At 41.1% G+C, this 70,476-nt stretch overlaps 5 protein-coding genes across 7 annotated transcripts in view; 4 read left to right on the top strand and 1 right to left on the bottom strand.

The window, feature by feature from the left end:
- LOC111227473 (ABC transporter G family member 23-like) overlaps nt 1-20,278 on the bottom strand; it is a 28,380-nt gene extending 8,102 nt beyond the window's left edge. Inside the window, exons 1-16 of the mRNA XM_022752991.1 lie at nt 20,200-20,278; nt 16,347-16,495; nt 14,544-14,703; nt 13,024-13,178; nt 10,986-11,093; nt 9,407-9,500; nt 6,497-6,571; nt 5,930-6,110; nt 5,671-5,767; nt 5,381-5,549; nt 4,632-4,732; nt 1,727-1,797; nt 1,355-1,404; nt 987-1,043; nt 749-819; nt 478-566 (exon numbers count right to left, since the gene is read on the bottom strand). Coding sequence (XP_022608712.1) covers nt 478-566; nt 749-819; nt 987-1,043; nt 1,355-1,404; nt 1,727-1,797; nt 4,632-4,732; nt 5,381-5,549; nt 5,671-5,767; nt 5,930-6,110; nt 6,497-6,571; nt 9,407-9,500; nt 10,986-11,093; nt 13,024-13,178; nt 14,544-14,703; nt 16,347-16,495; nt 20,200-20,271 — 1,699 coding nt within the window. The 5' untranslated portion in view covers nt 20,272-20,278. The remainder of the gene's footprint in view (nt 1-477; nt 567-748; nt 820-986; nt 1,044-1,354; nt 1,405-1,726; nt 1,798-4,631; nt 4,733-5,380; nt 5,550-5,670; nt 5,768-5,929; nt 6,111-6,496; nt 6,572-9,406; nt 9,501-10,985; nt 11,094-13,023; nt 13,179-14,543; nt 14,704-16,346; nt 16,496-20,199) is intronic.
- A 2,168-nt stretch (nt 20,279-22,446) lies between these two features.
- lgalsl (galectin like) lies at nt 22,447-29,592 on the top strand. 3 transcript variants are annotated; one of them, XM_022752883.1, is made up of 5 exons: nt 22,447-22,844; nt 23,403-23,486; nt 23,570-23,658; nt 24,405-24,591; nt 28,724-29,592. In XM_022752883.1, exons 1-5 carry the CDS (start codon nt 22,812-22,814, stop codon nt 28,865-28,867), a joined length of 537 nt encoding a protein of 178 aa, XP_022608604.1. In that variant the 5' UTR covers nt 22,447-22,811; the 3' UTR covers nt 28,868-29,592. The 3 variants fall into 3 exon arrangements, with proteins under 3 accessions (XP_022608604.1, XP_022608603.1, XP_022608605.1); XM_022752882.1 differs by having other exon boundaries at nt 23,394-23,486; XM_022752884.1 differs by lacking the exon at nt 23,403-23,486.
- A 6,251-nt stretch (nt 29,593-35,843) lies between these two features.
- Nucleotides 35,844-38,942, top strand: LOC111227459 (zinc finger protein 568-like). Its single transcript, XM_022752967.1, has 3 exons — nt 35,844-36,226; nt 36,919-36,973; nt 37,176-38,942. The coding sequence occupies exons 1-3, from the start codon at nt 35,921-35,923 to the stop codon at nt 38,459-38,461; spliced, it is 1,647 nt and encodes a 548-aa protein (XP_022608688.1). The 5' UTR covers nt 35,844-35,920; the 3' UTR covers nt 38,462-38,942.
- A 6,133-nt stretch (nt 38,943-45,075) lies between these two features.
- Nucleotides 45,076-52,481, top strand: aftph (aftiphilin). Its single transcript, XM_022752826.1, has 7 exons — nt 45,076-45,155; nt 46,953-48,439; nt 48,725-48,894; nt 49,128-49,254; nt 49,476-49,532; nt 49,786-49,899; nt 50,013-52,481. The coding sequence occupies exons 2-7, from the start codon at nt 46,988-46,990 to the stop codon at nt 50,115-50,117; spliced, it is 2,025 nt and encodes a 674-aa protein (XP_022608547.1). The 5' UTR covers nt 45,076-45,155; nt 46,953-46,987; the 3' UTR covers nt 50,118-52,481.
- Nucleotides 52,482-55,164: 2,683 nt separating this feature from the next.
- On the top strand, nt 55,165-68,697 carry actr2 (ARP2 actin related protein 2 homolog). The gene is made up of 9 exons (XM_022752851.1): nt 55,165-55,278; nt 58,488-58,598; nt 60,484-60,699; nt 61,249-61,321; nt 61,938-62,074; nt 62,283-62,432; nt 64,008-64,153; nt 64,442-64,574; nt 67,028-68,697. Exons 1-9 carry the CDS (start codon nt 55,231-55,233, stop codon nt 67,196-67,198), a joined length of 1,185 nt encoding a protein of 394 aa, XP_022608572.1. The 5' UTR covers nt 55,165-55,230; the 3' UTR covers nt 67,199-68,697.
- Nucleotides 68,698-70,476: the final 1,779 nt, after the last annotated feature.

Here is a 70,476-nt window from a genome sequence, read left to right as displayed (position 1 = left end):
TTAATCCTTACAAAAATGTAATTTACACATTTCTATACATATTAAATATTTTAAAGATGTAAAATTAATAATTCATCATGTGTTAAAACAGCTTTCTAGCTGGTAAACATCATCACATTCTGCTGTGGTCATCTTACTCCCCCTACTGGCTGTTTCTAAAATTACACTTAAATGATTTATAAATTGGATTCAATTCAATATTCAGAGCCTTTGACCAACTTTTCCCACTTAATAAATAAATAAAAATCTTAGAGGGGTAATTAATTAATACAAATGAATGTTATTTTACAGAAGACAGGGGTAAAACCAGGACGGACACAATCTGACAAACAGAAAAAAGCCAAGTATGACGGCAAGTCATTTAACCAAGTTTTAAGTTTACATGCAATGGGAAGGTGAAGCGATTGTGTCGTATATCTAACAGAAGGACACAGCTTTTGTGTTTGTGTAGGAGCAGTGTGAGCCGTGACCACTCACCTGCGACCCAGCATCTGTCCAGAAGCCCCTCCTTCCTCTCCAGGACAAAGGAGAGAGCTGTCAGACCCACGGCCAGGTAGAAGGTGATACTGCAGCGCCAGAGAGGGAGAGGAGAGAAACACACCAGAAGTTTAATGACAGTTTGGCATCTGGTTCAATCCCAGAAAACATGTGAGTAAAAGACATGTTATTATCACACATACATTCATTAACACAGGCGCAGTGTGTCAATAAAAAGCTGTTTCACATCTCCTGCCCTCATCACACTGACCTGAGCACAGCTCCCGGTGTCACAAACGTAGTGAAGTCTGTGTTCAGGCTGCCGTAGATGGGCTCCTCAAACTACAAGATGCCAACAAGAAAAGACTCTGTTATGCAGCTCACAGCATCAGCAGAAACACAGCTGCATATTCGGCTTGTTTCTCTTTTATGATTGCAATACAAACAGGTTTTTATGCATTTCTACATCCTTATCTCACTTGTTTTTATTCCATAAGCTCCTTTCTTACCTTTATTGGCAGCGCGACCAGGTATGACATACCGCCCAACTTATTCTCCACGAAAGCCTGCAGACACAGCGTTAACAACACCAGTCAAGCATATTTCATTTCATGTTGCAAGGCAGAATGTAAATATTGCCTTAAAGCAAGGGCACTCAGCCAAGTGTGTCATGTTCAAGTGTGTTTCTTCTAGTCTATACTGACTCCACTGACCCACATGTGTCACTTTACACTGTAACGTCACGTATGTTGTCAGACGTCTTTGTATTTACTGGGTGTGTTGAATGATTTCTGACTGTATCTCTCCAAAAGCAAAATGAAAACATCTGGATATTTGCGCACGGCTCCAGGTGACGAAGCAGGAAACGGATTTCTACCTGAAAGGCATCGTGAAGCTTCTTCTGCAGCATAAAGGCAATTTGTCGATCTAGAAAAAAAACAAACAACAAAAATGAGCCACTTCAGCTTCACAGTAGAAGATAATGTAAATGTACATAGAGTGTTATGTTACTGACTACATTTCCTTTTCTGTATTTTCATACATGTACAGGACATGTTAGTTAATCCTTTTATTTTTATATGAGTGAAACACAGACCACGTTTCTAAAATATGCCGATCGGACAATGTGATTTCTGGCTCAAAATCTCATGCTGGATTTTTACATTAACTTGCACCAAGGAGTTTATTGCAGTTCTGCAAAGCTGACATTGAAAAGACAACGATCCGTGAGAAGGTTTTTGCATCTTACTTGTCAGGTCCAGCCAGACGTGTACTGACCCACCATCGACCACCTCTCTGGAAACCTGCCGCTGGATCATCCTGTAAAGTCAGGGACAGAGTCAGGATCTGAAAAACCATGATCTGAGTTTGGAAATCAATTTAAAATTCAATAAACTATCAATAAAAGTGGAACGCAAAGGTGCAACAGAAGCCAAAATAAAAGGGGTGAAGGTGCTGAGGATGCAGATGCTTCTGAATATCGTCTGTTCAGAAGTCACTGGCCTTTTATCAGTGAAGAAGAAAAATAAAGTTTAACAAACCATTCGGTGTCTTTAAATAACCACACTACATCCTGCTCCAGTGTTTGTGTGTGTAGGAAGTCTACAAGCAGACAGGCGTACTTGCAGGTAGAGGAAAGCTGTGGTTGTTTATCTCTTTGCCTCTCAGAGATACTGGTGCAATAATGCCTAGTCCACACAGTAAGTAACAGACAATGAACAGATGCAAACTTTTCACTTTATGAAGTCACATCTGGTCTATTAGAGTATTGTGTAACATCTGACTGTGACTGAACAGTTGAGATTATTTTCACCCGTTTTCCTCAGGCAGGTCTGTCACGTGAGCGGCACATGATTCAGTCAGGAGGAGCGTTTTATTGGCTGGTGCTAAGCTGTGACCTGCCCAGGTGTGTTAGGGACAGGAAGGACCAGACTGTCTACCCAAAGATCTCACACACACACACACACACACACACACACACACGCACACGCACACGCACACGCACAGGTATACACAGCACAGTGATTAACACCTAGAACAACTCGTGCCCTTTACCCTCCAGGACTGACTCATCCTCACATGATAGCAGTTCAGGGGTGTGAGCTGGCGTGGTTTGATTTGAGTGTGTGTCTCTAAGACTGAGCAGATCTCAGGACATATTTAAATGTTAGTGAATTCCTTTATCAACAACTATTACTCCTCATATGAGGAATCCAGTACCGGTGCATAAACAGCTACTGAATGACTGGTAACGCAGTATAACATAGCTCTAATCATTATCAATGACATATGACGTTACATAAATAACTCTGTACAGTGTGTTAGAAAGTATTTACTTACTGTTTATACACATGAACTAATCAATAACAGGCTGGTTTCAAAACTGTTTTACTCTGTGTTATCAATCAATCATGTTTATACACCAGTTAACTACCATTTAAAAATGTCCTTTACAATTACATTATAGTGTGTTATAACATATCACAGATGTTTATTAAGTGTTCATACAGGGCTTAAATGCTAAAAAAGTAAAGTGTTACCATGGTTACACAAACACTGAACGCTTTTTATGAAGATGGAATTTAAAGGATGATTTCAGCACAGAACACACAAAGGGAGAAACAATGATTGAATTAAGGGATCATCAGCATTACTACAATTCAATACAATCAACTGGGAAACACTTTAAAAGAGACTATCTTAAATCCTACAGTGAAAGCACGTGAAGAATTTCAGTCGACACAAATCCACTCACAGCCTCCCGGCGTTTGTGTTCACACACTAACACATGGCGTGTTTTTTTGGCTAAACATTAGTCAGCGTGACGTGAAGCAGACACTGTGTCGCACGTCGCTCCTGAGGGATAAAAGTTGCCAAAGTGGTTGTCGATAAAGTTGCGGAAACTTGAGCGGGAACTCGGCAAGCTGACGACAGAGTTCAGAAAACAACGCTGTTCGAGGCAGCGCTGTAACGAGATACTCGGGCGTGTGTCAGAAAAGGAAGGTGTGAGCACAGATTTAAGTAAACACACACACTAAGGACATGTGCACCGGGCATTTACAGCCGGGATGTAAAACAATCTTTGTGAGGAGATCAGTGTCAGTAGCTGCAGAACTGAGCTGTTTGTTACTTGACATGTCTCAACTTGTCCTGACATGATTTGATCTATATCATGTGCCATTCATCATTTTTGTTTTCCTCCTCATTTGACCTTTGATGACTTCTTCTCACACATGTCATAGCACAGACTGATGCTGCACTGAAGCTTCAGTGTTGTTCCTCTAAGGCGCCTTGAATAAAAGCATCTGCCAAATGAGGAAATGCAATGTAATTTACTATCATGATGTTATGCACCTGCAATGCAGCTATGATTACAGAAGACTGTGTTTATGTGCGTCAAAAAGGATTCTCACTAGTCATTTGAAAGCCACAATGAACCACAGCGGCTCCATCAAGATGCTGGAGTGACGCACAGGCGGCATTCCAGCTGCAGAGCAGAGACAAACTCAACAGCTCACAAAGAAACAAACCACAGACACTTAACCTCACTGCACACATGCACATGCAGCATTTCACATGTTGCAGATGTAAAACGTTTTGCTTTCCACTTCCACTTGTGCAGTTTTTGTTTGTTACAAAGCTGCACAAGTCAAGATCAAGCTAGCATGAGCAGAGGCAGCGACACAGCGACCCATCCTCTTCCATCAACAGTTCATCACCTCTTCATGACGGATCAGGCAGAGAGGACTGTTGTAGCCAATTTACTCATAAGCTCAAAGCTACCCGACATAATGTACTACACCTCTTATGTGCTTATTCTACACAGCCCTTTGTGGTATTTATTCTTTTTTTTACTATTAAGTGTTTTGTTAAATCACAGATCCAGCGTCTTTCTGTCCCGACACTGACTCTGATACCTGAACTCTGTTTTTCCTACATTTAAAATCTGTACACTTCGTCGACTGGAACTCATTTGCATCATTTAGTTTCCAAGGTAACGTGAGGTCAGAGATCTCTGTGGGCCTAAGAACTGAGCTGGCCGCCTGCGTTTGCCTGAATCAATGTAACTGATAGTGGAAACAGAGTTTTATAATTGATCACATCTGATGCCTGATACACTTGATCCAGTGTAAGCCTGGTGCTGTTCGTCTCACCTTTTTGTCAGGTAGCTGGTGAAGTTCTTGCCAAAGCCGATGACGCCCCAGTACTCGCCATTATAGATCCCATCGAAAGCATCTGTATGGGACAAGGGCACCTATGCACACAGAGTAACCCACATCATTTATATATTATACATTATATTTTCAGCTTTTTTAGATCTGAAAACATTCTTTTATCAGGAAGCTTTTATGAATGTTTGATACGGTGTTGTGTTTTATTCTCCCATGATATGGACAATCTATATTTTCATGTAACTGACTTCTGTTTAATGAGGTGTTTGTTTTTCTCTTGTTGTTAATTGTTGTTTTTAATTCCCCTTTTTTCTGTATGTAAAGTGCTATATAAATAAAGTTTATTATTATTATTATTATTATAATATTATAAACTGAAGGGTTGTCAAAGTGTCCCACTGTGAAACAACCTTTCAATGTTTCCTAGAAAAAGAAAGTCTTCAGCTCTGCTGTGAACTGGAGTGAAACTTATTTGCTTAAAGTCAAACTTAATAATACAAAAAGTGCAAGATGAGCCTGCCGCTTCCTCTTTAGACTGAAACCAGGTGACTGAATCTGAACAGCAGCAGAAACTACAGAACATGAAGCTGAATTTACCAACAGACCTACAGCACATGGAACTGCTACAGAGAAACGACCCAGTTCCACTTTTGGTTGTGGTGCATAAATGCGAGGGTGCGATCACGCCTGACGTGTATTAATATCTGTGTCTCACAAGCTCGAATAAATACCTGGTGCACACTGGCGTTGTCCAGGAAGGAGAGCAGTGATTGGCTGTAAGCGGACGGCGAGGTCTCATTGTTCACCACGGCGACCTGGATCCCCTTTGGATCTCCTCCGATACACAAACAGATCAGAGAGATCTGGATGACGGGCAGCAAGAACTGGAAACACAACGAGCTGCAAAACACAGAGGAAACAGAAACACTGTGCCAACATGTCCCTGACAGATATCATCAGATCATAACTTCTGCTGTTAATTATTAGCTATCACTATTAAATAATATTAATGTTGACATACCCCGGCATTCTCTTCATCCGCACCAACGTTTTGATCATCAGGGCAGCGATGTTTCTCCACTTTGGCAGCATGTGTCTGGCTCGCACCTTCCAGTCCGCTGTACAGTCACACCAAACACGCAATAAGATTTTCCAAACAAACAATAACTAAAAGGTCACACATCAACATTTACACAAGCAATGAACCCACAGTATTTATCACCCTGCAAAACAGGCACTCTCAAAAAAAGTCCTGTAATACATCAAAGTCAAATCAGTACCTGAATATTTGGGAACTTCCTCTGCAGCACCTGGTCCGATCCCGAGAATTGGGCGACTCTCGTCCCGCCCGCTCTCGAACGATTGGCTGTTCTCTAACGGCCCGCTCTGAGGACTGGATCCCCGTTTGGAGTCGATCTGATCCGACGTCTCACACAGCTGCAGGAAGGCGTGCTCCAGGGTCTGCAGGAGAACAGGGACCAGACCGCCAGTATGCTGTATATGAGTCTCGAGGCTGCAACTGTTTTATTTGTTCCCTTAGGCTCTTTTTGATGAGACATAAAGGTTCCTTGTCTTTTAATCACCTGTATATATATTCCTTTGAAGCTGTATTAGAATGAGGAATTAAATCGCTGATTTGTTTTTGTTTTTTTGTTCCATTTGCTGAGTTCAGTGTCTCTTGATTAGGTTTTGATGTGCAGTTTGAAATCATTTCATTTTATGTTCACTTCATATTACAACAACACCAAACTACTGTTGCTTTGTGTTCCCATGAACAACCCGCCTGCCGTGACTACCGGCACCTCTGGATGTCCACGCAGTCCGCTGTGGGATCAAGCGGTACTCACTGTTGCGCTGTGCTGCTTCATGACTGCGTCTGGAGGACCTTCAGCCAGCAAATGGCCGTTCCGCATGAGACCGACCTGGAGAACAGAGAAAACAGAAGAAGAAAAGAGAACAGTTGTTATTTCTAAGAGATGCTTTTGTCTTTATCAAACAACAGTGTCGGCAGAATCACAATATCGGAGATTTTTCCATATATGAAAGAAAAAATCTATTAAAGTTTTGCACAATTTTCCCCTCGAGTTAATTTCTCCAACTGTGATAACTGACTGAGGAATAACTTCGATGTTGAGGAGCAGTTTCCTTTCAGAATAACAAATTATTACAGCTAATATTAAAGCTCTTGTTTTTAAGTACATTGAACCTCTGTTGCATTATATCAACGGGCAACAGAGAGGAGCAAAATAACTAATATGGGGTCAAATATCATTTCATTTCAATATCATTTGTGACATAAGTGTCATCTTTGTCAGAAAAATAACATCTCTAACAACAGCTCTAATTAGGTGAGAATATCCTTTATTCTTTGTGTTAATGCTTATCAGGACTTTTCGGACATAAGCAAGTATCCAGTTACAGAACAGCTGAGCAACTTGTTTTCAAAATCAGCGGCAAACTGATCCCTGCTGCTTCACCTGACATAGTTCTGTCAAGGTGCATCAGTCACAAAGACAGAAATAAATCAGCGAATCCACCTCATTCTCCCTCAGTCAGTGTGATCAGCCTCCACCCACCGATCATTTAACCCTGGACGGAGACAACGCGGAGCTGGCTGAGCGCTCAGACTGGTTTCAGTGGAGGATTCCTGGCTCCGTGTTTACATGTGGCTGCATTAGTGAGGGGCCAGAATGACCCTTGACCTCATTTTGTGCAGCTTGAGAACAAGCTTGAGTTATGCAGTCAGAGTTTCAGTTTGAATATGACACCGCACACGCACACACACGTGCACACATACTTTTCCTTTTTACTGTGAAATCCACACAGACAGATCAACACGTTCACATGGGATTATTTAAAGAGTGATACACATACATTTTCTTACACTTGCATTCACCAATAGCAAATGTTTTATCTTTACATCAGACCATGACAAAGAATTCATTAAAGAAAGTATTTAGTCCCTTTTGTTCCGGACTCTTAGCAGGGAAACTCTTTCACTTGGCAGCTCCCTGAGGCCGTGACATTAGGCCTTAATGTTAATTTACAAAAACAATTCCAACAATCCAGCGAACGTGCAGAGAAGACGGACGTCTGCAGTTTTTAAAAAAAATTATATGTGTGGACTTATTGAGATCTCTAGTGTCAAATGTGTCACCCTCATTCTCATACATTCACAATCACACACACACACACACACACACACACACACACACACACACAGTAGCTACACATGTGCACAGATGTGCAGGTGGAGGAGGAAGTTTAGTTGTTTGTTCAGCTACACAGCAAATACCAACATGTTGTGTCGGGGGGACTGTTGTGCAAAAAAAAGAGAAGTGAAATTCCAGCTTCTGAAAATCTCAAACTTTATCTGTTAAATCTGCTTCATCTCTGCGTGCTGCTTCAAGTTCATCACAAACACACAGACGCGACAGGCCAAGCAATCTTAAAGGAGTAGCTCAACATTTTTTTTAATCTAAATCAGTCATGAAACAGTCGTGTTTCTCAGTACTACAGTGTAGTAGTAGTAAGAAGGTAGTAATTAGTAATAAGTATTTTAAAATCAGGATGAGGACTAACCGGTGTGCAAACATAAAGTCTGGCTCTTACAACTTGTCATGTTTTAACCAAACGAGATACGAGCTTTAACTTTTAGGTTTGGGTCAGCCGTTTCCCCCTGCGTCCAGTTTTCACACAAACCTCAGGAAACCGTCTCCTGAGTCGTATCTCCTCAACTGACCGTCACCCAGAGAGCGAATAAAACCGCATTTCACCAAAATGCCGAAATATGTCTTTAAACAGGAAGAAAACCATTGTGGCTTGTGGAAGCCTAATCTACAGTACAAACTTACAACTGTAAAGCTCTCGGTTTTATGGACTTTATGTACAAAGACGATTACTGGTGAAACAGTGAATGAACTGGTGGGATGACTGGATTTATGATGAGCCAGGCGTCAGTTTGAGCAGCAGTGAAGGAAACAGGTGTTAAATGTATTGTACATACGTACGAACCTCTTACTGTAAATCTGATGCTCCTTAACGGTATTTTGATGTGATTCTGACTGAAATCTTTGGCCGTATGTGCACAAACGAAACCAGAAGACGACTTTCTGGTGACTTTATTTTTAAATGTGTGTCTGCCTTACTTCCCTTTCTCTCTCTCTGCTTTTCCTCACAGCGTCTGCATTTGTGCGTCACGAGTAAGTAGGTTTCAAAGTTTTTCAAGGTCCAACATCCAGATCACTCGTCGTGCACACCGCACCATGATCAGATGATAAAAACGATATAATCACAGGCAGTAAACTTCTTTCATGTTTAGGTGATTACTTTTCCAGCAGTTCTGTTTAATGCTATAATATGATTTGACCATATCAGCGTGAATCAAACATCTTTTCATGGGATTTATTGATTGCAAGCAAACTGTGGAATATCATCAAACTTACCCTTTAAATTGTTTCATGAACCAAAAGAATAAATTACAAACCTTTTGTTTGTTGTTAGTGAAATGAAAAACAAAATGCACAAGAGAGCTTCTGTACATATTCTATAGGAAGTTTTCTCACCCAGTTTGAGCTTTTGTCCTTTCTGTCAAAGCTAATAAAGAGTAAACTTCATATGAATGGACCCATTGTTTTTGAGGCTGTATTCCTGAATGGTTTCTAGTGTGCATGTGTATTAATGCTTAATTTATCGTGTGTGTATACGTGCATGGCTGTGGGTTCTCTGTGTGTGTGTGTGTGTGTGGATTATCTCACCACATTGGCCTGCCTGGCCTCCTCTATGTAGTGTGTTGTGATGATGACAGAGACTTTCCCTGTCTTCACGATCTCCACCAGATGCTGCCAGATCCTAGAAAGGAGACGGAAGAAACCAAACAAATTACATAACACTTGACCAACTCGCTAATAAGAGTTTTCCTAAAATCTGAAGTCTGAAAAAAAGCTCACAGCGTCGCCAGCAGCCGTTTGCCTTCCAACCGTCTGATCTGATGAGACTTTGTGGTGCGATTACACAATGAGATTGGAGCAACACACTGAGCGAGTGCGTTATACTTTCAAAAAACGGTTTCTGACTTGCTTTTTTTTTCATAACATAAGCACGAATGTTTATTTAGAATTCGTCCATACGAATCCCAAGTTGTAATACTGAAGCCACTGTGTTGAGAACATGGAGAATATTAGATGGATACAGACGGGCTTGGTGCCTGTGGAAATATTGTTAATCTTTGTAACACACTATAATGAAGTTGTAAGCAGATATAAGTGAAACCACTATCACACATTTTACTGTATAAACAGTTAATGAATGATAACGTAGTGTAAAATATGCAGATGTCAATTTCTACATTAAAACAATAACACTTTAAAATGTCTTTATATCTGATTATGACTACATTATAGTGTGTTATAAATTAATTGTTTATATACTGCTGATAAATCCAAGGTACGGGGAATTAAAGTCAAGTGTTACCCCACAAATAAAGCTAAAAAGAAATACATATAGTGAGTAGTGAATGTAAACAGGGTGTTTATTTATTGTTAAATGTATTTGAACTGTTTGAAGAGATGTTCTAATTCAGTAATGTTGGACAGTGTTAAGGGTGACAGGTGAGTATCTGTTCTTTTAAATCCAGTGGTTTTAATTCCCATTTCTCATGTCGGCCATTTTGAGCTTGATCTACTGTAAATACAGAAGTAAGATAACCATCTTTTTATTGTATTTATAGCCATGAGAATTACTGATTCCCTGCTAGTACAGCCAGACAATACATGGATATGATATCAGTATGGTGATATAAGATGTTTTATGTGGGGCTATTGTTTAATCACATTACAGCTCAGGTGTCATCTTGTCCCGATGTTAAAGGAGACTTTACAGATCAGCGACGTATTTCCCTGCACTCATTCACAAGTTCTTGTTGAAACAAATGAAGAACAAGTTTGTTTTTATAAGACACCAATTCACTCAGTCCGAGTGTAGAACAAATACCATGCAACAGTAACAGCACAGACTCAAATCCTCATTCGTGTCTCTGTCATTTTTCCCATTGGGATGCAGAGTGGATGTAACTGATGATGAACCATGGCCTGCTTCATTTATGGCTGAATGAAAGTTGTGTTGTTGTTGTTGTTGTTGTTGTTGTTGTTGTTGTTGTTGTTGCCTTAATTCCTAAAAAGTCATCATCAAGTCGTTACTTTTCCAAGAGTGACATAAGCTGGAGAGCAGCCATGCAGTCTGTAGACGTGCTGCATGACACCAGAGGAAACAGCTACAGTGTGTGTGTGTGTGTGTGTGTGTGTGTGTGTGTGTGTGTGTGTGTCTTACAGTACTTACTTGGCCCTGAGCACAGGGTCCACTCCCACCGTCGGTTCGTCCAGGATGAGCAGCTCTGGATTCTGAAGCAGAGCTGCTCCGAGAGACACCCTGCGCCTCTGACCCCCACTGCCACACACACACACACACACACACATACACACACACACACACACACACACATACACACACACACACACACACACACAGAACAAAAGGAGTCAGAGGTGACTCTTCTGCCACATTCTTAATTGTTGCGTAACCGATAATCCACCTCCGCTCTACACATGCCACTCACTCCTGAGCGAGGTGGTGGAGACAGAACCTGCAAGAAGAACCTGCCTGACAACACGGAGGCAGAGAACAAGACCTGAGAGAGGGATGTCGGGAGAAAGAGGCGTTTTTAAAGTTTGATCTTATCATGTCGATGCGACCTAAAAAAATAATAATAAATAGCAGGTTGATCCGAGAGGTGATGAGTACATGTGTCATGTTTATTCACACCAGGAATTCTTTTCCATCATGTGTGTAGTAAACAGTTTCAACAGCCTGTTAATCATCAACACGACCCATCTTTAACGTAACGCCACCACGCAGAATCTGAAATGAAACACCGCTCATCTTTAGTTTTATCCAGAAGTGGCAGCTCAGTAACATGACAGGCTCTTACACCACAGGTGACATAAATATTACATGAAGTGCTAATGAAAACTGCTTTGAGGGGCCTCATCTGGGAACACAAGGGTCTTTGTAATGAATCAGGGACGTGAATCGTGATCTGTAACACGAGCTGATTACTATTCCTACAATAACCGCCGAATATACGAGGGCCACGAGGTAATCAACCGCTTGTTGAGAGGTTGCAGCAACATTGTCCGTTTTCTCTCGACTGACAAAAAAAGAATAAAGTCGCATTTTCAAAAATAACTTAATGGGTGAAGCAGAGATCCAACAGAAATATTTGATGAAATGCCAAATGCTCTATTTTTAATTTGTACTGCTGGATTGTTTCCTTTTATGGCTTTAGAACAAGTTTGTTTGTTTTTTTTGCTCTGGAGAAATGATAAAATGTGGAGTGGCAGCTTCTGAGGAAAGTGCTGAACTTTGGTGCACAAGTTAATATTTAGTGTGTTCAAGATTAAAAAATAAAACCTTTTGGGGATTAACTATGCTTCAGTGTCTTTCCTATTCAAATCATTAATCAGTTACAAAGTCAGATAGTAGCTCTTGTAAAAATCAGATTTTATAAGTGGTGACTTTTTACGTAATATTATCCAAAAGACTTAGTGGAGGTTACGCTTAATTACTGTATCCATAAGTTTGGATTTGCATTGTTAGACTAATAAAACAGAGGACTGAAGATCTAACATCTTCATCTTGCACTTATGATAAGATTGAAAATGATGATTTGACCAAAATGTTTCCCAGAGCCACACGACAAACCTCACAATGTGACTGAGGTAAGGTCATAATAACCTTCTCCTAAATGGAAATTACATAATATCCTTGTAAGGCGAGAACATTAAAGAACAGTAAAGGGGAAACTATCTCTCTAACTGACTCTTGCTTTTCTCATTATCAGATAAAGTCATATTGTTTTATGGGAGCTGGGTTTACAGCCTGTGGAGGAGTAATTCGGGTGTCAAAGTCCACAGGCATCTGTAGACAGCTGTAAGAAGACGTTTACCTCGCGTCATAAACTGGCTCTATGTAGGGATGTGTGGACGTACGGGTCACATCGCTGCCTGTGTTTCACCAAGCATGAAAAATAGTCAAAAATGTTTCCTCAGTCTGCTGTGAGTATTTCAACGATGTTTTTCATCTCGTTGCATCATGTAAGGGATAGTAACAGGGAAAGTCTGTGTTGATGTCCAAAGTTCACCTGCAACAACTTTGCTCCAAAACACGAGTCACAGTTATACAAAAGTACAGAATGTCAGGTGATATGACGCATGATAAAACAGACTTGTGTCTATAGTGCGTTATGTTCAATGTCTTTCCGGGGAAGCTCAAACTTTTAAACTCATCCTGTCCGTTACACCACACGGGGGGGTTTTACCTGAGATTTCGGACCAGGCTCTGCTTCTGAGGTAGATCCAGGAAGTCGACGAGGAAGTCCATGCGAGCCTGGGTTTCCTTCGACGTCAGGCCGTGGATTCGGCCAAAGAAGGTCAGGGTGTCGCTGATGGTGAACTCATTGTACAGTGCCAGCTCCTATGCAACACAAAGGCAACCGTGTTTCTAAAGGTTGTGTGCGTCACAGCCACAGATGGATCTCTGTCCATACTCGTTACTAAAACCAGAATAATACGTGAGATACTACTAATTGGCTCTCTCTAACCTAACACTAACACATCTCTATATATTAGTGTTTGAATCTCAATTAATTTAATTATCTTTTGTTATCTTTGTTATATCCTTGCTTTGATTGATAAAATATCGACTGTCAAACATTTAAATATCTAATAAAGCACGCTAAATTAACGCAGCACATCACAGCTTAACACAAATACAACTACAATATTTCAACCAATGATTAACACAGTGGATTTACTACGTTAGTATCTGTTTTACTTAATTAAGCAGATCTGCATCTGCACTGCTGCTTTCTGAGCACTAATGCAGCGACCTTTGACTTAGCACTTCCATAACTGAAAGGATTACGGTCAGGATTTCCTGAGTGAAAAATGTGTAATGTTGAAGGATTAAGTGTTTAAATAATGGTCCATATTTACATTTTTCTGTAACAAATAATACTATATAATATAAATACTATACTGCTAGCGTCTGTGTTCGAGTCAAAGTCCCGGCTCAATGAATTCCTCTGCATTACAACGTCAGACAATCACAAGCCAAGTTCACCACAGCGGCACAACAGTTGAGGTGTCACATTTCCTCCTCTCTGGGTCACAGACCACTTCCTACAGGGACGACTGCAACGCTCAGGGTTACACACGGGAGAACACACGCCACATGTGTTATCAGCCTCATCAGGTATCCGTTCTGACAGTAATGAGACACACTCAGGCGCAGCTGACTGACTGCAACGGAGGAGAAATTAAAGAAGCCCTCAAGCAAGGCACTTAAGTAATCCTCTAGTTCATCATCTGAACGCTGGGGTGAACTTTTCTTTTTTTTTTACAAAACACACATGAAAACCTTTTCTGAACAAACAAAGGTTTAAATGTGGAGCTGAGTGACTGAGAATGCTTGATGCAAACATGGTGCTGTGAGGAAACTGGACTGGGGACCTTTTCAACTCTACAGAAATTGATTTTAAGATCAGTTTAGCAACAAAAATAGAGAAAGAAAGTTTGGTGATTGATCATACGGCTAAGAATAAGGGCGACAGGAAGCTTGTTTACAGGGGAAAATAACCTCCTGTCATGTTAAAGGCCTTGGATTTGCATGAACTTGTGGCTTTTCCAAATATTTCAAGGACCTTTGGGCACATGAGTATATTGCAGTGGGTTCAATTACACAAACAAGGCCTGGAATGTTTTCATGCAGCCATAATTACATGGTTTGTGTCCACGTGATACACGTTTACACACACACCTTTAAGATGTGTGACCTTACCTGCGGCATGTATCCAACCATCTTCCCCGGCACGTCATGACCAGGAAAAGCTGGTGGCTTCCCCAACACGGTGATGCGACCCCGTGAGATTTTCAGAGTTCCCACGATGCATTTCAGCAGTGTGGTCTTCCCGCACCCGCTGGGGCCCAAAAGACCATAACTGCAACGGAGACCCAGAGAATGCTTCAGGTAAAACTCAAAGAATCTTTGCAAAGTGATGAGGATTCATTTGTGCTCATCATTTTCCCACCAGGTTTCATTTTCAGTTAAATATGTAACACATAAGCATCTAAATACAGCTCTAACTAGACTGTTCAGTCATTTAATAAGTGAACTGAATGAAAATGAATGGACCATGTTAGAGAAACTGTAGCTTCTGTACACAGTCAGGCATGGAAGCACTTTCAGAGGGAACAGCAGAAATAGATCACATCTATGTAAACATCTAAAGATAATCAGATGACTATATCAGATAAAACCCAACAATGATTGCAGGCAGTGTTACAGAGTTACCGTCAAACAAAACAGCTTACAGTTCACCACGACGTGCAACAATTCATGAAAATCTGAAAAGAAAAATTGGAAACTGTTTTGTTTTCCATCTCTTCTGATGACTAAAACTCCTCTGTGCACAGACAGGCTCAGTTAGCAGCTAGCTAGTAAACATACAGTGGAGCATTTAGTAACTAAAGAGCCAGATATTTCCCTCAGTAGTTGGTGGAGATGAAAATGGAGATAAAAGGAGAGTGAATATTGGACTTAGATTCATTAGGTGGTCAGAAACACAGCTGTAAATTGATGCTAATGTGTCTCCGTAAATGCTGGATGTGTAGCTATTTAGCAATTGTATGCTAACTCTTTTGCAAAAACAACTTCATAAGGTGATATCTTGTTCATGTTTGTTTAGACTTTGTGGACAAAAAAATCTATTATTGCAGGTTTTACTATGGAGCTAAAGCTAAGTAATTACCTTATCTTATCTTAGCTTAGGGAAATAGCTCGTCTATCACTCTCCAAAGTTCAAAAATCCACCATTAAACAAAATGAAAGCAGATAACATGTCCCCTCACGAATGCAGGTATGTGTGAGAGAAGCAATCCTGTCAGTTGTTTAACTACATAAATCCAGTGTAATGAAGCTCATGTGCACAAAAATGACAGAAGACAGACGACTACATGGAAAAGAGAAGGTGAGCATTATGAATTTAAGTTCTTCTCGGAACTTAGATCTGGACTACAAAGTAAAAAACATGACTTTCATTGAGATTACATACTATAAAATTCTTGAAAAATCCCTCTCACTGCCCTTTAGGGTGACTGCATTTTTCTGTGTCAGCTTTAATGAGGCAAACAAAGTAAATTCATAGACAAGGTAAGGTAAACCTGAGGTAAACCTGACTGTCTTGCAGGACTTTCAGATCCGTCAGCAGATACATGACAAAGGAGAGGGCTAGTGTAAACTGGTTCCAGTCAAGTGCTGGACACCTCACCCAAGAATGCAAACCTTATTTGCATATGCAGAACGCATCTACTCACTTTTCCAAGTCCATTGCTTGTGCTTTTCAGTGCTACAAGTGAAGTAAAGTGGAGGTGAGAGGCTTTAAAATATCTTACAGTATCTCTCAACTCAGTTTAAGTCCATTAAAATCACATAATCGCTGAATATCAAGCATAGGAACAGATAAAGATACACTCTCCTTTGAAGCTGGGATATGTTTTGACAAATAGATAAAGAGGTAGATGTGTTATCAGTTCAGAAAAACAGCCATGCTGACACATTTGAGTTATTATACATTCCACTCACATGTGGCCTTGTGGTACAGTCAGGTTGAGGTTGCTGAGGACCTTCAGTTTGCCGTACGACCGGCACACATCTCGGCACCGGATCGCAAACTCCTCCTGTCCAGCAGGCAGAGAAGCCTCCAAATCAGCCTTCATATTCTCCTCCTTCAGCTGGGAAAGAGAACAGACTTTGTTAAACATCAATGACAATATTCACGGCTGTCTTTTCAGATTTCACCATGTGCACCGAGCAAAACGTTACACAAGAAAAATCACTCAATCATGTTACTGCACAGGGCCACAATAACAGCTCACTAGATGATGCACTCATCCTCCATTATTTACTGTATGCACATTTGCCATCACATGTGCACATACATTATGAAGGTTTGAGATAAGCCTCAAAGCTTCACACTCTCTGTCTGTAAATCCTATTTTTCTTTTCTCTTCACTGTGAGATGAACTCTTCTGCAGCCAGTGCTCTTGTCTGCTGAGCTGCTTTGAATGATGATGATGATGATGATGATGATGATGATGCTGATGCCGGGTTGTTTAAGACAAACCTTTTGCATGCACCAAGGAGAGGAAAAGAAAGTGTATGTTTTCTGCCGCTGATTTGAGCTCATTTGCAGGGACAAAAGAATGTACTTCAATGGTGCAGTCATACACTCTTCCTCCAAGAAGGCAGGTTTTGTATGAGGAAATATGAGTTTAAAAAATGTTTGGCAACTTGATAAAAATGTCATTGATTTATTCAAAAAGGCTTCCTGGAACTGGAACTGTACAAGATCACTGTGGGGATATTTTTTAACATTTTCTAAGGCATAAAATATATGTCTTATATTATGTCTATATTAGTAAAAGATCAAAATACTATGTCATTGGCTGTTTACAATCATAACATCCTATATACTCAACTGACCTACAGTAATCTACTGATTATTGAGAGTGATTAGTTTGATAATACTGTTACTGCACCTTCTCATCTTCTGCTTTGTGATGTGGTTTGCTGACGCTGAACAGAGAGCTTCTCTAAACTGTACCTGAAATGCATCTTTTAACTTGCTGCAGTTTGTTTCACTCACTGAAGCGGTTTCATTGTCACACCTCCATTACTAAAATATTAATGTTAAGAAGGGCCAAAGTTGTCTAGACTGCCTCTATGTTTTTCACTAATAAAAATTAAATTTCAAATCAAATCAAATCACAAACATTTCTCTGAGACGCAGTGGTCGACTGCCCCCCGATGAAGCCGTTTCACTGGCCAGAATCAGCTTTATGGGCCAAAGTATGTTCATGCACATACCAGGAATTTGGAAGAAGGAAAGTTCCATTCCTTCCCACTTTTACATTCCTACACAGGTACAACCCACCATTCACATTCAATTAGCAGTGGAATGCACAAATCCTCAGTTAAACAACATCTTACACAAGTACGTGCCTTTTATTTATCAGCAAAACACCGGATGAATGTATCGTATCGCATCGTATCGCATTTAAGTTATCAGCTCAGCATATGATTCATTTCACACGCCATTCATTCCTGAATCAATATTTCTCCTTTTACTGTCACTAAGTCTATCACTTGTTTTGTTATACTATAAAGTGCTGCTTTATAGGATCACACTGTTGATAAACCATCTTAAATGGGTTTGGTAAAATGTTTTTTTTTTTCATTACAACATGCTTAATATTATACTTTTATAAAAAAGTAAAAGTAGTACTTATTTAAATATGAGGTATATTCAAGTACACAGAAGGAAAGTGAGTGAGGAAATTGCTGCTGGGATTACAAACTTTTGGCGTAAATCTTACTCACATACAATAAGTAAAACTACAATTGGACAGTACTTCACTCCTTAGTGACTTTTATTCCTGTGCAGACGTTTGTAGCTCCATCAGTGGGAGTGGCGAAGGTTTAAAAAGGCTTTACTGCAAGCAGCTGAGAGAAAATGCAAACCATTCTTGAAAATAAGCCAAACCACCGAGGGTGGTGACCAGATTAGTGTTGTTTTTTTGTTTTTTTTTCGAGAATGCAAGTGGGGAGAGAAACTAGTTTTTGATCTTTAACCCAAAAGTCCAAGGTGAATCTCAGTTCTGCCACAACAACAAACAGAAACATCCCTCTCACACTCTGATATTCCTGGTGGTCTCTGTGCATCTTGTCAAAGTTCAGCAGACAAAGTATTTGGGTCGTACAACAATCCTTCGCCCAGTAATCTCTAATAACAGCTTTCTTTCACGGGTTTCCCCCGGTCTCTAACTAACTCCCTCCTTTAATCCAACATCTCTCATTTCCTAGCGAGGAGATTAGGCAGATTGCATTGCATAATCTGATGCTTTTGGTCGGCCTCACCTTTGGCACCATAGCCTACATCTGCAAAATAAACACCAAAACAGACATCACCTTCATTCTGTAAGAATTACCCTGTGGTTGCTGGAGGAAGACAAGCTGTTTCAAACCCAGTTCAGATCTGTTATTGACACCTGAGATAATGCTTGAAAAAGATAAAGTTGCCTTATCTACCTGAAAACACACTGACACTGACAGTCAACTTGATGAAGGAGGAAACAGCATTTTAAGCAAACACTCACCATGAGAGAAGCAGAAGACAAAAAGGGAGAAGCGGAAAGGATGAAGCGCGACTGATGAGTGACTCCACAGACTGAAGACAACAGTTTAAGAGCATGTGAACATCAGCTGACACAAACATCAAAATTCAAAGTGGAAGAACAGGTTCAGTTCGCCATGCGGCAGGTGGAGAACAGATGCTTTGCTCTGAAGAATACCCATTTAACACACACACACACACACACACACGCACGCACACACACACACACCCTTCTTCACATGAAATGTCGCCTGACTCAGAACTCTACATTACTGACAAAAAATGTAGTTTTTCTTTCATTTTTGCACAAAAACACCAAATATTTAGTGGCTGCAGCTTCACGTTGCAAGAGAAACTAGATTTTTACTGTTGTGTATCATAAAATTAACTCTTTGGGATAAACTGACCCAGCTGAAGGCATCATTTGGTACTCTGAAAACTTGTGGCTTTAACTTTGGACATTTTACAGCTGGATTATTTAGTCCAAAAACAGAATTGGTAGAAATTCAATAATCTAAAGAATCTTTAACTGGAGTCCCACGTTTACCAACTAACATCCTCCTCTTTACGCACAGACCAGTAATTAGAGAAAACACCACGTTGTGCCTCTGCAGGCTCTTCTGCAGCCACTCTCCTCTGATAATGACCTCAAACAGAACAACAAAGCCTCTCTTTTCATTCATACTCTGCTCTGCTGACCAGAAAGAATTCCTACCTTGCCTGCCAAGTTGTTGCCAAGTTGCGTCACCGCCAAGTGGAAGAAAACGGGCTTGACAGGCGCGCTCTAACCCCCCGGGATTCAGCGGCAAACGAGGCGAGTGCGACGCATTTCCCGATGCACAAACTGATAAAGGGTGGCCACTGTCGGGCTATTTATAAGCCGAGCCTCGGTAGCCTACATCCACAGAGCGAACAGCTGCTGCGCTTTCAGTTCTCCCTTTCACATCAGCGCGTCACACAGGATGTGAGCGCTGCAGCAGCAGTGCGGTGCTCCCTCTCTCCTCCCTTCTAGCCCTGTTGCTTAAACGATAAAGCGCATGTTCCTCCGCACTAAACTTAGATGTCCAGCTCAACACTGGGCCACGAAACAAAAATCAGAAATGGTTGCAGTTGCTGCGGCGGCGTGCAACCTGCCGAGTTTTTTCTCCATCTTGCTGCAGCAGTCGGCTGCAGGTCCCGGAAAGGCCTGCTGGCTAGGGGAAACACTCAATCCTGGACATTTCGTGCACAGAAAACAACCTAAATTATCCCTGCGCATCTTACCCACTCCTCCATCTCGGTGCAGTCTGCAGGTCCGGCCGTCGCATCATCCCGACCGGCAGCCTCCGCGGCCATGGCAGCAGGGAGGAGGGCGGACCCGACAGCCGGCTGGGTCCCTGCGAGGAGAGACAGTGAGAAAGGAGGGGAGAGAGGGTGGGCTGGATGCGCTGTGGGACTTTTTATTTTTTTATTATCAGAGTCGAACAATATGTTTGCTATGCTCTAAATACTGATTAACCAGAGAGATGACTTAGTTAGAACATGCAGTAATTTAGTGGATTTTCTGATTTGTTCTCCTGAATAGACCGTTGCCAATTCTGGGACACAGAGCGCCTTCAGCTACAGGGAGCTGCAGGACACATGAACCTGTAGCTGTAAGTGCTCCACTGCAAAGTTAATATCAGTTGTATTTGATCTGCAGTGATCAGACCCAGAATCTTATCTTTATTTAAGTAAAGCAATTAATTTGCCAAATGGGTTATACGCATTCACTTAGTGCCATTTTATATTATTCATATATAATATTTATTGCAGTCACCTCAGCTGCCCTGTTCTGTTCAATTTAGACTATTCTGATAGGCCTACACTTGCTTTGTTTTGTTTTTTTTGGGGGGGGGGGGCAAGCATGTGAAACTGGTCTGGAAACAATGCAAATCTTAATTGACTATTGTGAACACATGAAGGAGCAAATAGATTGATCTGCTGGATAATTTCTGCAGTGTGACCAACCTGACCGGAGGAGTGACTGTTAGCCTTCACCCTCAGTTTAGTGTGTCTGTTGTCAGGGGTTTTGTTCAGTGTGTGACGGGCAGGTTCCCACCCGTCCAGCCCATCGCATCTCTCCCCATCCAAACTCTGGGGGGGAAAAAAAGGATTTAAGAACAAATTATGTGGAATTATTTTTCAAAATATTGTTTGAGATCATCATGGTTTAGTACCCAAAGACACCACAAGATGGAGGCACAAAAGAAGCGACTCATCACTGCATCACAGGAAAGACTGCATAAAGACTTCAAGGATTTTTTAGCAAATAATTTCTTTAGGAGACGGTGAATTGGTACAAAATGTATCTCAAACCAGTAGAAACAGATTTTACCATCACGATGGATCTTGGTATCTGCGTCTGAGACCCTTCATATGACTGTTATGGTTCATCTGTCAAGAAAGTAAATGAATGAATGAGGGTTGAGTTTCCTTTTCCCTCCCAGCTGTTTCTGCAGATAATTTAAATGCAGCTGTTCGGTACCTGTGAGGGGAAAGTTCTGCTTCCTCTGTGAGCTCAAGTTTATTTTTACAGCACGACTTCACACCACAGCAGCTAAATGTTTCCTCCCCAAACCAAGTACATGATTTAAGAGGGGAGGAAACCTATATGTTTTTAAATCTAGGGTTTTTAGCTCTTTATTCATTTAGGGTTTTGCTTGTTTCATTATATGTGACAGGAGCTTTAAATAAAATGTATTTTTCTAAACAATATTCTCGATGGATTTTCTTTAGCAGGAAAACTGAAAGGTTATGCTGAATCAAACAAAGGAAGGATGTGTCTTGTTATGTGCTCCCTCCTGCTGTAACTCTTCCCGACAAATAAATGTGCTTTACCTGTTTAAGTCTATGATACAACTTCTGGCAGGTTTGGCAGTAAAACGTGATGCCTTGTCTTACTTCAAAGCCCTTTGTATATAAAAAAAAAATAACAACATGAGATGTGAAATGTTCAATAAAATCTTTAGGGAGTAAAATAAAACGTTCCTAAATGGACTGAACTGATTCAGTGTCTATTTAAAGATGCTCAGTGGGTTTGTTCAACTTGTAATGTCTGTAAATGTCCGCAGAGGGGCAGAAGAGAATACTGTATAACAACCATGATAACAACCTGGAGAGAGGGAGGGGGGGTTTGCATGCACAGGAATGGACGGATAGAGGAAGAGAGACAGAGAGGGAAGGGGGGGGGGGCATTTACGCTAAATTTATTGAAAGGGAAACAATGAGAATCTCTACTTCATTCACTGAAAAGCGATGGAGGTTCCGGGCTCTCAACTGGCCGGAAAGTGGTCAACTCCAAGCTATTTTTAGCTCGCTGTGGCCACAGTGTAGTTTAATCATTCAAAAGTATTGAGTGCGGACACTTTGGTCAATTAGGCCAGAGCCTCGTGTGTCACATTCAAACTGAATAAGCGACACACGAGTAGCAGCGTAATCTGAGCAGTTATCCAATCAAAACGATTTCCCCTGGCTTGTCGTGCCAGTGTGAAATAAATAAAACCTAAAAGAGTCCAAAGAGCGGCGTTGCCTAATTGGGTGAAGGGCTGAGGAAAATCTGTCTGATTAGCCTTCTCCAACAGACGGGGATTAAGCTTTTAGTCTGTAATTATTATAAAGCATACGTCAGCAGATATCCACCCATTTCAGACAGACAGCGGAGCGGAGGGATGTCCTGCTAGGTGACTGTGCGCCCTGTGAGACCCGGCGAGACGTGGAGACCCCGGAATAAGGAGCGGGACTGGAGCAGGAACAGGAATATCCTCCTGAGTCAGTGCCACGACGCTGACACACCACACTCCCCGGCACGGCTGCCTCTGCTCCGATAATAAGCATCCTATGCTCTTCTGCTCAAGATGGCGGTGCAGGCAGCGGAAAAGGACGGAATAGTGAGTATTTTGGAGCTGCAGGGGAACCGGGGCCGGGGTTAGATGTATTGGTATTTATGTTCTGTGCATATCGGCCTGTGGGTTTGATTTGTCTGCGCACCGTTATGTCGATTATCCGGCGCTAATTGTAAGTGCGGAGCGCCGTGCGCAGCGCATTGGCAGAGCAAGGCGACTCCTCTTTCATCTGTGGCCGGGGAGGAAATAGGAAATCCAATAGGTCTGTGTTGAGATGTGTCGGCGGTGTGTGTTTCACCTAGGCCGTGCAGCCGCTGCTCTCAATGTGCGCATTTACATCCAGCGCAATATGCGACCAATTCGGAGTTTATGAGGCCAATTAATAATCTCACCTCGCTCGCGACAGGAGCCCTGATAACAACATGACAGGTCCGCTGCCACCTTGTCATTGTTGGAAGCCGCATGCGAGGCCACACTGTGCATTTATTAAATAACAGGTCTGCAGCCTCATGTTTAAGCTCAGCCAGGCCAGTTTATATCCCACCTGACAGGGCGATAAATGACGGTTTGCATCCTGTGTGTTTTTTATCACTGGTGTTGAAGAATGTGGAGGATGACCATCTGAACGACTCGCTGGGAAACCCCGGCCTCATCTCACCTGACAAGGAGGATTTATCACGTCTCCTGGTATGAAAGAGTCTTAATGATTGGGAACCTTGTTCGATGCTCGCTCCAGGTTGTGCGTAATGAATAAAATGTGCTTTGCATAGACGGTGCCATTCAGCGGGCGCATCCGGGGCGGCATGCGGCCAGGGAAGAAGATCATAGTGATGGGCATTGTCGACCTGGAGCCAGACAGGTAAGATAACAGTTAGCAGTGCATGCACACACATCTTATCTGGAGCATAGCTGGCCATATTTAAAACGTCATGTTTTGTGACATCCGCACGCACAGTGGGTGGTGTTAGAGATAGGCTTTTTGTTCTGAGGCCGGTCAGACTCGCACAGCCACTCCAGGACACACAGAGAGAATGGTGGCTTCTTAAGTATGCAGAGACAGGGCGTTCCCTCACCAGCAGGGAGAAAAAGGGGGTAAAGAAGAAAAAAGGAGGCCCAGTGAAGCAGGCTTGTTTGGGTGTGTCCATACCCTACATGGAAAGTTGTGTCAGACTTGGAAGAAACCTCCCCATGACCTCATCATGTTCAGTGGCTGCTGCTGGCACAGTAATCATGCCAAAGTTCATGTGAATGTCCCGACTGACAGAGCTGCTCCGAGGCTCACACTGTTTTTCTCTCGTTGCATCTCAGTGCTGAGGAAGTCTGTCACTGTGATCATGTCTGTACACTGACACGGAGATGCTTGTGTGTAAACGGCACAGCTGTAGTGGAGGGGGGTAAAGCAAAACAAGCAGCAGGGATTATTTATAATTAACAGGCAGTTGGTTTGCTCTTACACAGCAGCAGCAGAATTATGCATCTTATTTATCCCAGATTAGCTACTGGACTCATATCCTACATCTGACGTGCTGCATGTCTCTGACTCCTCAATCCTCTGGTCCCCCCCTCCTCCTCCTCCTCATCCTTCTCCTCCTCCTCCTCCTCCAGCTTCAACGTGAGCCTGACCTGTGGCCGTGACTCAGAGAAGGAAGAGCCGCCACAAGATGTGGCCCTAAAACTCACCGCCCGCTTCGGTGACCGCCAGTTTCTGCGCAGCGCCCGCGTTTCTGGGAAATGGACGGAGGAGGAAGCTTCCACCGCCTACTTCCCCTTCATCCCTGATCAGCCTTTTAGGGTAAAGGCTCACCTTTTTTCTTTTTGCATTGATCACTAACCTGCATGTCAGATGGGGACTTCCTGTTCAGGTTCAGGGTGAGAGATGTTATTGGCTCTTGGTCAACACACATGCTGTTGTGGAGATTGCGGGATGCTCTCTCTTACATGGGCGTCCTTCTCCTTTGACCTGAGGAATCTGAGAACAGAAATCATGTTCTTCATTATTATGCTCCCAGTTTAGGTATTAATATGAAAAGTACATTATTTTATATTTCCTATAGGTTATGAAAACATTATACTCCTTAATTCCATTGCTGAGGTTTTGGGGATGAGGTGAATCACCTGAACCTGGAAAGAGCTCTTCAAAATTGAATGGACATTATGGGTAATAATAATAATAAGTGGTTGTTTAAAAGATGTTTCTCCTGGAGCCAGCACATCTCCAGATCTATATAATTCTAGTACTTAAAAGTAAAATGTCATCATCAGCCAAAGGACTGATGTCCAAAATAAAGTCGGACTCAGGATGATTAACTCTGAACTGAGCAGTTACACCTAAAGTTTGTTTGTTCTGGTCCGATTCAGTTGAGAGTTTGTAAACTTGTAGGTCTGGTTTGCTTTCACACAGAGAAAAAAATTCAAGTGAACCACAAATGCATCTTAACGAACCAGATGAGAACGTTCACTTTGCTTATTGGTCAGATTGTCTGGCGGGAGCAGGAAAGTAAACACAGGAAGAAGGTTACGGGAACCGTCGAGCTCAGACTTGTTCAGAACTCTGTCGCAACAAAAAAACGAACCGCTCCAGAGTTCGTTTGGGACCGGACCGAGACCACCTCCTCGAAAGGGTCTCGATTGTTTTGGTCAGTGCGATTACTGTTTTCACACCTGCCCAAATGAATCGTACCAAGGGGGGAAAATGAACAGGGGTGAAAGCACCCCAAGTTTAAATGGGAAATCTGCCCTCAGATACTTGAGGGTGGGGTATGTGTGAAAAGAACTAGTTTATAAGCTGTTTTTTCATGACTGTTTTAAGTATACACACAATCAGGATGACATTTAGTTTCTCTCGGACCAGTGGTGCAACATCTAACACTGACACGGAACAAACAAGGCAGTCAGTGTACAGTGAGGTGCAAAGGGACGACATGGTGCCAAGACGAGACAAAGAGTCAGTGCCAGTGAGACGTGATGACCATTTAAATTAGGATGACGTTGGGAATCTTTCCTCGAAAACATTCATAATGTTTACACAGATGGTTGTGTGGAGAATTAAAATAAAAGAGAGAGCTTGATACCCTGCTTTTTCTTTCCCCCCTCCTGACACCAGGCCAGGCGCTACTCCACAATACAACACACACTTTTAAAGCTGTGTGTGAGCCGGTGTCTGCCTGGAATACAGTAGATGCTCTATGGTGTGTGTAAGAAGATGAGTAGCAGTAATTGCTGCTGAACCATGGAGTCGAGCAGCTGATCCAACAGCAAGTTCATTATGTTGTTTTTGTGAAATTCATTTTTCCGTGTAGTTTGGTGAGGTCACAGAAAGGATACGTTAAAATAAAGATGTCAAAGCGCTAATACAGAAAATGCAAAACATGCAAACATCTAGTATCTGTTTAATATCTTTTTTGATTTTACGCTGTTACAATTTTTCATTGAGATGTTTTAGTAAAAACAATTAATCGATTATCAATAAATTAAGCGACAATGAAAAAAGTCGTGAGTTGCACCAGTAGCAGGAATGCAACAGTGAATGCGCTAAAACATGCAAAAGGTCGCAGTGCTTTTGCTTTACTAGTCGCTTTCTTTGTAACATCATCGAAGTGCGAGAGAGAGACGGTCACACGTTACAACAGTAATGTGGTGAATATGTGCTATAGACGCAAGAGACAAACAGGAAATGCTCTTCCGTGATAAATCGTAGCTATCTAGCATAAATACAGCCTGTATCCTGTGGGGGGGGGGGCGCACAACATCAGCTGTTTGTGTGCTGGATGAGGCAGGGGTGGGGGTTGGGAGTTGACCACATATGCTTGATGAGTAATTGTCAGAAGACCTGAGGACTCGTTCGCTCATAACGTCAAATTCCGCTCTAATAATTCTGAATGTGGACACAAATAACACATATGGTGTTCGACTAAAGATATAGGATGAGGCGTTTCCGTCCAACGTCAAAGAGAAAATCGTTTAACAAGAGAAATCTCTTCTTAAACTGACACATGAAAACTTAGAATTACTACTAAATGAAAGAAGGTTCAGGCCTTAATCTTTTACATAATACACTGAAACTACTGAACACGCAGCATCTACCATATTAAACTCTGGAGGTGATCCCTGCGTCCGGTTATGTAACGCCAGCTCTCTGATAAAGTGTCATTGTTTGTGGTCAGAGTGTGACCGAGCAGGTCAGCACAGTCATGACTCTGTCAAAAGCTGGAGGCTGGAGATTAGGGCTGTGCTGCGGATTGTTTCCAACAAACTGCCTCATGAATTTGGAGGCATGTGGACAGACACATGATGTGCTGTGGTTTTCGTGGCAGGACGGCTCCTTTCTGTTACTCTCTTCATTGAAAGAAGCCGTGTGATCACACCTACGAATTTGTCTTTCTTTGGTTCAAACCCTACGGAGAGATGTTTACACGGTTGAATCTCTGTATTTGGTTTGTTCAGGCTCACGGCGTACAGACACAAGCAAAAGTGACATCGACGCACTTATAGTTTCATCACTGGAAAGCGTTTTGGTGGCTTGCTATATGTTAAAACGCTGATATCGAGCAGCGGTACATACAATAGACAGACAAAGTTAGAGACTAGCTGGTGAAAACAGTGGAGGATTTAGCACCTAAAGTTTTTTTTCTCAGTTGGTGCAGAACAAAACGGAGCTAAAAAGAGACGGATTATTGGATTTGCATTCCTCAGGCGACCAGAAGTACAACCCCAACTGAATGATAATGTTGCTTCATGTCTGCTGGATGTGTCAATAAAACTGTTTGCTAATATTACATATAATGACATACAAGATAATACGTCAGTATTGTGTTTACAGCTGGTTGTTCTGGTCAAAAAAGTGGCGTAAAGCAGGTTTAATATTCCCTCTAATTATTTTAGGTGACGTTGACATGTTTGTTTTGTATTTTTCTTTAAACGATACAAACTAAAGTAACGAATCCAGGATGGAAAGTCCTTTCATTACAACAGTTGAGTAGGTTTTTAAAGAATTCTCTAAAATCAGAAGTGCATATTCATATAAATTGGTTATGGGCGGGTGTGACTATATGCAACTGGTCTTCAAACAAGCTGCTTGAGTAGGAGAAGTAATCCTGCGTCTGTGTGAGTTAAGTCAAATAATAGGTCTTCAACTGGAGCAGTTTACTCTCTCCACCCCCTGTGCAACCGCTGCAGAGTCTCAATCAGCTGCTTGTTGTGAGACCGTTAACTCACCATAAATGTAACAGCAGAGTAGGTTTGCATCCCAAATTCATCACCGTCTCAAAATTGCAAATGTAAAAGACGCACAGCTCACAAGAGTTCACTAAATATTTTTTAGGATTTTTAGTATTTCTTCATACAAAGCAGAGACATGTGACAGAGGAAAATAAGACCTAAGGTAAAAAGCTTGTTAAAGGAGTAGTTGTGGGAATTTTGGGGAATATGATTTTTTTGTTTTTCCTGCTGAGATTTTAGATGATAAGATACAATATGGAGCTGTAGCCAGTTAGCTTAGCTTAGCATAAAGACTGTAAACCTATTTTTACTCTTTTGTTTTTGTATGGTTTAAACATTTGAAATAGAAATTACCAATTAGTGGGCTTTAGAGGTGACTTTATTTATTATATTTACCTTTGGACAGAGCCAGGCTAGCTGTTTCCCCGTTTCCAGTCGTTATGCTAAGCTAACTGCTGGCTGTAGCTTCCTATTAACATACAGGCATGAGAAAGCAAGTTTAGTTCTCCTTTAAGCACTTCACTGGCACTTATCTTTATTGCCCCTTTGTTGCAGTTTGATGAAACGATATCAGTGTCACTGCTTCTGTATTAATAGTCTGATTGTAAGTTGTAAATGTACCTTGCTTGACCTGAACTTGCATTATTGATGATTTGTGTTATCTAATCTTCTCTCTCTGGCGTCTCTCCCCTCTTCCCTCCCTGCAGATTGAGATCCACTGCGAGCACCAGAGGTTCCGGATATTCGTGGACGGACACCAGCTCTTTGACTTTTATCACAAAGTAAAATCTTTGCCCTCTATCGACACAGTACGGATACAAGGAGATCTACAGATCACCAAGCTCGGTTAGCTTCCCTGCTCTTCCTGCTCTGCAGTGTGAACCAAGAACTTGATCACAGATGACCCCACACACACACACACACACACACACACACACACACGCACACACACACACGCACACACACGCACACGTATGCGCCTGTTATGTCATCGTCCATAAACCATCATGCAACCCTGCAGCAACATAGCAACTGGAAAAAGTCTCCGGCTGTGACAAGTTAGAGATCTTCTGCTTAATTATATTTCCTTCTTTCCATTTAACGAGGATCTGATGTGATGAGGCTTTGTGGGTGAATGTGTTTGCTCCATTTTCAGGTATTTTTTCCTTGTAGCTCCAGTTTTGGCAGATCAGGGATCTCAAGGCTTATTAATAGTGCATTCATTTTTTATGCTGAATCCTTTAGGGATGCAGAGGTAGAGGCAGGTGTGGAACAATTTTCAAGGATGGAAAACAAGCTGAGATGTTATAGAAACCAGTTACTCAGGAAAATGTATCTGGAACTTAGCAGCTACGACGAAAGCAAACGCAAATGCTGACTGATTAAATGTTTGAACTTAAATTGAGGGAAGTTCTGCAACTCGAGGGTGTAAAAAAAATTTGTTGATAAACTGGAAAACGCATGTTGATCAAGCTTAAAAATAGACACTAATTTAATTTTCACTCAATATGCTGTAAATCCCTGCAGTATTGAACCTGAGCAATGTTTAGATATTCAGTCTGAGCCTTGACTAATTCCCACATGATTATTTTTTATATTATTTTTTATTTTTTAAATCAGATAAAACTGGTTTAGAGCTAAATGTTGCAGGTTGTTTGACGCTTTCAGATTTGATTTCACTCCACCCGGCTGGATGTGCATTTATTGTTGCAGTTATCTATTAAAACTGATCACAGTCCAAAATTACACCCTCCCTCTGTGTTGGTGTATCTCCAACTCCGTAGGCGCTCCCCTGTGCCCTCCCTCGGGTTTATTCCAGTTGTCATGGTAACGCGCTGCAGTCTCACCGACCTAAATACCCAATAATGAGGATTATATCATGACAACATGTAGCAGAAAGCGTCCCGTTGCTGTAGACCGCGTGTGTTGGTAGTTTGCACTCACTTTAGCGATCACTGCAGCCGTTCTCCTGTAGATTAAAGAAAGTCCTGTTTGGCGAACAGGAAGGAGAGTTACGCCTGGTTTGCTCTGGTGGGGGCGAGGAGAGTGGAGAAAACTGAACTCTGCTCTCTGCTGTTGAACTCACAGAACACACTGTTTTCACCCAAACCTCATCTGAACTTTACACTAATACAATATGCAACTTGTTCTCATAAAAGTAGACTCACTTCACGAACACGTTTAGAAGAGACTGTGCTGTCAGGTGAGCGCAAACAAAAATCCAAAACCCTTCAGTCACGTTCGACAGTCAGCTGGTTGTTTGGAAGCAGAATTGGATCCTGATGGTATGTTGAATGTATAGTATTCATGTTTCTATAGTAGCATAGAAGATATAGTGATGCACAAAGTTATTACTCAATGTCACAGTTTCTTGGTGGTCTGGCTGGTGCTGTTATAGTCTATTTTCAGTCTCACAATATGTGTTTTATGGCTTTTGTTTTGTTGTTTGTTTTTTTCCAAGTGTTTCCTGAATCATTCCATGTCAGTTTCTGGTCCACACTGAAGCAGATAGACGTTATAAAGCAGTTCCATCCTCGTTCAATGCAGCCAGCAGGTTTTTTTTTTTTACAACTCTTAACAAAAACTGTTGCGTCTGTTTTTCAAAGCAAAACTCATAAGCATTAAAAGTATAATGGCTTAAGGAGCTCTGTTTACACTACTTACAGTATAAGCATTCACTATGCTCTGTAAAGTTTAACACATTGACCTAGATAAAAAATTTAACTGCATATTTCTGGAGACAACTTTCTAATAAAGAGGAAACTTACAGCTTTATTAATGGGTAATAAATCATTCACTAAGGCTTTATAGATCAGTTAAGTGTTGCCAGGTTGTAAAAAAAAAAAAATCCCTTTTGTGTTTATTTTGTATTTGGTAATAATGCTGTTATTCATGTTGATAAACCATCAGTTTTGCAGTTATAGATGTTAATAAATAATAAAGAGTAATACGTTTCTGACCTTACAATGAGGCATAACGGCTGAAATTATAAACGTAATTTGTTAATAAATGGATTCTGTTCCAGATGCCCAGCAGCTGTTTTAAAAAGACAGATGCATGAGGATCAGCCAAAGGGAATTTTTTTCACAACCTGGCAACCCAAAAGTGATTCTTTCTAATGGCTTATAACTACAGGATCTATAAAACATTAGTAAATTATTTATTAACCATTAGGAAAAAAAATGCTGACATGTTAGAAAGTGGTGCTGATTTAAAAAGTATTTGTAGCTGCAAGGAACCATCATTGAGATTTTGATCTTTTTACACTTAAGTATTCAGTGATGATCTTAACGCACTAATGAAGGTTTTCCCCCGTCATTACCTTTTGCTGCTGTGAATTTGGAGTAAGCCATGACATCTGTGCGGAACAGCTGCACTGACTTCGTTGCGTTGATGCGTACCTTCGCTCACGTTAATGAAGCTTCTTTTAGATTTCCGGGCAAAACTTTGAGGAAACACCTCATTACCGTCTCTGCACAGAGAGAGAGAGGACGTTTTTTTTTTTTTTACACACGAGTACTTAGTAGTTCCTTTCACGTAGCAATAAGGTCGCTGACTGCTCTAGAGCACAACTTGTTTTCTCCTGGTTGGTCAGACACGGTCTTCCTGAGCTCCTCGTTTTCGCTTGGCAGCCGCTGGTTTATTTTGGACACAAACAGGAAACGAGTACAGTTTGGTATGAGAGGGCAGTGAGGAGTTCAGTGTGAAAGGATGCGAGCACTACGATGCATCATTACTCCAGTGTTACAACAGAACAAATGTGTACAAATAATGTGTAACTGTGTCGACAGGTTGTGTTTTTCGGATTCTGTTTTTTGTGTTCTATTAACTGGTGACCATTCCTTTGTAACGCTAATAATATTCACCATGTAAAGAATATGACCATAACTCAGCAGTGTGTGTCATGGATGTAGAAACGAGACGTGTGTTTTAAGTGCAGGTTCATGTTTTTGGCTGCACAGCTGTCACAGCTGGCAGCAGTTAACAGTATCAACAGCCGCGGTGCTGTTGCTAGGAATTATGGGGGAGGGAGACGAACAATTCAAGACTTCCTGAATTAAAGGGCTCGAATCAGGGAGAGCTTTTTGTTATGTGTGTGTGTGTGTGTGCAGGGAGATGAGGTGGGAGTGTGTTTTTCTCAACATAGCACAGTTTAACTCTGCATTCGCAAATTGTTTTTTGGGGGGCTGTTGCGTGTTTTCCAGATGTGTACGAGCACAGTGTGTTTTTCCCATGAGGTTTTCTGCACAGTTGGCTGTGCTGCAGGTACATGAGAAGCTGGCAGGGTACTTGAGTTTACTTGTTTGGTACTGTTGCACAAAGGTATTGGTGTCCATTTCAGGGACTCAAAACTGCCTATTATTCCAGTAAAAAAAAATTTCGGTACATATGTTTGGAAAACCTCAACATACATTGTGTTTCTTCATAAAATACCAGGCCTCACTCCCTGATCTCCTAATGATCCCATGTCTTTTCTTTTTCAATCTTGAGAATAATAATTCCTGCTCTTAGCTCCTATTGCAATTGTTTTACAACCATTTAAAAGTGCAACAGAAAAAGTGAATGTCATTCTCTTCCTGATTGTAATCTGATGATAAATACCCAGGTGGAAAATACTGTTCATATTCACCTCAGTTACTTAGGATCCTCTCCTCCTACCCACCGAGTTGTGAAATATGTTTCCTACCCATAGTTAAAAATCGAGGACAACTGATGTGAGAGAAACAGTTTTTTTGACCCAGGTCTAAATGTTGCCCTGTTGTTGGACTTTGGATGTACATATTTATGAACGTGACCTCACAGGCTTCGTTTTTACATGACGAATACCAAGCTGAGTTGCGAGCAGGAACGTTTTGTTGTGCATGTAAGCTTGTACCTGGCTATTTTGTAAACATGAAAGATTAAGGTGTTATCTTGCCAGTTTTTGTTCCAGTCAAGCATGTGGTTTTGTTTTGGTTTTTTGTTTTTCAACCATCAATCTGACGTGTTTCAAGGTCAGATTTTCCTCTGGCCTGCTAGTATTTATGAAGATTGGAGTTTAGTACTTAACAAATGATGATAAATTATGGGATTTAAACACTGCTGACATAAGCACTAGGATGTGCAAAACTAGAGTATGGACTCAAGTATCTAAATCATGTTTTTTCCACGTGAGTTTTAACAAGTGAAACAACAAAAGGACTTTGTAAGAAGCGCTAAAACCTACATGTCTACATCATGATGTCCATTTCTGAAGTGTCCTCTGACTAGAAGTAGGCTGATGTATTGTGTGGTTGTACAATCATGTTATCCTTTCTATTTATTACAGTGTAACCAGCAGGGTTGTGAGTGGTAACATCATACCTACTGTACTGGTAATATACTCATTTTTGCTGTTTTATATGAGGGCATCTTGAAAAGTCGAGTTTTTTGATAAAGACAAAAGTGTTTCGGGCTCTGACATGTACAAATATTACAACTGTACTTCCCTGTCTGACGTAAAGAAATGTGTGAAACAAGAATTGGATCAAACCTTTGCCTTTAGATTCTTTTCTATTAACTGCACAACCATCATTCTGACATGAGTGTTTTTGGCATCATGTTGGCTGTTTTATCTGCTGTTTTTCAGCTGAGCAGCTTTCCATCCGTCCACCACAAAAAAAAAAAAAAAAAAACAACTTACAAGATGTCTTTGTAATTCCCAAACTAAACTGAGATGACCCTAAATTTTGTGTCAGTGTGTTTCATTGAGACAGTGCACTGGACCAGTGTTTAGATGAAGAGACAGCACATTCTACCATTGTGTTAGCCCTCTCCAAATGTTTTTGTTTTTCTTCCTCCTCATGCTTTTGTAAAAACAGCTTCTTTGCAAACCAATAAACTTCTCATCTTGGAAGTCGCTGGTGCTCAGTGTCTCTGTCCGGGAACGCTCAGATGCTCAACACAAATATGTATCTGGAAAATAAACAAGAGGTTTTTATATCCCAGCTAAACTGAGGTATATGTTAGATTTTACCAATGGAATTACTTCAATCAATTCATTGCTAATGAGAGGAAATCAATTATTTCATCTTTACTAGTCTATTTAATATTTGACCTGTAGGGGACAGTGATGCATCAGCTTTGATACATTTAACATGCTGCTAATAATTAAAGGAGACTATAACACAGTGGTAGAATTTAACCAAGTACATTTACCCATGCACTGTTTTACTTTTATGATGCTTATAGAAATAAATAGTGAAGAGAAAAAAAGTTCTAAAAAGATGAAATCCCGCACTCTGTCACCACCAAGTTCATTAGAGATACAACATTGAGGTCAGCGACCCTCGTCAGGCATTAAATTCACAATAGGAAACAACATCTTCACACTAGAACCACTGCCAGCAATCGAAAGGGGAGCCGAATCATAGATACCTGAGACAATTACAAGATAATTCATGGATAAAAATATGTCAATGGGAAATAACACGTCCAAATCAGTGTTACAAAAGTCAAAAGTTTAACTTTCAAAAAATGCTTTAAACTTTTCCCAATGAAAAGCAATTTCCTCCTGGAAACTGTTCAGTTTGTTATTTAAGATTTATTTCACCAATAAGTCGTCACAATAATAACAGACTGTCAGAAAATGAAGAATGATGGACAGGAATGCAACCGAGAGGAAAAACATGGTGTATTTCTATTCCAATGTTTGATTCAATCCCAAAATCTCAGAGTCGGCGAATCTTCTTTCATGTTTAACAGATGCTGCTGAAGTCTCAGAGGAAATGTTTCCCCTCTTCACAGGAGCAGAGTCCCGACATGGAGCCGCAGCAGAGCCGAGATCAATTATTCTGGAAGATTAAAGACGAAGAAATAGAGTTCACAGTGACGCTGGAGGCCGCTCCCTCCAACTGTGAAACAACCTAATAATGAAACAGAGGGAACTGCCAACCGTCAAATCCCTTCATCTGCTGCACATGTAAATAAAGAGGAAGAAAAGAATGGAAGCAGGACTCCTCCAGCTCACAAGGGCCGACCGGTGACAGCATTTGCGGCGTAGAGTATCTGATCATTTACAATCTCACTCTGATGTCAAGTTCTGTCAAATGTGCCGCGCGCTTGCTTTAAAAAGGATGTTGACCTTGTAAGACACAGGAGTGAGAGTCACACCGGAGAGAAACCATTGAAGTGCAATGAATGGGGGAAGGCGTTCCTGTCTGAGTCTGTGTTCGTAAAAGAATCCACACAGGAGAGAAACCGTGTTATTGCAGCATCTGCAGAAAAAGGTTCAGCAGCAGCATGGCAGCGAGTCAATGTCTGAGATATCACAGAGCTAATACTGTGAACAGCTGAGGGATTTATGGGAAATAAAAATGAAGTCTACTGTCCTCAAGTCAACACAATAGGAGATCATGTCTTCAGCTCTGAGTGGTCTTGATACATGGTGGATAAAATATTTCCAGACAATCTCATTGCTGTGTGCAAGCCCAGAAACAATGTACCACTACTGCTCTTCAGCCATGTTGATGCAGCTTTTCGTGAGCAGAAAATAAATCTAATTTAACATCACCAAATTTGGAGATTTGGTATGAAAATGTTTAATATAAAAATGATTAACTATAGTCATCAACAAATGTAGTGGAATAAATGTAATGGAGTATCAGTCGCTGCTGCATAAAATGGAAATACTCCAGTACAGTACAAGTACCTCAAACTTGATCTTAGATACAGTAGGTCACTTGCCACCACTGAAGCTAATGTAATCTAAGTGAGTCCAGTTAAATCCAGGAGGAGGCAGTAAAGCAACATGAAGAAGGCCAACTGCTGTAAAACCTCCAAGAAGAAGAAGAAAAAAAAAGAAGAGCAGCCACAGTGGGACTGCAGAGCCAGAGGACTAACATTAGCACAAATATATTTAGTTAGATGAGGTGATCAGCTGTAAAATGCCTAACTCCTGCGCTGTGAAGACGTGCGGAAACAAAGCGAGGACCGGCGCTAGTTTGTCGTTTCACCGCCTCCCAGTGAGGGAACCTGCGCGGCTCAGACTGTGGCTGTTCGCCTTGAACATCGATGTAAATACTCCCCGGGATGAGCTGAAGAAATATATAGTGTGCTCGGAGCATTTCGCTCCGGGGGACTACACCGCTAACGGACAGCCGAGGACCAGTGCGATGCACCGTTTCCTGACGCCGACGGCTGTACCGACTGTTGGTGTTTCCCCTGGCGCACAGGATCAAAGTGTAGCGGAGGTGTGTGTTCATATTCATCCCATTTCATTATAATGCTTTTATTTTGTTAGGTATATTCAAAGAATACATTATAAAAAACAATAACAGTGAAATATTATCAATTATTTAGTCTTACAGTCAGAACAATTTGAAACACCGCTTTGTTTTTTCATAACTTCATAAATTAATAAAATAAAAAGTAACAGTGCATTAATATGTTTGCTGCAATGGTTTTATTCGATTCGAAATCAACAAAATATATAATTTGCCCATTTGTTCATTGTCTAGATTTTGCATTCAATTTATAGGGGTTGACAAATGTTAACTGTTAATGCAAACTACACTCTGTTGCTGGTTTATAAGGTAAACTTACCTAAAACTAATGCAATAAATCCTCCATGTTCAGTTTTTGTTGAAACGTTCTTAGGAGAGGTGCTGATTTAACTTTATGATCATTTTTGGAAGATATAGCTCATGGTGCCTTTGAATTATGTTGCTTTATACAGAGAGTGTAACTTTATAGCAAGGTGTACCTAACGATCAACTGCCAACTGTGTGTATTTTAGAGCTGAAACGAGCCACAAACTGTGGTTCACATTTTATAGGATTGTTTGTAATAGTGATAATAGCTGAAAGCCCCTTTTCATGAGGTGTTTTGATACTGTCTTGCGTACACCCTATAATAGACACTGACAGGCAGTTATTTTCAACAGGACTCAGAAAACAACACGACCAAGCATGCAGTAATGGCTTCTCATTCCTCTGAAGGTAAGACGTGAAAGGTGGGGGGCTGCTTTTTTCACTATGAGGCCAGAGAGATGGCAAGAGATTTGGTGTTCTTGCCTTCATTGGACAGTTGAAAATATATACAGAGCCCAGTCTAGAGTTATGCAAAATGTCTCCTACTTAAATAAAGTCAGTTTTCAGTGTATGTGCACTAGAGGTTTCAAGTTTCCTCTCTGTCCTTTAGACACCAAGCCGGTCTGTGAAGAACTGCCTCCCCCACTGCAGCAGTGTGACATTAAGGTGGAGCAGGCCCCCGTCCTGGAGGAAACAGAGATCCACATACAGGTCAAAGAAGTGCTGCGGCAGCACTGTGACATTAAAGTAGAGCAGGCACCCGTCCCGGAGGAAACACAGATCAACCCACAGGTCAAAGAAGTGCTGCTGCAGCGGTGTGATCTGAAGGTGGAGCAGGTTTCTGTTCTAGAGGAAACAGACATCCACCCGCAAATGAAAGAGGAGCTGGTAGATCAGTGCATCAGTCCAGACATGGAGGCTTCAAACAAAGCTGAAGTTAAATCAGAAGCAACCATTAAATGTGAGCTCTTCCCATCTTCCAATGCTTTAACTGTGAATTTGAACAATAGCATAGACGACAAATGGAATGAAAGTGATGGTTCTTTGTCGCCTCATCAGAGTCATGGCATTGAAGTCTTCGTGGAACTGGAACAGCCTCCAAGGGATGAAAAGTCTTGCTACCTTTGTGGTAAATGTTTTAAGAAGGACTCTTATCTGATAAGGCATGTAGACAAGAGCCACAAAGGGCACAAAGCCTTTAAATGCCTGGAATGCAACAAGGAGTTTGACCAACGCTACCAGCTAGTTCTGCATATTAGATGTCACACAGGGGAAAAACCCTTTACCTGTGATTACTGTGGCAAAGCATTTGTTCAGAACTCAAGTCGTCTTGCTCACATGAGAGTGCATACGGGGGAAAAACCATATTTTTGTGCCAAGTGTGGAAAAAGTTTTGCCACAAGCAATCATTTCAGATTTTGCAAAATGCAGACTGAGTGCAGAGTCGCGCCAGAGAAGGAGAGCACAGATGAGGATCACAGAGAGGACAAGGCCTTTAAATGCTTTAAATGCAACAAGGAGTTTCATAAGAACCACCAGCTCGTTCGGCACATGAGAATTCACACGGGTGAAAAACCATTCAGCTGTGATTTCTGTAGCAAAACATTCACTCAAAATTCTAATCGTACCGTTCACATGAGACAGCATACTGGAGAGAAACCGTACTTTTGTAATAAATGTGGCAAGAGGTTTGCAAGTAGCCATCATCTCAAATTGTGCACAGGGACACAAGACAAAAGCTCAACTAAGCTATTTCGCTGTACAACTTGTGGCAGGAACTTTCGCACAGATTCAAACCTGAAGGTGCACATGGAGGTTCACAAGTCATGGCAGCGGCACATCAGTGAGAAACTGCAAGGACAAGAGTTGGAAGAGAAAAAACTTAAAATGGTGTGAGAGAACATCAGAGTCTATATAACACCATATAAGGCGTGTAGTCAATTTGTTTTTCTTTTACGGTCGAGAAGTGAAGAAACGTCTGCATTTTCTTTAAAATTTTTACTTAAATAACACGTACTGTGGGAAGTGGGGTCACATGACTGCTGGGCTGAAGAGCAGCAGGACAACAGGTGTGCTAACTGGGTAGGTCATGTGCCTTGAGTGTTCTTTGCTCTGTGTCCTGAGCTCATTCTGTTTGCCCTTCAGCTGAGCTGGTTCCCTCAGTTGACCTTTGTTCCTGAGTGCGTTGAGTGATTTTATTTCATTATATTTCCTTGGTTTTTTTCTCACATGATCATATATTTAGCGTGAGAATGTATTGATGTACTGATTTTGATTTAGAATTGTTTGTTGCTTAATTCAAGATAACATGATAGAATTTGACCTGCATTTATGCTTTCTTTCATTTGTAGAAATATAACAACTCACACCTGATTGCAAGCAAAAGATTAAATACTTTTAAATAGAACCTGCTGACTGCTTCTCCTGCTTTGCTCATATTCATAAAGTAAAAGTCCAGTATAATGTAACAATTATAATAATATAACAATATAGTGTGAAAAATTACATTTTAATTTTGAAGTTTACATGAACATTTGAATTAAGTGCCCAATAGGCTTCTATAATGACATTAATATTTATAAGTTTAGCCTGTTATATTTCTGCACCAGATGCTTTGATGGTGAAACACTTTATTAAAGTCATGGATTGTGCATTTAAAGGAGAACCCAACTACAACGCAATTGTAGATTATGTGGTTAGCGAGGTGACTTATTTCCCCCAGTGGCTCAAAGTAATTTCAGCTATATGAACTGAATAGCTTGACTGATGAAAGCAAGCCTTTGAATTTTTTAAACTTTGACATTTCTATGTAAATACTTCCAGAGTCAGTTTTTATGTCATGTTATCTTAACTTGAACTATCACAACGTCTTCATGGATAATGTATTAACTAACATTAACCCTGCCCATTACACTAACGCAGATCACTTAAACTGGGTCACGTGGGAGAAACACAAACCAAACGTCGTTACATTAACGTCGATTAAATGTACCTTTTTATTGGGCTTTGACTGAGCACCTCCACGGGCTAACCCAGGTAGACACAGGTTACCTGCCCAGCGGGCCCAGGTACCATTAGCATAGCAATCGCTAAGTTATCAGCTAACGTTAGCACTAGCTGGCTAGCTTGGTTAGCAAGGTGCATCTTCACCTGAACTGTGATATTAACAGGGATGCTAATTTTGGCTAGCAAAAAATAGGCTTAAAACAAAATGTACTTACCGAAAAAAAACTGAACCGCTGACTCCTCCGAGTGTCTTTTAGAACAACCGAACACCGACCAAGACATTTTAAGGGAAACATGTTGGCGCTAACTTTGATGAACTGAAAACACAATGACAAGTCATATGTCCGACACATCGCTTCAGACCATAAACACATAACGAAAACGTTTACTGAGGTAATACATCAAGTGACACGTAGGGTTATTTTCCCATAGACTTCAATACAATCGGACTTCTTTTTGCAACCAGTGGAGTCGCCCCCTGATGGACATTCGATAGAATGCAAGTTCAAGGCACTTCCGCATTCGTTTCATTTTCCAGACCCGGAGTCGACGTCCATTTTTATATACAGTCTACGGTTGTATCCAACAGTTTGGACACCCCTGGTCAAATTACCTATTTTGTTTATTTTTGAAAGGAAAAGAAATATACACATTTTCTTTTTTGAGACAAACTTCCTGCCGGTCTGAACGAAAATCGGCTTGTATCGGAAAACACGGGATAGCCTGCTAACGCCACCATTTCCGCTTTTCAAAGTAAGAGCACGCAGTATTCTTTGAGCTGTCAAAGTGACAAGTGACGTGCGCTACGTTAACGGTTGTAAGAGATGACGTGACAGAACCTGGCTAAAGTGTTTGATAGTATGGCTTTTGGTGTTGATATTTGTTTTTTTAAGAAATGACATATTACAATTTTATTGTTCATTGTTAGTATGCAGGCTACGCTAACATTAACTACTAAGCCGGAACCCGTTGCCAAGGTGACAGTAAACAGTCCTATGGTCCAAACTTTTGCACACACGCAGAAACATATCATCCACCGCAGCAGGGGGCGCCGGTGAAAATGAATCCTGCGCGTTTTAAAGCTAAACCGGAAGCATTGACTCGGTCATATTGTTGCCACTCGGTTCGTTTACCTCGGTAAAATATGCATATTTCACTTCCCTAGGACTTTATTTCTTAATTGTAAAATCCGTGTACCGCCCTGCACACTTAGAGAACTGGTATTCCGTCATGTCGGGGACTCAGCTGCTCAGAGTGCTGGTCAACGAGCGGCTGGCTGCGGCCGCCGAGGAGATCTTTGGACTTTTCGAAAAGACCATAGCAGAGTATCAGGATGAAGTTGTCCGCTCCAAGAGAGAAATCATCCACCTGACACAGCAGGTGGAGCAGCTGACCGCCTTAAAAGCTGAAATGTCATTAATCACAGCAGGTTTGTGTCACCGTCAATGCGGCATCCTGCAGGTTGCTATGTTACAGCGTTGCTTGGCAACAGATTCACTCTGATTTTTGACTAAGTCGCAGGAGAAAGTCATGCAACTTCATGAACAGCAAATAAAATGCACTGGCTGTAGAAACAGTTGAATTCTTTCACATCTGACTAAAACCAGCGGTGGACAGTACATTTACTGAAGTACAGTTTTTTCTGGCACTTGTATTTGAGTATTTCCATTTCCTGTACTTTATTCGTCCACCTCACTACATTTACTAATTACCTTCTAGATTGAGATTTTACACTGAAAAACGTTTGAAAAGGGCGTCTGACAATTGTTTTCATTATTGATTAATCTGATTATTGTTTTCTCGATTAATCAATTAATTGTTTTGTGTAGGCTTTAAAATGTCATAAAAACGTGAGAAACGTCAGTTATAATTTCAAACCCTTACTGGTAACATATTCAGATTGCTTGTTTTATTCATCCAACAGCCCCAAAACCAGACATATTCAGTTTGCTATCACACACAACAATGACAGGGAAGCTGAAACCAGTGACAATTTCTCAAGCCAGTCCCAACTGACATTGGGCAAAGGTGAGGTACACCCTGGACAGGTCACCAGTCATCACATGGCTAACATATAGAGACGAACGACCCTTTCGCTCGCGTTCACACCTACGGGCGATTTGGAGTCGTTTTGAGGGAGGAAGGCCGGAGAACCCAGAGGAAACCCACACTTATGTAATTTTATTTAAGCAAGAATTTGACAGCAATACTTATCATAGAGTATTTTTGTACTGTTGTATTTGTACTTTTTACCTAAGTAAAGGATCTAAATACCTTTTCCACCACTGACTAAAACACATCTTACTTAGACCTGTAGAATTGTGGTGTTTGTGGATTTTTATTTAACAGGTTTCTGCATGTGACTTCTCTGTCCTTCAGACACCCAGTCAGCCAGTGAGGAAGCACTTTCTTCACAGCAGCCAGACCAGATTCCCATTGTGGAGAAGAATGAGACCCATTGCCCTCAGAAGGTTAAAGAGGAGCAATTGGATCTCTGTATTATCCCAAACCAGGAGGCTGATTCTTCTGAGGATGTGAAAGTCAGACTTTCTGGATCAGAAACAACTACTCAGACTGACTACCAGCTGTTCCCAACTTTCAGCTCTATAACTGTGACACTGGACAACGACGATGAGTGGAATGGGAGTGATGGCTCCGTTTCACACTCATGTGGTCCGAGTCACGGCGGCGCTTCTTTTATGGCTCAGGAACAAGCGCAGAATGACAAGAGGGCTTGCCGTTTCTGTGGCAAGCAGTTCAAGAAGGACTCTGCTCTGATCAGACACATGGATGAGATTCACATGGGAGAGAGGGCCTTTAAATGCTCTGAATGTGACAAGAAGTTTGCTCGTAGGGATCATCTGGCTGTGCATTTAAGAATCCACACAGGAGAAAAGCCACACACGTGTTCTTTCTGTGGAAAATCATTTGCTCAAAGTTCAAATCTCAATGTTCACTTGAGGATGCACACAGGGGAAAAGCCATATTTTTGCAAATCGTGTGGCAAAATGGTTGCCCACACCTATCATCTCAAAACGTGTGGCATTACAGAGCCCACAGGGGTAAAGTCATTTCGCTGTTCGGTTTGTGGCAAAAAATTTCATACTGCTTCGAAACTGAAGGGACATATGAAGATCCATGAAGCATGGAAAGCGCATGCCACTGTGTAGTCTTTTACCTGATTACAAGACTGAATTGACATTTCATTTCTAAACATTCATTATTTGCTTCTGTGAACAAATCGGAAATGTAGGTGGTGATTCACTGGCCTGGAGCCTGACTCGCTCGCACAAGTCTTATGTCTGGAAACCAATATGGAGCCTCTTCAGGGGAAAAAGAAAAGCTGTCAGAAAAAAATGTCCTCTGCTTCAGACCACAACCTTTTGAGTCCAGTGATAAAAAATCTGGGCTGCAACCAATTAAAGGTTTCTTCATCGCGACTACAAGCAGCTAATGAATAATTGAACATTGATGAGAAGATTGTAGATTAAGGTGTGAGGTATCCAGCGACTGCTCCTCTTTGATGTTACAATCAATGAGGAGTCAAGCGACTGCAGCACTTAAATGGACTTGAAAGGATTGTTCTTGACAGTGTCATTGTGGTGTTTACTTTGTTGTGATTCCTACAAACTGGAGCTTTCACTGTTGAAGTTTTGTTGGTTTGATGCACTTCAGATCTCAGCCACAAGCAGCATGAACAAACTCATGGCTATCTTGCACTTACTTGTTATTGAAATAAAATATGTTTTTCTATTTTGTAATGATAAAGAGTGTATGTGATACTTGTTCAAGTTTGTTTTTCTTACTAATTTTGGATCCATGTTCATCCTTGCTTACTTGCACTTGCTCTGCTTGCTTAAGACTTGTTTCAAAACAAAAGCAACCCTAAACTGGATACATATCGTTCCTATGGGGCTCCAGCCCCTGATGTTTTCCCAAAAGCCCCGAATCTTATATGAAGTTTATAATATAACTTCCACTTGGTGTCATTTCTTCTCAGTCTCTCTGACTAGACCAGCACATCAATGGAGCTCTATTAGTACTGCACTGGGGAAATAGGCATTTATAGGTCGCCCCGACAACTTGCGGAGCATTCAGGCTTGATGCAAAATTCTTGATGGTGTCATTTTGGGCAAGCTGGACGAGCCATGAGGGAAAATGAGTAAGAGAGCAAGGGGAAAGGACAGGACAACCTGTGGACCAGGAGAGGAAGCAGGAATAGGTGAAGAGATGAGGGGAGTGAGAAAGGAGAGAAAAGCTGGAGTTAAGAGCAGAGAGGAAGAAAATATGTGATGAAAAACCAGGAGGAGAGGAGTAGAGAAGGAGTGAGAAGAGGACAGATGAGGAGGTCTGGATTTGAAGCAGAAGAACACCTTCCACAAATGGACTGAATGATTACAATGCACCAGTTATCTCTTTAAGGGTTGGATGGGTATGAAATGTGGTGCAACAAGATGTTTACTGTCACTATGGCAACAGAAAATTGATTCATAAATGTTTGTTTGAAAGTGGTAAATGTTAGGAAGATATTCACAAATGCTTTTCATTTATTTGTAAATTAATTCAATGTATTCACAGATATGTTTTTATTCGTGGAATTTGTGTACTTGCAGATCTGTTTTATATTTGGAGGATATTTTTGTGAGTTTACAAATGTGTTTTTTTGTATTTGTGGAAAGTGTTTTATATTTACAGATCACACATTTACTCACTGATTGTCTGTTTGCACAAATACCACTGAGACAAATCTACCTCCATAGACAGGAGATGAAAATGTGTTGACAAGATGGGATTGAATGCTGTGATGCTATTCCTTAAAGAAATTAAATGTCATTAGAGTAAATGTTTTTCTGTTGGCCTAATATTCAGTTCAGAGTATTGAAGACATTTACTTGGCCATGTTGTGGATCCACGTCGCAGCACATATTATTATGGTCTGGATTTAAATGCAGATTTTTCATCTAAACATTAAATCTGTGAACCAGCATAGTGCAACAAAAATAGGTGTCAAGATTAGTGATGCTATTTAAGTTAAATTCAAAATAACATCAGAATTTTTGTCATTGTCAGAATTTGTTGTGTTTTGGTTTCAGAATGATGGAGACAGAAAATATGATGCAGGCTCTGGATGATTTTTTTTCCTGGGCAACTATCATGTTTTCCCCAAATGATGTACAAATGGCTTGATACAGTAAATCATTTCAGTTTCAGTAAAGACTGAAGTTGCATGTTTACAATGTCTGGCTCCGCCCCTGATCCCAACCACATCAGAATAAACTAAGAGGTGTTGAGTCAAATCTCCCCAGTAGGTAACGCACACCATAGCCATGGACAAGAACGAAGATCGTCTATTTTTTTTTATTAAAGCAGAGTCACTCTCTGGTCTGCAAAGTGAACCCCGGATATTTCCCCAACCGCTCTTCGCAGCTGACTAATCATGGCTCCCAGAAAATGGAATGTAGTGAGCCCTCTCGACATTTTAAACATCCCAATTTAAACTCATCGGAGAATGATGGTGAGAGGTGATGGAGAGCGGAGCTGCGGCACTGACAGACAAGAAGTGACGAGACGGCAAAGTGAACAGGTGATGGTAAATTAAATAACGGCACACTGTAATGCAAGCTAGCAGTTAGCCCCGTTTAAATAGCATGTCAGTGTTTTTGACGGATAAACAGCGTTAGTGGCTTCACTAGCTAGCTTGTTGTAATGTTAATGCTAATCAGTGGCTGTGTTGTAACGAGATAGCGGAATGCGGTTGGGGTTGTAGGTTTTGCTCCTTATTTTTAAACCTAACGCACAGTGGATTATCCGCAAATAAGCTAGCTTTGCAGTTTCGTTAGCAGCTAATGTTCGTATGGTTTCATATGCAGCTGTTTAATTTCATGGCATGACACCAGACTGTCGTTAATCTATTGTGTAAAAATACCTGTTAGCTTATGCGGTAGTAGGCTAGTTCTTGTGTGTTTGTGTTAAAGGTTTAATATAGACACTAATCCATGATCCTGGAGTGGCTGCTGCAGGCGCAGGGCTTGGTTTGAACTGTTCGTCTAAGTAGCACAAAGCATCGGATAGTGTGTCATGTATCAGTTTACTGTCCGGGGCCAGTACTGGCTTCTTTTTCCACTCCAGGATCAGCACCACATAGAGCTGGTAATACCTCAGTTAGATGTAAACATTTGCCAGAGAAGATATATAAAGGGATGAGATTGTGCAATAGATTTTTAAAGTTCATGTTTTTTTCAGTATCCTCTGTGTGAAGCAGTTTCTTCAGTTTTTGACAGAGTCTGCAAAAAGTCTGAACTAAACCAAAACTAAATGTGCCTCAGGAAATCAATTTGTAACCAACTTATACTTCCATGTTTGCTTCCATTGTAACCTTTGTCAGACATGAAGCGGATACCTACATAATCTAATACTCTCTCATCTGCTTCACATTAGGGCTGCCTCACATTTGAGAAGCTGGAATGAGCAAATGTTTGGCATTTTCAGGGGAAATAATTTAATGATTAATTGATTATCCAAACAGCTGCAAATTGATCAACTAATCAGCTAATCGACCAATTGTTTTGGCTCTATATCACATAAAAAAAGTGATAGAACCAGCAATACAGAATATCTGTAAATCAATCTGTGAAATCTAAGATCCAGAATACATAAAACAAAACATGGAAATAAGCATTTTCAAAAAAGAATTGCAATTTGTAAATGGTGAGATCCTCAAACAGGTCAATTTTCAGTTTTTTAGTTTTCAGTGTAATAGTCTTCCATTCAAATTATTTTAGCAGTAAATCTTCAAACTAGTTATAGGAACAGTCAGATCTTACATGTCCGAGGGCCTCAGGCTGCACACAAGTTGTTAGAGGAGAATAGGAGAAATGTAATCTGTTGCCAGAACATTAAAAAACAAGTAGGCAAGTGATGTAAAGGTGCTATAAAATGAGTAATATTACTAACAGTCCCTTTGGTATTCTCAGTGTTTGTCCATGGAGGTGTTTAATATGCTGTCAGTATCCAATATGATGTCAAGTGAAGCTATCTTGAAGGTTTATGTAGGCATCAGGTAGCAAGACGATGTACTGTTTGCACTCATTCTGCATGCATGTCATGAGGACGTTGATCTCATCGTCGTAAATCTGCTCTGAGAGAAGAGCCTACAGACAAGGCTGCACCACAAATAACACCAAATCACCTGTAGTCTAAAGCAAAAATCATTCTGGCAGTGGTTTTTCACCAGCATTTATCTCCTGACACACTTGGACTCCCGGAGTAGACCAACTATCTTGTTTTGAGCAATTACCATCATCAACAAAAATTTTTTTTAATGTTTTCTCTGCTTGTTCATGATCTTCCTCTTCCTTTTCTTTTCCCTTTTGTCTCCCAGGTGCATGAGGCCTTCAGGTCCTGTTAGGTGAACACATGGAGCCATACATCATGCCCTTGCACTCCTCCTCTCCCCCTCCACTCGAGGATGATGGCGACGGGGAGGCTGGATCAGAGGAAGACGAGTTTGGAGACTTTGGGGGATTTTCTGTCGGGGTGTCCTGCTCCCCTCGAGGCTTCGCTGATTCAACTCGGCCAACGTCCAGCCTCAGAGAGCCTTCCCCTACCACAAAGCCAGCCACCCTTCAACCCAACTGCAGCTTTAATCACCCAGTTGAACAATCACAACCTGTATCCACTGTGAACTCGGGTTCCAGCAGACGGCAGATAGACATGGAAGGGCAGGATTGTAATGCTGAATCAAATTTGCACCTCACAAACGGATATGCTGAAGAAGACCACAACTCTGGGGCTTCCATAGCGGGCACTTGCTCTTTCAAGGAGGAGACGGGGTTTGCTGATTTCACCGTGTTTACAGAGCAGGCAGCACACCCCTGGTGCTGTGGCCTCTCTCCCATAAGCAGCACAGAGCAGTGGGTTGGCGGAGTGGAAGGGACAAACTTAGGCGAACAAATCTGTGATCCAGGTCATGATGTTATCATGGACTCTGAGCCCAGATCTCATTGTGCATATAAGGCAAAAGGAAACGTTTGCACTAAGGTCAAGCACTGTGAGAGAAGAGATGCAGCATCTCAGGACCACCATCAGCCTCAGGAAGCTGCAGCAGCTTCGGGATTTCCATCTGAACAACCTCGTCTCGGGGAGGAGGATGTAGGCGAGCACCGGGACAGTTTGAGGGAAAGAAGGCGCAGTTTAAATTCTTTACAAACCTCAGAGGTGCAGGAGGATGGAGTGTCGAAGAAAGACGGGGAGAAGAGTGTTTCTACTGCCCCTCAAACATTGAGTGTGTATGAGTCTGCTTCAGACGACCTGGCATCCTCCTGTGATGATTTGTCATTTGCTGACTTGGAACCAAATGTTTCATCTCTTGCTTCACAAGGTGATCAGACAGACTGGGACCAGACTGATGATGAGGATGAAGATCTGGGAAACAGCAGCATGGCAAATCTCAGCCAGTCTGAGGCAGAGAAGGGTTTTCATCACTGCAACCAACCTGCGACTCAGGAAACCTCTGCTACCTCCAACCAGTCACATTCTGTAACACATACAGAAGATGAATTTGCAGACTTCAATGACAGTAGCTATGAGCATCACAGGGACCAGGAAGGTGTACAAAAAGCTGATGTAAGGGTGCTGAGTCTAGGCAACTTACCACCGAGTGACAGCTTTGCAGATTTCTGCTCAGCGCCCACACAGGAGGATGGAGAAGGGTCATGGGCGGAGTTCCAGGATCAGAGGGCTCAGGAGGAGGGAAACTCTTGGACACAGGACAGAGACCAAGTCAGCAGCTTTCAGCCTGATGGGGACACAGAGGAAGAACAGAACAGGGAGGGACAGTATGGAGTTTTAAGGAGAAACAGCTGTCAGGTGGGAGACATTTCACTGAAAACTGTTGATAATTAGCAGGATAAAGTCGGAGGAAAAGTAGTTCCAGAAGGTGTCAGTTGTTTTACTTTGCAGGGCTTGTGATGGATTACTCTTTCTGTTTTCCTTTTATTATCATTATTTTTATTGCTTTTTTGTCACATCCCAAAAACATTTGCCAAAAGTTTCACGGACATCAAAACAACAATAAAACCGAGTGAAAAAGTAGGTTCATATTTCATATTACATTTGGACTGATCTTTTCCTCTTTCTTTTGTTTCCGGTCAGGCGTCACTGTCGTGCCGTATCCAGCAGCTCCTCTGGGCCAGTTTCCCAGAGGTAGTGGTCCCGGCGGTGGAAGGTGAGGAGAAGCCGCTGAGCCTCGGTGCTCTGTTTCACACCCGACACCTCCCTGAGGGTGAGGAGGAGAGGATGCCAGAACTCAGTGCTGCTCAGTGGTGAGGAAAACTTGCTGAATTAGGAAGATGGTGGCGATGATGATGGTGGATATATTAATAGTCTTTGACATTTTCACTTAAAAAGAACCAGTTTTACTTCAAACTTGGTAAATAGTGCTACTTCAGATGTTGTTCTTGTCATTTCAGATTTACTCTCATTTTCTTTCTCATGAATAGTTATTAATGTCTCTGTGTGTCTGATCCTGCTTTTAAATTCTCTCACCATTTCTCAGTGTGCAGCAGGGCCTGTGGTGGCCACACCAAGATGTCCACAGTGCAGTTGGCCTCCAGTTTCAGTGGGGTGGTTCTCATTCAAACAGGACTCTGCTCAGGTGCCTCGGTGTGGACACAAGGAACATTGTGAGTTTGGCAAAACATAAAAACTAGTGTTTATCAGTGATCCTAACAATATCTTCACCTGTAACTGAGTTAAAAGCTGAAACTATGACTGCAGTGATTGATCAATGCATTTGACTTGCAGTACGTGAGTACGGCTCGATCGTAATGAGTAATGCTATACTGCAGATTCCTAAAATGTAGAATCCAATGTTTTTATTTTGTATGTCTTTTCCCTCTGAAAGGTCTTCATCGGCATGAAGAAGCAGCCAGTGGCTGTTCCTGCTTTTGCTTCCAGCCTGGTGAGTCAGCTGCAGGAAATCGGAAGAAAATGAACTTGTTTTTAGTGGAAAGAAGCATTGTAACATAAGAATACCAATATCAGTGGTGTGTAATAGAAGACTATACAAAATGTATTCATTGTGTGAATACAACAATACAATACATGACAGCTTCAGTGCTATAAAGAGATGCTTTGTTTTGTCACTTTTATTTTTGCCACTTTTGCTTATTATAGGTTCTTTATTCTGTCTCCACTGTTTTATCATCCATCAGGGAATGCTAGAGCCCACCAAAGATTCTGTGCCAGCTGTCTGTTCTCCAGGACACACAGCAGTCACAGCACAGACACCTACAGGGACCCGAACCCCCTCAGCAGACTCAATGCGGGTAAACTGGTCTGTTTGATTTGATATGACTGATGTGAAAGGGACCAGAGTGTAACACATGAACACATCTAGATGGGATACTTTTATAAATGAAGTTCACTTCTCTCTCTGTAGGAGGCGCTCCCCTCCAGGCAGCTGGACTGGAGCAGCAATGGCCTTAGCAGCTCTCAGGACGGTACGTCCCCTCGCCGAGCCCCTCACTTCTGGGGCCGGAAGTAGACTACCAGCCAACACTTACACGGCTTCTTCTAATGAGCCCAAACTTTTGAGAGTTTACTCTGGGCTCCTCTGGACTCCTCCTCTCCTCCTCCAGGGCATGTGTGCTTCTTTTGATTTACACCGTGTTTCCCCTCAACACAGTCAGCTGTAGAGACTACATTTTGTGAAATAATGACTTTGTTATTCAGTTGAATTTCCTCTCATGAATAACAAAGTTACACCCAGTGTTCAGAAAAATCATGTTGTCGACAAACAAGAAACTATCAGAGGTATAAGATCCCACTGACCCAAAACTGGGACCAAAAATTAAACAGATGTGCAGCCAAACAGAAAAATGAACGTTCAGTTGCATTATTCCAAATCAATTACAGGGGAAACACTGTACTGGCTTCCCTTTTCTCCCTCCTTCAGTTATTCTAATGTCTCATCTTTACCTGCTGTCACCTTTTGGAAAGAATTGATCTCAGTATTTATCAGTCCCAGGTGTGAAGGGGAAACCCTGGGGTCTCTATCTTGCAGTGGTAACACTTGATATGGATGAAGGCTACTTGATTTAATGGATGCATTTATCCCAAGGATCATTTCTTATTTTATTTATTGGTGGCCACTGTAACTCTAACCCAGTGTTAATACTGGGATGTACCCTTTCCCCAGTGTATGGCTATATTACATACTCAGACTTAGCCCGTAAATCTGACAGTATCATCTAATTTTCTGCTTTATTTCTTTACATTTTTGATTGAAACTATTTATTTGTTCATATTTGCTTATAAAGGGTTTCATGGTGCCCTCAGTTATGTTAGTCAACTTCAGAGAAATAAAAAAAAAAGTTACTGGAAAAAGTAAACAACACGGATAAAAGTGTTATTCTTTGCTCAGGAAAATTTTACTAATTCAATTTAATTAGATTCAGATTTAGTACAGTAGTGTTTGTACAGACCTGGGTGTTTTTTTCCTACTTTATCCTAAAACATGAATTCTAACAGTAATCATGAAGTAGATCTAACCGACATGATGACAAACACAAAACAAAAGAAAGACCAGGAAAAAAGCAAAGAACAGGAGTTAGCATGTTGTTGGTGTCCTTTAACTTTTTTTGCAACAAATCTATAAACTTGTATGTTGTTGCAGTTAACATGCTGCCAGTTAAAAAAAGAAAAAAAAAGAAGTTAAATCTAAATATTTATTGACTTACCAAACAATAAAAACCACCGTTATCTGAATTTACTTTTTAGATCAGTGACAGACAGTGAACTCGGCAGAACAATCTGTGTTTTGAAGTGGGTAACATGAAAGTATGCTAAATAATGCAGTGTGGTTTAAAGCTGTGCCAAGAGACGGAAAGGAAATGATTAGCTAAAAAAAACTGAATTACCGTATTTGGTAAAAAAAGGACTTTTACTGTAGGAAATGTTTGCCTGACCGTCAGTTCCATGTTTGGTATTGCACTGTTGATTTGTCAGCATGTGGACATGTTTGTAGTATGCAGACACGTGGAGATGAGCAGCTGATAAGATAAAACTTAATTTACAAGTAATTTCCTAGAAGGCACTTAGTTGAGTCCATTGGTGTAGACAACACTGACATTTAGATTCAACAGAGGCACCTTCCTTTTTCTCCCCTATTTCCATTTATGTTCAGTTTCGAACTTCATTATTTTGATCCAGTCACACCATCAACTCAACCCAGACAGATGTTCAGTGATGAAATAACATAAAAGCATAAAGGCATCAGTATTGACACCAGACCAGTGTTGCAGTAATGACGTATGAGCAGCAGAGGGCAGTGAAAAGCTCAAAACATATTTACTGTATTTACTGTAGGAACAAAGTCAAACCGAGAAATCAGCCAGAAATACAAAGAACATGCACCACATATGTTTTAATAATGTGTGTTTGTTATATTTATTTCTTAATTTTGTTGATTTGTCAAGATAAAAATGGTGACACAGATAGGAAATCGAGTTTACGCTGCTTTCTGGTTTTTCTTTTTTACTCCTTTTGCAGTGAAGCATATACTGTATCAGCATGCTGAATAGGATAAAGTGTTTGATTGCAAAGCACCTCATTTTGAGAAAATAATTGATACCTGACATCCACTTTTTCAGTGTTTCGTTACCAATCAAAGGTGTTTCTACAACATTTCTGTAACTGCAATTACAGTATTTCATAATGAGTTGTGCCTTTATGCCAGCAATTATTTTCTTAAAACGACTTTTTTTCCAAATGGTGAAATTCTCTCTGGACCTATAGGTTGTCGTGTTTTTTATTTATTCAGATTTACTGCTCAAATCCAGATCAAATGCACTGCAATAAGGACTTGTGGGAAATCCTTGTAAATACTGAAATAAATCAGTTGATCGTTTCTGCTTTGTTTTGCCTCTTTTCCCTCAGCTTTTCTCTCTTGCCAGAAGCAGTATCACTTTTCTCCGTGGTTGAATGCAAAGCTGGAGTATTCAAACTGCTTTTTTAAAAACTAGATAAAGGGAATAAAACAGTTCAGATTTCCGAGATAATGCTAAGCCCACTCTTTTAAAGTTCAGTCTAGCTTGGGACAGCAAACATTTGACATGACAGCTAACGTCTAGATAAGATTTCTACAAATAAAATTACAAGGTTTCATATGTGAAAAAAAAATCCCTGTATAAAGCTCGACAAATTTGAAAATGAAAAAATCTGGCGATGTCGAGAGACAAGTGAGCGTCCAGCCTGCAGGCGTTGCCACCATGATGTCACTATTGGGTGTGGTTACAGATACCACACACATATGTCATGTTGGTTGTGGTCAGAGATGCAAACAGACTTAAAACATTCAACCAAAGAGGGAAGTGAAACATTTGCTTTTTAACCTGGAAGTTACTCTTCAAGGGAGTCTAACTTTTACATATTTGCATGTAATCAAGCAGGAAGTTGTACTTCAGAACTGACTTCTGCTGTATCTCGTGTGCACACTTCCTTTAAGGTTTTGCGAGAGTTGCATTCAAGAGGTTTCAACAAACAGTGAAATACTGGGGCACTTTGGACCCCTGTGATGTTAGTAATGTTATTACCATGTCAGTATTGTTTCAGTGACTTCATGCTGAATGGTGACTAAGACATGTCATGGTTAAGGGACCTTTGAACATGAATATAAAAAGACGTTGGACATCAGCTTTGCATTGCTTTGTTGAGCATCGTCTACTGTGCCACTCTCACTCTCTGTCTTCCTCTGTAAAAGGAGAAAACATCAGTCAGAAGAACATACTTAATCTCCTTTTATGAATAAGAAATCAAGCTCCCCTATACCTCATTACCCCATAACAATCCTCACCTGCTGTCTCCCCTTGCTAGCACAGGTTGCTCTGCTCTCAACCTGGATTGTTTTGGTCCTGAGGAGGAGAGCAGATCCAGCAGCAGCAGCAGCAGCAGCAGCAGCAGCTGTAACAGTCCTCCACCAGGTCAGCATGTGAAACTGCAGCATCTACATTTTATAAACTGTTCATCAGGTTAAAAGGACGATAAAACTGTCAAACAAGTCAGTATACTGTTGCTAAATTTAGCCTGTGTGTGAGTATGTGTCCTCTTTGACACTCAGCGGGTGCTTTGTCTCCTGTGTAACATGCTTTATGTGTGTTTGTTAAACACACTCACATGTAAAGGAGTTGACCGTGAGCTGTATGAGTTGACCATGAGCAAACTGGAAACTAGCAGTAACAGCTGTCACCTAGAGGATACTCTGAATCGCCTGATGTCCGCTGCAGAGAAGACCAGCACATCAGTCAGGTCAGCTCAGCTGTTACAACCATTTACTTTGAATATTTTGTTATTTATATCATTTTAAGGCATTCATACAATGAGCAAAAATCTAAATCATACAGGAGGATCTTGAAATACTCGTGCTGTGTTTGTGTTCTTCATAAGGAAACCCAGACAGCATGAAGAGCTGAGTGTGGAGGCTGGCAGGGTGATTGCTGGACTTCCTAACCTGTCCTTCATGAAGGCCAAGGTCCTCATGTTCCCAAGCACCCTCATACCCAAAGAAAGCAGTTCCTCAGACTTAATGTGATGTCCTCTCAACACACATTCATGCTCTACAAGTGCAGGATTGAAATACTCTATAGGATTGAGATTGATCTTCCTGCTTTGGTCAAAATACTCCACCTGCTGGCTATCTTCAGTCTTAACCCTAAAAAAATTGAGCTCTTAGTCAGAAAAGAGGCAGAATAACCTCATGTATATTATCTCATGCATGCATTTCAATGTACTGTAATCTGCAAGTATTACTCTTCTTAAAGTCAACACACACACACACATACACACACACTGATTCACTCTAGAGATTATTTCAGCAAAAATTAATTTAAATTGTTTATTATGGATTATTTATGTATTTATTTTATATAATATAATTATTATAATATTCTTGCACGTAGATGTAAAGAAAAGAAAAGTATTTTCCTTCTATGGAAATTTAAATTTTTTGAATTTCCTTTTTCTATGTTATGGTTATAGACTGTGAAACTGGTCATTTGATTCCAATTTTTTTAAATTTGGATTTTCTTTTTCCTTTTTTTTCATTATAATTATTCCACTAAATGTCAGTGGGGTGATTTGAGGACAGTGAAAATAAAACAACTGAAACTCCTCTAGTATAACTCATAGGCTACTTGTTACGCAGGTCAATCATGACTGTAATAATGTAGTGATTTCTGGGTCAGAACGGCTGCATGATGTGATCACATTGGCCTCTAGTCTCAATTTGTCTCAATTTCCATTTATAAACAAATGATGACCAGTGGAAAATGCTAATTATTTGGGATCCAAAAATTGGGAGGGGGGAAACACATACTTATATAAGTTGAAAGTGGAAACTGAATTGCATGTTATACTCGGAATTTAATTTGTTTCTAGCGATGCAATCAGTACGTGCATTTGTTGTGACCGTTATGTGAAATACGTGATGTGAGGACTGTGAATCTGAACACACTTACCTTGGAGGGAGTGCCTGTCATTTGAACGGCTCCGTCACCGGATGAGCACCCTTCCCTTCCTCCTCTGGGCCGGGTTGGTGTGTCTTCCTTCCGGCTTGCCGAAGAAAGTTGAGGGAGGTTCAGCGGCTACTGGGCTTTTACATAATGGACAGCCAGGGAAGGAAAGTGGTGGTCTGCGACAATGGGACCGGGGTAAGTATGCCGCCTTGGTTTGACGCGTTATCAATAAGTGCCTTTGTTTAAACGGCGCCGTTTATATCGAATGATTTGCTGAAACAGGAAGTGGGGGTGTCAGCGTCCAAGCTAGCTAGCGTTAACTGGGTGGGTAGCTAGCCAGCCAGACTGTTAGCCAGCTAATTTTCATTCATCCAGACTCTTCGCGGAAATAGCACGAAGAGTGGGTGTTATTGTCAGGATGAAAGCTGAATACAAAGCTCTGGGTGAAGCTATCACAGCTGCATACATCCCAAAAATAAGCAACGGCTCATTTGCTACCTACGGTTATTAAGCTACCGCAGCTAGCTAGCCTGCTAGCATGTAACAGCTGACTGTCTGGTTTATTCTGTCACTCATTTCAATGATTTATTTAACAAACGACGCGGACTTTGCAGATTCATTGTTTCTGTTGTGAATTTGGTTTAATTACCAAGCACAGCAGCTAGATATTTGTTCTGATTCTCAACAATAGGTATGTGTTACGTTAGCTAGGCCGTGTCAGGTGAATAGAGGAACCACCTTTAAACTGTTTTATCCTGTGCAGCAGCAGCTTTACTGAGAGAATTGTCTTTTTAGTTAAGTCTGTAGACCTTGAAAAGATCACAGAGAGTAAGCAAGTACATTTTCCCCAGTTCTGTACTAAAGTAGAAATTTATGGTGCTTGTATTTCCATTTTCTGATGCTTTCTACGCATATCTCATTACATTTTAAGGTGGGAGGGAAATTCTGTATGTTTACTCCACTATACTTATTTTTATGGTTATTTTTCAGGTCATATAGTCCAGTCAAATTGTATTTATATAGCCCCAAATCACAGATTTGCCCCAAGATCCTTAAAATAAACGAATGAAATCCATTATCCCAAGATTAAACTGGTGGCTCCCAACCTGTTAGGCTTTTGGCCTTCACAAAAGTTTTGTACATTTCAAATGTCTGTGAGTTGTTAGCAGCTCCACCAAAGAGACATTTCCTCTCTACACTTCACACATGGTATCATTTAAATAACAATTTGAAACTGCAAGAGGTAAACCACTGGACTAAATGTTAACTGCATAGAAAGCAGTTAAAACTAGCTCCCCCTCAATCAGCTGCATGAGTAAAATTCTGCTTACAGATTGGTGCATCAGTATTAATGATCTAATAATGTCAGAATTAATTAGTCACCCTGCAGAAGGGGTACATTACTTTTGATCCTTCAAGTAAATTTTGCTGAGGATATTTTTGCACTTTTATTAAAAAAAAAAAAAAGAAAAAAAAGTAGGCTTTTGAACACAGGACTTCTATATGTAATGGAGTATTTTTCCAATTTGGTATTTTTCCATCTTCCACCACTGGACCATATTGCGTGTAGTTTACACTTATGCATTTGCCTGTAATCTGCTTGGTTTAGTGATTAATTCAGGACCTTTGACAGGTTGAGGTTGACAAACACTGTAGGAAGTTGACGGTGTGCAAGAAGTGTTACAAAATAGTCTACACCAAAGTGGGAAATAACCACCAGCCCAAAGTTGGTGCATCTGCATGTATAAGGAAACAGCTTGGTGGTCTTTTTGTCACAACCTAGCCAGCTGGTTTAATAGTCCATTAGGTTGGTAAATGTAGGGGATTTTTCAAGCAGCTGTGGTTTGTAGACAAAACAAGCAGTTTTTACTCCATCTAGCTTATACAGTAATATTCTGTACACTTTGCTGATCTGTGTTTATGTTTAGTAATTATTCATTGCAAATAGGTAATATTGCTTCTGTTGGAGCATAGGGACTTCCTGTTTAAACCTTGTCAGCAGTTAAAGAGGATGTTGGCTCAGCGTGTTACTGACTAATAAGGCTTTTTTCAGATGTGACTTTTACAAGAGCATTGTGCGAAGCCAGAAAAAAAAAAAACTGAACCTGTGTTAGGTTTGAATTGAGAAGCCAAGAGGAAGTGAGAGAGTCTGAATAGCGGCCACATATGTCACTTACACATTTTCAGCGCCCTGATGCATGCTGTTTCACATCATAGTCCACTGTAAAATCTGACAGTTTAGCTTTGTTTTGTGCATCTGCAAGCAGACAGACAGCAAACAGATTTGTTTGGTTTACTGGTAAATTTCACTGTAATTCACCATGAAAGGTGAAGTAGTTTTGTGAGATACACACACAGCAGCTGATTGCTGTGGTTCACCTCGCCTTCTACAATCTTCAACCAGATTCCTTTGTGGGGGCAGGGCTGTAGAAGGCTACCTGCACTGATTCTGAAATTTTACCATAAGTAGTTAAATACTGCTTGGTGGATCATCTTTGAATTTACTCCTTCACAGTCGCTGTATGGAAAAAAGTCTCAAGTCATGTTCTTTCACTTTTACATGAGGTTGTTTGAGGTCATGATACAAATAGCACAAAATGTAGAATCTAAACCACCCAGAGTATATTGTCAAGTTTCAGTTCTAATGCAGCGTAAATGCTCTCTTTTCCTGGTCTTCAAAGCTGCTTACAGTTATATAGTTCTCAGTTATTCGATGTTCAAGTGTAGCTCAATATAATGACCAGTAAATTCTTTGACCTGCTTGGCATTTTTGTTTACATAGCACTAATAATTGTCTCTATAGTTAAGGATTTGTTGCAAAATGTTTTCACAATGTGAATAAATATTCTGGTATTTGATTGTATAAATAATCTTACAATTTTTTTAATTTACTACTATCAACACAAGTGATTTTAAAATTTTGAAAAGACAGATTTGAGGTACCGAATTTATAACTAAACACACAGATTTTCTGGGCTGCACTGGTTGCTCGTCTGGTTAATGATATACCATTTATCAAGGCCGAGGCCTTACCACAGCAGCCCATGTTTAAATCCAGCCCGGGCCATTTGATGCATGTCATCCCCTCTCTCTCATCTGCCAAACAATATCTTTAAAAAAAAAAAAAAAAAATTGAAGATTTTCTACCATTGTGCTGGAGGCTAAAGCAGATATTAACCACAGATGTTCATACATATTCACACATACGTACATAAAGGTTCCAGCATTGAAGCATCTGTGGTTACATTTTTCTTATCTCAGACAGTCTAAATGTCAGTTTGACCCACTGTTATCAGCAGGATGACAGTAATGGTCTCTTGCTGTATTGCACAGCTTATCTCATCAGCATTTAAATGTATTTCCTAATCACTTACTCTGTGCTTTTCCTGTTCATTTCTTCTTAGTTTGTCAAGTGCGGCTATGCAGGCTCCAACTTCCCAGAGCACATCTTCCCTGCGCTTGTTGGGAGACCCATCATTCGCTCAACGGCCAAAGTGGGAAACATTGAGATCAAGGTACAAGATGGTCCACCTGATGTTCCTGGAATGATTGCTTTATTTGACCAGAGAATCTTGATTTCAAGTGCGAACATGGTCAGGAAACATGTGATAAGACAATGAGTGAAAAAGCAAAATATGAAATCACATATAATAGAGCAAAGTAATTTCCTAATATAAGCACAATATCAAAGCCACAGGCTGTCTTAAGTTGCCTGTAAAAGAGGATATAATTTTGTAGTAAGCTCTAATAAGAGTTAGCAGCTGAATTCGGCTCTGATATCTGTTAGATAACAGAATCAGTCCTATAACCGCAAATCCTATCAGCTTGTTGTAGATGTCCTCCAAGTATAAATAAGATCTCAAGTGCATTCCTGCAAGTATGAAATCTTTGAATCAATACTGTAATTTGTCTAAAGATCAGTTCACTCCAAACGAAAAACGTCTCCCATTATTTTAGCATGAATCTCTACCTCTGTCCTGTTCTTTCCAATTCTTTTGTTTATTTATCTTTTTTTCATATATCTACCTTCCTCTTCCTCCATGTTTTGTTCCCCCACGATGAAGTAGAATGCCCAGAAGATGGTAAGTTCAGGTTGGTGTGTGCCTCCTGTTCTTGCCTGCTCCAGAGAGTTGTGTCATGTTTTGATCTCAACGGAAAATTAAGCTCTCTTTCTTTATTTTTATTTTTTTTGTCCTGTGTCTTCATTTGTTTTCTTTTTATCTTTTTTTACTCACACAATGACTCCATTCTTCAACATCCCAACCAGTTTGCTGTTTTTTAAGCGTCGAGTTTGAGTGGTGTTGGCCAAATGAGTGGCACAGAGTTAGATAGATATACAGCACCTCATGTTAATGCACTCCTTTCTCCAGGCTAAAAGTGTTGCAGAATTGGCTGTGATGAATCATAGGCCAGCTGTTATCAATGGAGTGCTAAAAGAGATTTTGGACCAGTTCCATTTTCAGAGTCTCTGATCTGCTGGTGCATCCTGACAGCTAACCCCCCCCCCCATCCTGCTGCTATTTGTGCTGCTATTTAAGGACTGAAATAATCACAACAGTTTTTAGCTAAAAAGAACTTAAAATGTGAGCAGGCAGAAAGTTTGATGCCAAATGTTAAATGTTCGGTATCTGTATGCATCACAGATCTGTTCTTCTTTACCATTCTGAAACAATGTGCATATCTCATCAAAGTGATGTCTAGATATGAAGTTGCTTCTCTACTCTGCCGGTGTTTCACCTTTTACAATTGCTGAGGAAGTGTTCACACTCAAGGATGCATGGCAGGCAGCTGAAATTTAGAGACAGAAGCACATCTGTTTTTCTTTTTACTTTTTTATTTTTATTGAGACCACATGGAGGCGATGCCTGTGACTGGTACTTTGTTAATGCCAAAGCACACAGGATGAACCCATAAAATGGCTGCCTTCAGTAGGCTTTTGATGTCTCCAAGTGGAACGTGAGATGCTTGACTGTGTGGCTAACAGTGAGCTCTAACCCAGCGGTTGTTTACATTGCCAGGCTGCCTTGCATGCAGCTAGTTGAATGGTGCTAAAACAAGTGGTTTACTGTAGCTAGAGGGAAGTGTTTCCAGGTGTGAATGCATGGAAAATAATGGCTTGTTATGCATGCTGGGTTTTAAAGTAAAGAGCTACATAAATGCACCTGACAGTTAACTCGTCTTAAGGTGAGTGACAAATAGATGATGAGTTTCTCTGATTTTAGCTGACCAGCAGGCTGAGGGGAAAGTTGAAATCACTGATTTTATTGCCCAAACCAATACTTGTTGCTCATCCCTATAGTTAGTGACACTGACTGATCCTAACTGGGCTTCAGAAATGGAGGGCTTTGCTGTCTCACTTCTAAATATTTATGTGGGTTGACATTTGACCTCTCCCTTCAGGACCTGATGGTGGGGGACGAGGCCAGCGAGCTGCGCTCCATGCTGGAGGTCAACTACCCCATGGAGAACGGCATCGTCAGGAACTGGGATGACATGAAGCACCTGTGGGACTACACCTTTGGCCCAGAGAAGCTCAACATCGACTCCCGCAACTGCAAGATCCTGCTGACCGAGCCCCCCATGAACCCCACCAAGAACCGCGAGAAAATCATCGAGGTACGTTGAAATTTGTGTGTGTTGTTGTAGTTGTGTGAGGGTAAAAGAAGAAGGGGAATCGGCTAGCTTATAGCTGTCTCTGTATCATTGATTTGATATTTGATGTTACAATAGACTCATTCTCTATATCCAGTTAATCAAAGTAATGATCTTATTGGTTGTTAACCTCTACTGTTTCTTTCTTGTCACTATAATCTTTATAAAGCGCCACTATAGGTCTACAGTGTCTACAACTTGCAGGCTCATGCTGCTTCTTGAGCAATGATTGGCTGTGTGTGGTAGTCTGAGAGATATCTCAGTCAAGACAGACAGGCCCTTTCTAAACTTGAATATCCCTTTAATAGAACAGTACACCTTCAAAACTGCTACATGTCATTAGAAGAAAACACAATCAGCTGTTGTGGAAGTGCCTCTGTGAAATGTGTTACTTCTGCAATGTGCTACAGGGATATTTTTGCATGTACTTTTGTGCAGATATCCTGTACGTATTGGCTTTTCATCAGCAAACAAGTATTCTTACTGTCTGATGTTTACTGACCTTTCCTGCAGGTGATGTTTGAGACCTACCAGTTTGCAGGAGTCTACATTGCTATTCAAGCCGTGCTGACGCTGTATGCCCAAGGTAAGAAGACACACATGCATGTTTGGGCTGCAAGTTGAAACAAAAATGACTTCTGCAGTTTCTTCATCACAAAAACTTTGTAGGTGTTTTTCTATTTAACCAAAACCTCTAAACCACAAACTAGATTTACCCCAATAGCTGGGTGTTAGAACTCGTTGCTTTTGTCTTTCGGTTGTCACCCTACACCACCAAACAGAATTAAAGTGTGTAAACATTCTTGTGTGGCACTATTTAACTCCCATACCTTTGTCAAACAGTTTGTTAAAAGATTTGTTTCAGGGATCTACTTTGATACCAGATATGATAGTCTTTGTGCCAGAAAGTCTGGACAGTCACATGAACATCACTTTGATGTCCCAGTGACAGACACGATATCCTGATGTCATGTGACGTGTTCTGATGTGTTAAACTCCACCTGTGCCTGAAGCAGGATCACATGAACTCTGAAAGTTAGTATCGACTGTTGAACACTTTTTAGCAGCTACATTAGATGTGTTATCTTTCCGGGTTTTTTTGTGTTTACCCAGCTGACTAACAATGATAAGCCCAAAACTCACACTGGATAAACCTTAAATACAAACACAGATTAACTTGTGTGTGCGTGTGTGTGTTTTAGGCCTCCTGACTGGTGTGGTGGTGGACTCAGGTGACGGTGTGACACACATCTGTCCAGTGTATGAGGGCTTCAGCCTCCCCCATCTGACGAGACGCCTGGACATAGCAGGCAGGGACATCACCCGCTACCTCATCAAGGTATCCAGTCCTTCAGAATAGTCTCAGTGACTCGGATTAACAAAGAACACAACAAAAACTAGCAGCCAACTTGTTCTTGTTTAAATAGATATATCAGGGGATCTCAATAAGTAACTCCGCAAAACAAAAAGCTTCCTGACCCTCCTCACCTTCTATGTGCTTTTTTCTTTTCTGTTTCCTTGTTCTGTTTCTGCCTCTCTGGGTGCAGTTGTTGTTGTTGAGGGGTTATGCCTTCAACCACTCTGCAGACTTTGAGACGGTGCGCATGATGAAAGAGAAGCTGTGCTACGTGGGCTACAACATCGAGCAGGAGCAGAAGCTGGCGCTGGAAACCACCGTGCTGGTGGAGTCATACACGGTAGACACACGTTTTAATTTTCAACATAATAAAACAGCAATAATATAGCTTTGTTTTAATAATAACTGACAGGCACAGGGCATCAGTGCACAGGTTGTTGGTACATTCACTCCATAAATACCTACAGTGGAAGCTTATTATGTAAAATGGTGTTTGTTGATGTTAATTTCCCCAGGTGTACAGACACAATTGCCAGAGTGAAACCAGATCTAGAAATTAGTTGCTGCCCTCACATGGACATTGTGGGCATTGTTCAATCGGTTGGCCTTTAAATATGGAGGAACATCACTGTCCCCGTGTCTCCTACTGTCTCCTGTCTAATATGTGTGCTGTAAAACGATAATAAAGAAAAACACAAGATGAATTAGACACATGAGATCAAGGAAACCAGTTGGGACACAGTGAGACTGAATATGAGGATAAAGAGGGCAGAGAAGGGGGTGTGTGAATAACTGCTGAGAAACACTGAAATTACTGTGGAAACGGGGACATACATATGAGACACGTTAAGCAGCTGTTTTTCAGGTTGGGCGTTTTTACTTAGACACACAACACATTTCCAGCCCTCTGGGATTCTCGTTTTTGTTTCGTTTACTTTTTTCTTTTTTCTTTTTTTAATGTAAAATTTGTTCTTTTTGTGCACGCCACATGCACACAAGTTTCACCTTTCTGCTTAAAATAGCATCATTGTATAAAGAATCTCTCCCAAAGGGTTTGTTATTCACAAGTGGCAGTATTTTGAAGTAATCAAAACTAATGGGGTAACTGAATCTGTTTCTGCACTGAGCTAAGTAGACTACCACATGCCCATTGTTGGCTCTGTTAGACAGGGCAGTGCTGCTGACTAACTGTTTTCTCTGGGACTCAAACATATGGGGGTGCAGTGCTCCACCACCAGACTTGCTTTTCTTTCCAAGGCCTTTTCCCTGCAGAGGGAACCACAGAATCTAAACGCAGGACCTGAAGTCTGTGTTAACTGCACGCCTTACCGAGCACATGTTGTGTCTCAGAGCTCACTGTGACCATGTGTGTTTGGGTTAGTGTAGGCGAGTGAGTGTGTGTGTAGGCGTGTGAACATGTATGTGTAAGTATCGTTTTGTGTGCATGAGTGTGCCGAAACAAGGAGGGCAATGTAACTGTGGCCGAAGGGCCCTGAACTGCACGTTACATCATTTCCTGTGCAGCCACATTGCGGCTGAGGCTGGGCTGTGCTTCCTCCCACTGCCCTCAGCTGAATGAAGCCTTTTTATAGTCACACACATTCACTCTACTCACTTTGGAGCCTACACTCTCTGTGCTTTTACTTGCTATACAATAGCATCAGAGTCTTGAGGGATTTTGTTTTCAAAGTGTAGTAAACATAAACTTCTCTTTTATAAAAAAAAAAAAAAAAAAAAAAAAGAGGTATTGAGAAGTCAGGACTTCCTCTCATACTCTGCAAACAGAGTATCTTGATCCTTACATTCAAGATTTACACTCTCTGTTGAGTCATACATTAAATCCTACCTCTTCAGTGGTGTCATACTTCTTTTTTTTTCCTTCTCTTTTAATCTCATCCCTCCCACACATCTCCAGCTGCCAGATGGTCGTGTGATCAAGGTGGGAGGAGAGCGGTTTGAGGCCCCTGAGGCTCTGTTCCAGCCCCACCTCATCAACGTGGAGGGTGTCGGAGTGGCTGAGCTCCTCTTCAACACCATCCAGGCGGCTGACATAGATACCAGGTGAGGCCAATGTGCACAGATACACTGCACTGTACTGAGAGCAACTTAGTGTTTCCACTCCAACACACATTGATACCCAACATACACAGATTTTGTTGTGTTCATGTCGAGTCACTGAGGGACTCAAATCTGTCTTGAAAGTACATTTTCGACAATTGTGGACGAAGAATACGACAATATGCCCGACGGGAGGGAAACTAGCAAAATGACTTGTATGATTTTAAGATGCTTCTCTTCCTGGTCTGCATGTTGACGGGTCTCACCCTCTTTGTGTTTTCCCGTCCTCAGGCCTGAGTTCTACAAACACATCGTGTTATCAGGAGGATCCACCATGTACCCGGGCCTGCCGTCTCGGCTGGAGAGGGAACTCAAGCAGCTGTACCTGGAGCGCGTGCTCAAGGGAGATGTGGACAAACTTTCGGTGAGAAGCCGATCCACAACGCCACTTCTGTAATGATACTGTTGACTGTGTCAGAGCGTTACGGAAGTTCATCTGAGCTAAAACTGCTCAGATGTGGTTTGCAGAATGACTGTGACTTTTAAAACTCGTCATACAAGATTAATTTTTGCCCAAATTAAAATTTGGTTCATGTCAATTGTGCTGCAACCAATGCAATGCAAAGTTGACTGAACTTACTGGTACATTCAGATGAGCTGGTCTGGCTTTACTGCTCCAGGCTTCTCAGTTGGTGTGGATGAATATTTCCAGCTGATTCTCAGTTTGTTTAACTAGGCCTGGGTGGGGTTTGCCACATGTGAGAGAGCAGTAAAGTACCAGAAAGGTACAACATCCACAGGGAACATATTTGAGTCAGTTTAATGAGTAAACTGTGACTGACACCTGACAGTATCTCCTTTGTCCTAACGAGGAAGTCGCACACACTTGAATTCACAGTAGAATAAATGAAACACCTTTTTATTTGTGCTGCTACTATTTGAATACATTTGCAAGGTTTAGGAACAAAGTTTATGAATATGCAACATCTCAGTCTGGTGCATTGTACACAAATCACCACCAGGCGGTGCCAGAGACTAATAGACATTCATTTAACTTAATCAGAGCACAACACTTTAATCACAACATATTTAGGGTTCACTTCCCAATTATAAATATTTGTTTTGGAAAAATATCACTACATTACATTTCCATGTCAGTATCCCAAATACACAGACTGGCTTTGTAAACAAAGGACTACAGATGACTCATAAGTTTAATAGCAAGTCATTATGTACTTTACTTCTCTGCCCACAACTGCAGCCGGCCTCGCTTTCCTCAAATTGTTTATCTCATTCTCCAACGGCAGTGCGTGTTTTTCACTTATGTTTCGTGAAAAGTCACACACGTGTTACTTTTAATGAAATGTGTTCAGTCTGTAACAAGACATCTATCTACTTAGATAGATCCCCATAGACCCAAGGTCATATTTATACTAAATACTAAAACCCCCCGGAGGCTCGGAAGATGGCCGATTAGTTGTTTAGTCTCTCATATAGAGCGGAGGCTGTGGTCAGCTTCAGTTCATGTTGATTACACTAAATTCAAACATGTTGGGGAAAAGAAGCATCAAAACATCCACTTAAAACTTTTCAAGTCATTCCTGTTGCATATTTCACTTCCCTGCTATTCTCTGCTCCATCTGATCTTCCAGACTTTCAGAATGAGGATAAATACACCACCTCAGTTTGTAGCTTGCACCTTTTAGCTGTTTGTTTGTTGCTGCAGCTATGTTTAGACAGCTAGCCACGTGAGCAACAAATAGAAGCTGCGTCTTTCGCCCTATTTGGTGAAAATATGAGTGTTTGGACATACTGAGCGTGCAGACGGTGTAGAGAAGTGGGTTATGTTGCAGGAACGGTTTGAATGGTGTTTCCATTATAAAATCTTGGAGTAAATTGTATCAACCATGAGGTGAAGATGACCACAGCTGTCGTGAAGCCACCATTCAAGCTGGTTTTGAGCAAATTGTCATTGCACTAATCAATATTTTTACATAAACAATGGGTTAAATGTCTGTGTAATGTGACAGGTATCGCTCGTAGCGGCAAACCCACAGAGAATCAGCACTTGACCCTGCATTTCCCCTGAGCTCTACAGAGCCTTTTAGCATCTTTAAGCTTATTGTTTTGGATTTACAACCCAAAAGAGTGTTTTGGTTCAGGTTCACTGCTCACATTAGTGGTTTCTGCGGACAGCAGGCAGCTGCTGTCAGTTATCTCCCTCAGGGGATGGTGGAGACAAAAACAGTTAAAATGAGACTGAATATTGACTTTAGTTTCAGTCTCTCAGTATCTGCTTTATGTTTAAATTGCTAAATGTTCTCCCAACGATTATAAGCTGATAATACTTACTAATCCTAAATCTATTAATACAAGTGGTAGAAATGTTCACACTGCATGTCCTTAATGCCACATATGCTGCTAACGTCCTCATAGCGAGGGTTTCATATACATTATGTCCCTGTTAAAACAGTATACACATCTTTTAGGTGTTACTGTAAATATTGGTCCCTCTAGCGGTTTTATTTTACTGTTCTGACTTGTTGCTATCTCTGGTCGAGCAAAGCTGCCTGGGGCACCGAAATTATGACAGTTGTTCTCCAGTTTGCTGTGGCAGCGATTACAAATGTTTTATTTTAATGTACAAGCACAATGTTTATGCATCTGGATCAAACTCTAATGTTGTCCAACCTGAAACTGGGAAAAAAGCTCACACTGACTAGAGACACATTAAGATCTGTATCATGTCTGAGGGGAGAAAAACAAAACAATGGGCCACTTTGAGCTGCAGTGTGAACACCGCCCGAGCCACAGGTCTTGTCTTTGTTACACAGGATCTTCTCATACTGTACGTCTCTTTGTCCCCTTGTCTTGTAGAAATTTAAGATCCGGATCGAGGATCCTCCCAGGCGAAAGCACATGGTGTTCCTGGGCGGAGCCGTGCTGGCCGACATCATGAAGGACAAGGACAACTTCTGGCTGACCCGGGAGGAGTACCAGGAGAAAGGAGTCCGCGTGCTGGAAAAACTCGGAGTCACCGTCAGATAAAGCACTGAACGGACAGACCACGCATACACACACACAAATACACACATATACATGACATGCACACACTTTCCCCCCTCGCCCCCATCGCAGAGTATATAACTATTTATCCCTCTTCTCTCTTTCGGCTCTTGATTCTCCTCAAACATCAAAGGGAGTCGAGCCGTCACCTCCCCGCTCTCCTCCTCTCTCTCCTCTTTGCCTCTCTTCTCTCCTGGTTTGGGATTGGTTCACACTTTTCCTCGCAAGCCCTGATTTCCACTGGAACCCCTCCTTTATTTTAACTAGGAATAGAAGGGTAAATGTTGCCCCGCTGGTGTATTTTGGAGCCTGATTTTCATTGAGTGCTGGTGGAGAAGGTTAAAACCAGAGCGGGAAGTGTTTTGATGTGAATTAGTTTTGGCAGGTAAAGCCACCAGCCACTGCAGCGAGTGGTCCAGAAAGTTTAGTTTTCTCCCTTGATTAAATATCCGGAGGGGATTAATTGATGCAAAGTTTCTAATCAACTCATAAGCGTCTGTAATATCACAATCAGGGTCCACCACAAACAGCCACGGGCCGCTTTCAGCATCTGTTCCAGGTGAGCGAGAACTGATCAGTTTTATGTCGGTTTTTATAAATGATATCATGACTTTTCTTTTCTGGGAGAGGGATTTCTTTTCTTTTTCTTTTCTTTTTTTTTTTGCTTTTTTCCTTTTTTGTTGGATGTATGAGCTCATATCTTTAAATCAGAATTTTTTTTTTTTTTCCATTGACTTTTTTCTTTTGTTGCTGTGCACTACTACCATTGTAAATGGAGTGTATTGTGGTAACAGAAGTTCCTCCATGTTTTTATGAAGAATTGATGGTTGATTTATAAAGGGACAAATACGCAAAGTAGAGGCCCCTGAGCTTGACATCGGTTGTGTGACGGTACTTTGGGGTTTGTGGGCGGTGAGACAATGACGGGACGTGGGTGGAGCGTTTTACTATTTGTTCCTCATCAGACCGCCTCGCCGCTGCCTCCTCTCCGGGTGTAAATCTAAAGCTTGAATGAACGGGTGTGAGCAGTTGTAGCAACATTCGACTGCGATCCCGCTATAGTCCCTCACCTGTCGTGTTCCTTCAGGTTCACCGAAGCGCGGAGGCAGTCGCAGGTTGACGATGAGATCGATTTGAATCTGAGCGCCGAAAAAACGGATAAAAATAAAACGGTATTTTTTTTTTTTTCTTCGAAGTCGAAATGCTGTTGAGATCATATTTAAGTTCTCCAGTCTTTCTCTCCCAACGGTCGACTTAATGATTTCTGGAGGCACTTCTATTTTGAGTATGATAAATGTGTATATATTTTTTTTTTTCCTCTTTCCATGAACGTTTATCCAGTGCCAAGTGCAGTTAATGTTAACTGGATCTCTTATGTTTTAATGTCTTTCTTTTTGTCAGTTTTTGTTTTTATTTTCCTGTGTTGTTCATAGCATAACTGCCTAACGCTGATTTAAATAAAGAAAAGTGATTTATAAGGATTACTGTGTGGCAGGTTTTTTTTTGTTTTGTTTTTTTTTTGTTTTAATTAACGGAGTTGTTTGAATAAAATATGATGCAACTGCAAATCATGAACATAGTGATATCAAAAGACCTGTTCCACTCAGAATACATAATTTAGTGATCCATGATTCAGGCATTTTACAGGACTGTAGTGCTGCAGCTGACAATTATCTTTAAAACGATTCATTGCTCGACTAATTGATTTACTTTGTTTTAAAAAAACATAGTGTAAAAATGGCCATGACATCTCCTCGGAGCTCAAATTGATGTTTTCATGTCTTATTTTTTCAGACCAACACACCAAACTCCACAGATCCTCATTTTACAGTGAAATGAATTGACATTTTTGCTTGAAAAATGACTGAGACTGTTGAATGATGATCAAAATCGTGGCCAATTAATTTGCGATTTTTCCAGGGTTTTCCACTGTACCACATCAGAGGAGGGAGTTTATTACTTATCTCTAGCACCTTCAGGACTTTTCCTCCATTTTGTCCTAAAAGAAAAAATAAAACCCTCAAAAGTTCATTCTTAACCTTGGAAATATAGTTTCACAAAACAACCGTGTCTGCTGCTGAAGACCATTTGATACAGTTGAAAGCTCTAGAAAAAGCTCATGAGAGAGATGGGATTGTTTTGTCAGTCAGAACTTGTTCTACCTGTTGACATGCAGTCAGTCAACCTGAAGCTGTGAGTTATCTCTGGTCTGAGAAGAACAAATTAATACAAAGTAAAAGACGACTGATAAACATCTGAATAATCACAAACGGAGCTGTTACACCGAACTGAGTTCAAATCATCTTATGTGTCCTCTCTTGAATCTGCTTCGTGCTCCAGATGCTGGTTTCATGTTGGAGCAGAAATTAAAAACCAGCAATAATTCCTGCTCATCTTTAAAATTTTGCTTAAAAGTTATTCGGAAAACTCTCATAATCATGTTTTAATTTACCTTCTACTCGTTGCCTTAGCGGTTCAGAGCTGTACCACAGTACAACACTAAAATATGTGTGCGGCAGCGTATTTCCTCACAGCTCTGCAATGTGGAAAAACTACTTTGTTACTGTCGTAAGCAGAGAAAATAATGTCTGTTATTCCTGTTTGCATCTATTGTAATGAAGCCAGGGTTTTCATATGAACACAGGTTTTACTCCTGGAAATTCGAAAGTCGCCATTTCAAAGATAAATCTGCAACTGACAGGTTATTTATAGCGTTTTTCGGTTTGGAATAAAATGTAAAAAGAAAAAATCTGAGCAGTGAGAAGGTGAAGTGGATTTCAAGTTCAAGACTTTCAAGGTTTTTACAATTACAATTATATGTTTTCTGTAGTGATGCGGCAAAATTATTTTTATTATCTATTTATCTGCCAATTATGTTCTTGATTAATCATTAACCACTGTCTCAATCAAGTGTTTTTTTTTCTGTTCAACCAACAGTCTAAAAATCCAAAGCTATTCAATTTACTATTATGTAAGACAAGGAAAAGCACTGAAATTATTATTATTGTCAAAAATAACTGCAGATTAATCTTCTGTGTGTGTTTTCTACCAGTGATAGTGATACACATCACTGCCAGAGGAGAAGATGGAGGTATGAAGGTGACTGAGGCTCGGTCGCAGAGGAGGATGAGGAGGAGGAGGAAGAGGAAATGGAACAGTGGCAGAGGACTGGCGCCACCAGAGGAAGAGGCTCTCTTTCCGTGCCTGAAATAAAGATCTCACCCAGACTCTTCCGGCCTTGTTCCATTTTAATCCCTCGA

This window comes from Seriola dumerili, unplaced genomic scaffold, assembly GCF_002260705.1.
Source record: "Seriola dumerili isolate Sdu_G_001 unplaced genomic scaffold, Sdu_1.0 BDQW01000187.1, whole genome shotgun sequence".
NCBI lineage: Eukaryota > Metazoa > Chordata > Actinopteri > Carangiformes > Carangidae > Seriola > Seriola dumerili.
The sequence above is the reverse complement of the archived record's forward strand: the minus strand, read 5'-3'. Positions and strand labels throughout refer to the sequence as shown.

Excerpts from the sequence above, each read along its gene's own strand:
- lgalsl (XM_022752882.1), top strand. The coding sequence starts at position 22,812 with ATGGCGGTGCAGGCAGCGGAAAAGGACGGAATA. Across the intron at positions 23,487-23,569 it reads AGGATTTATCACGTCTCCTG|ACGGTGCCATTCAGCGGGCG; the intron begins GTATGAAAGAGT and ends TGCTTTGCATAG. Across the intron at positions 23,659-24,404 it reads GTCGACCTGGAGCCAGACAG|CTTCAACGTGAGCCTGACCT; the intron begins GTAAGATAACAG and ends CTCCTCCTCCAG.
- LOC111227459 (XM_022752967.1), top strand. The coding sequence starts at position 35,921 with ATGCCTAACTCCTGCGCTGTGAAGACGTGCGGAAACAAAGCGAGGACC. Across the intron at positions 36,227-36,918 it reads AGGATCAAAGTGTAGCGGAG|GACTCAGAAAACAACACGAC; the intron begins GTGTGTGTTCAT and ends TATTTTCAACAG. Across the intron at positions 36,974-37,175 it reads GGCTTCTCATTCCTCTGAAG|ACACCAAGCCGGTCTGTGAA; the intron begins GTAAGACGTGAA and ends TCTGTCCTTTAG.
- aftph (XM_022752826.1), top strand. The coding sequence starts at position 46,988 with ATGGAGCCATACATCATGCCCTTGCACTCCTCCTCTCCCCCTCCACTC. Across the intron at positions 48,440-48,724 it reads TAAGGAGAAACAGCTGTCAG|GCGTCACTGTCGTGCCGTAT; the intron begins GTGGGAGACATT and ends GTTTCCGGTCAG. Across the intron at positions 48,895-49,127 it reads GAACTCAGTGCTGCTCAGTG|TGTGCAGCAGGGCCTGTGGT; the intron begins GTGAGGAAAACT and ends ACCATTTCTCAG.
- actr2 (XM_022752851.1), top strand. The coding sequence starts at position 55,231 with ATGGACAGCCAGGGAAGGAAAGTGGTGGTCTGCGACAATGGGACCGGG. Across the intron at positions 58,599-60,483 it reads TGGGAAACATTGAGATCAAG|GACCTGATGGTGGGGGACGA; the intron begins GTACAAGATGGT and ends CTCTCCCTTCAG. Across the intron at positions 60,700-61,248 it reads ACCGCGAGAAAATCATCGAG|GTGATGTTTGAGACCTACCA; the intron begins GTACGTTGAAAT and ends CCTTTCCTGCAG.